The sequence below is a fragment of the Pelophylax lessonae genome (assembly GCF_965119305.1).
Source record: "Pelophylax lessonae genome assembly, chromosome: 10".
NCBI lineage: Eukaryota > Metazoa > Chordata > Amphibia > Anura > Ranidae > Pelophylax > Pelophylax lessonae.
The window spans coordinates 27,819,581-27,891,669 of record NC_138777.1 but is presented as its reverse complement, the minus strand read 5'-3'; positions in this window follow the sequence as shown (position 1 = coordinate 27,891,669).

Below are 72,089 nucleotides of genomic sequence, written 5' to 3'. Positions count from 1 at the left end.
TGCCCATTGTTTGTATTGTTTTTCATTAACTTTTTTGTCTCACTATAGATCTATGTTTATCCCAAGCATCTTTGAAGCCATTTACTGTTGACCGTCTTACTACCTCTGCTGGTAGTTTATTCCAAGCATCAACTACCCTTTCAGTAAGTTAATACTTTCTATGATTAGTTGTGAACTTTCCTCTAGTTAGTATAAGGTCAAGTCCCCATGTTCTCGATTTTGGTTTCATATCGAAAAAACTGCCTTCCTGAACCTTATTCACCCCCTTGATGTATTTAAAGGTTTCAATCATGCCCCCCCCCCCTTTCTCTTCTTTCCTCCAGACTGTATATATTAAGTTCCTGAAGTCGTTCTTCGTATGTTTTATCCCCGAAACCTTTCACCATTTTTGTTACCCGTGTCTGAACTTGTTTTATCTTATCAATATCTTTCTGTAAGTGAGGTCTCCAGAACTGGACACAGCATTCTAAATGAGGTATCATTAAAGATCTATATAGGGGAATCTGAACCTCCTTCCTGCTACTGGTGACCCCGGGCCTCTAGTAATAATCAAAGATTTATATAGAGGAATCAGGACTTCCTTACTCTTACCGGTGACCCCTCTAGTGATAACTAAAGATTTATATAGAAGAATCAGGACTTCCTTCCTCCTGCTCGTGACCCCTCTCGTGATATAAAGATCTATATAGGGGAATCCGAACCTCCTTCCTCCTACTGGTGACTCCTCTAGTGATATAAAGATCTATATAGGGGAATCCAAACCTCCTTCCTCCTACTGGTGACTCCTTTAGTGATAACTAAAGATCTATATAGAGGAATCGGGATCTCCTTCCTCCTGCTGGTGATCCCTCTAGTGATAACTAAAGATCTATATAGAAGAATCAGGACCTTCTTCCTCCTGCTCGTGACCCCTCTAGTGATATAAAGATCTATATAGGGGAATCCGAACCTCCTTCCTCCTACTGGTGACTCCTCTAGTGATAACTAAAGATCTACATAGAGGAATCGGGATCTCCTTCCTCCTGCTGGTGATCCCTCTAGTCAGTGTTGGGACAAGCCCATCCAGAGCCCAGGTTGAACATGCCAAATTACGCCCCCCCCCCCCCCAAAATGTATGCGCATTATGTGACGGTAAAAATCCACTCCCACCCACAAAAAGAAATCAAGCACTTATCTGCATGCTCTCTCACTAAGCATAAATTCCCTGCTGAAATCTCCCCTCCCAGGACAAATCTTTGCCCCCCATCCCAAAACAACTCAAACCTCCTCTCTCCCCATTTGCCCCCAACACAGCCCCCCTCCCTCTTCAAAAAAATAAAAATCCCCTTCCTTGCACAAGTTCTCTACCACTCATGTCTCTTCAAAATGAATTTAGAATCAAACAAATGGTGATCAATACATAAAGTCTACCCAAAACAGTTAAGCCAAGTGGTAGATGTTCCTATTAAAAACTTTGTGCTGGTGTTGCTTGTTCCACCACCTAATGCAAGATTGGGCACTCACCAGAAGCACTCAGGGACAGAGACATTGGGCACTCAGATAAAGAGACATCGGGCACCCAAATCACCTTTCAAAAGCGGCACTGGGTTGTGCATGAAGCTACCATTGCACTTTATTATTGAATACACCCATAATTCATTTGCACTATATATTTTATGCAGCACTAATATTTGTAACAAATGTCTGAAATTTGCACTTTATTTTTAGAAGATTTTTGATTCATTGTACAATATTCCAATTTTTTTACATTCATTTATTTAGCACTTCTAATTGCACTGACTGCATAGCACTGATCATATAGCACTTATTATTAATACTGACCATTGAGCACAATTTAATTTTATTATTTTTGCATGGTATTTTATTAATGTAGCAGGTTTTCCAGGCATTGGGCCTGATGTGGGTCTGCCATTGTTACCGGTGACACCTTCAGCCCATTTAAGCTGAATACCCAAGTGTGAGATGGGAGACAATGACCATTCCGGCATCTTTGGTTTGTTTTGTTTATTTGATGATGGGGATGGGAGAAGGGAATGAGCGGGATACTCCTCTGGCTCAACTTGGTACAACTGGGACACTTTGCAGAAAAATGCCTGTTAGCACTGTCTTGACGCCAACTGGATGCCGACCAATGCTTACTGATGCTTAGAAAATACTGGTTTGCTGAACTATGCTTGAACTTGACTTTTGACACTCTGGTTAGCTCAAAAGTACTGTAAACAGCTCTCCCCAGCTCTTCACTGACTGAGGTAGCTCTTTGAAACTGCTTGTGCTTGCTGCAACTCTCAACACTGTACACTGCATGCTGTACACTTTAACTCTTCAGGGCCCAACCGCTGGCGCCCCTTTACACTATAGGGGCCTCTCACTAGGCACCCCCTCTACACTTCAGGGTCCTCTCACTAGGCACCCCCTCTACACTTCAGGGTCCTTTCACTAGGCACCCCCTCAACACTTCAGGGTCCTCTCACTAGGCACCCCCTCTACACTTCAGGGTCATCTCACTAGGCACCCCCTCTACACTTCAGGGTCCTCTCACTAGGCACCCCCTCTACACTTCAGGGTTCTCTCACTAGGCACCCCCTCTACACTTCAGGGTCCTCTCACTAGGCACCCCCTCTACACTTCAGGGTCAACACTGGCACCCCCTTTTCAGCTAGCTGGCTCCTGGATCCCTTGGACCTTCACCGGAGTGGTCCCCTCTGCTAGGCAGAACCCCAGGGGCAGTTTACAGTACTCACAAACTGGCAATGCTTTCCTGAAACTGGACCCCTCTCAGCTCCGCTGGTCCTCGGCACACCGGATCCTCTCTGCAGCTCAGCTCAACTCACTCCATCCCCTCAGGCAAGCCGCCCGGGACACCCAATGCTGCTGACAGGAGGAGAGACAGCCGTACTCTCCCTCCTACGACTCTGCTTCTTGCCAAAGACGCTGCGTCATGCGCTCCCCTCAAACTTATACCCACTCCCAGAATCCTGTGCGGCAGAATCTGCCTTTCTGGGGTAGATACAGGCCTGAGTGTGCCATTGGCTGGGTTTCCTCCACTGCCCAATGAGAAACCTCTCATGGAGCACAGTGGGGAGACTCCCCAGTCTCAACAGCTACACCTGGGAGACATGACAGCCCAGCTGAAAATCATGGCCCTGCTGTTAGGCAGCCAAGGCCCACTATACTTTGCCTAGCACTCACCTTGTAGGGTGCTACATCCACCCCACACCAAACTGAGTCAGGTCCCCTTGACTTTGAGGCAGCTGCCCCCTATCAAAACTCTGGCCGAAAATTCAGGAGTACCTTGTAGGGTGCTACATTAATAATATTTGATTGTGTGCTGATGAGTAGCAGCGCCTCACCAATTACCCCAATTGAACAGGTGTACCTAATAAAGTGGACGGTGAGTGTATATTTGCCCCATGTTCCTATTTAATAAAAAAAAATGTTCTTTTATTATTCTTCATAAAAGACAAATAGAACAGAAAATAAACTTTTGATGCAAATTTTGCTGAGGAGATAAAATAACACAGCTATTAAAGTTTGACAAGATGACAGCTGAAAATAGCTGAGAACATTTAAGTGAAGACATCGGGAACATTTGACAGAATTGATAGGTGGAGTAAGCAGAGTGGAGAAAAATTTCAAGGACACCAGACTGTTGTGGGAGCAGAAAGGGACTGAGAGCAATAAGACGATACAATCAGAGAAGTACTGGGACTGATTTACTAATGGAGTAGAAAGAGATCGCTGTGCAAAGTTAGTGAATGAGGGTAAAGTGAAATCTCCACCGATGCAGCCAAATAGGGACAACACCTACTTTATATTTGTTACATGTTCCCATTCGCATAGCGTAGCTGGAAAAAAAAATATTTTAAAAAGATTTTAAATTGCTGCTTACCTTTTTCTTGATTAACCACTTTACCCCCTGGCGAATTCTGACATTTCTCACATAGAGTACATGTAAAAATCATCGTTTGAAGAAAAAAATAAATAAAATCATCACTCTTTGCTAGAAAAATATTTAAGAGCCCCCACATTATAGATTGTTTTTTATTTATTTCTTTTTAGCAGAGTTCATAGAGAATGACATGGTTAGTGTTGCAATTTTTCATGTCACACGCAGCAGTATTTCAAGCGCACATTTTTTTGAAAAAACACACTTTCATGAATTTTAGTGAACATAAACACAATACCCAATTTTTTGAAAAATATAAAAGATGATGTCAAGCCAAGTTAATATCTACCTAACATGTCATGCTTTAAAATTGCTTATGCCCATGGAATGGCGCCAAACTATGGTACTTTTAAATATCCATATGCAAATTTTTAAAATCCTTGACAGGTTATCAGTTTAGAGTTAACCACTTGCCGACCGCCCACAGTATATTTACTGCGACAGTCAGCCCCGTACAGGCAAAGTGACGTAGTACTACGTCGCTCGCCTGAGAGCCTCTAGGGGGCGAGCATGCACCACCGGAGGCGCGCTCCGGCCCCGCTCGTTCCCTGTCATGTCCGCACGTGTGACCGGCGGACCCGATCGGTCACTCACGATCTCCCAGTGCAGAGGGAGAAAGGCAGACGGCTGATGTAAACAAAGCCGCCTGTCATTCTCCCTGATATAACTGCAGAGATCATACGATCCTGCTATGTAGGATCGTATGTTTCTGTGGTTACATCACTAGCCACGCCCCTTTACAGTTAGAAGCACGCCCCTAGGGACACACTTAACCCCTTGATTACTAATAAAGTTAACCCCTTCCCTGCCAGTGTAATTTTTACAGTAACAGTGCATATGTATAGCACTGATTACTGCAGTAATGTCACTGGTAACCCCAAAAGTGTCAAAAATGTCAGTCAAGGGTCAGATCTGTCCGCCGCAATGTCGTAGTCCCGCAAAAAAAATCGCAGATCGCCGCCATTACTCGTTAAAAAAAAACAATAAAAATGACAAAAATCTTTCCCTTAGTTAGTAAACGCAATAACTTTTGCGCAAACCAATCAAAATATGCTTATTGCGATTTTTTTTACCAAACATATGTAGCAGAAAACAAATTGGCCTAAAATGTTAAAAAAATTTAGATTTTTCAATTTTTTTGGGGGGGGAATTTCATATAAAAAAATGTGAAAAAAATTTTAATTTTTTTCAAAATTGTCGCTCTTTTTTTGTTTATAGCGCAAAAAGTAAAAAATCGCACAGGTGATCAAATACCACCAAAAGAAAGCTCTGTTTGTGGGAAAAAAAGGACGTCAATTTCATTTGGGTACAGCGTTGCACGACCGCGCAATTGTCCGTTAAAGTCACGCAGTGCCGAATCGCAAAATAGGGCCTGGTCAGGAAGGGGGTAAAATCTTTCGGGGCTGAAGTGGTTAAGCTGGATACACATTATACAATTGTCTTTATTTTTTTTTTTCCTTTAGACTTACCAAAACCATATAATATGAGGTCAGACCTAAACACTTTCAATTTGTATGCAGTCAGGCAGGGTCTTGTACTACTAAGGCCCCTTTCTTACGGGCAATCCGATCCGCCTGTCATTTAGGGCGGATGGGATCGGATGCTCCATGCATCCCTATGGGGCAGCAAGTGTCAGCGGAGACATCTCTGCTGACACCCGCTTCTATCCGATTCCGATCCTGTCCGTGAAATCTGGACGGATGGAAACCCTATTTTCCATCCGTCTTGAAGATCGGATCTGATGGGATCGGATGAGAATGGACATTCCCCCATAGAGGACAGCGGGGATCTGACAGCTCTGTCTCTGCACACAAAGCGGAGACGGAGCTGTCACCTGCCTGCTCAGTGGGGAAGTGCGCCCTGTGAAATGAGCCATAGGAAATCTAACTACAAAAGTTGTATAGTGTGTATCCAGCTTTACACAGGAGGTCTGGTGTGAGAATTATTGCTCTTAAGCTGGATACACACTATACAACTTTTGTTGGTAGATTTCCTTTAGATTTACCTTCAACTATGTAGTGCAAGGGCCTGCCAGATTGCATACAAATTGAAAGTGTTTAGATTTGACCTCATATTATATGGTTTTGGTAATCTATAGGAAAAAATCTGAAGACAATTGTATTGTACGTATGGCTGATTAGGGTCCTTTCACACGGTCTGCGCTGAGCAGGCGGATGACAGCTCAGTCTCCGCTCTGTGTGCGGAGAGGGAAGTGTCAGAGCCACGCTGATTTCTATGGGGGAATCGGATGCCTGTCCGCTCTCATCCGATCCCATCTGAATGCCGCCTCTCCTCCTCCGGCCAGACTCCCGCTGTGTCTAAACACAGTGGGAGCGAGCGTCCGGCGGCACACACACGCAGGCCGCTGAGACCACTAGGAGTCCAGCAACGTAGGTCTACGTTGCTAGACCCAGGGGAGCCGACCTGCCGCAGACTATTACTATGAGTGGTCGGCAAGTGGTTAAAGAGATTAATTGGCTGAAAATAACCACTTTAACTCAAGGATGTCATATGATGTCCTACGGGGGGCAAGTGGTTAAACTCTTACCTAGCTTTCCCCTTCTATGTAATGTTAATGAGGTACCTGGGGAGTTATGTTTACCATAATGAAAGTGATACTAAAGGCTATAAGTGCATTTTGAAAAGAACCCCACAATACAGGGAAGGGGGAAAAAAATCATAGGGGAGTGACATTCCTTTTTAAGTTTCACTTTATGCAGCCAATCACATGCAAGCTAAAAAAATCCTTTTTTTTTATTTATAAAACTGAACTCCATGCACAAAAACTTTTGTGTTATTATATATGTACATCTCATATAGTTAGAACATCATCAAAAAGTGAATTTATTTCAATAATTCAATTAAAAAAGTGAATTTATTTCAATAATTCAATTCAAAAAGTTAATTGAAACTGACTGTGGAAAATGTTGCATTTCATTTGGAAATCAAGGTCCCAGAGTCTGGAGGAGGAGTGGAGAGGGACAGAATCCAAGTTGCATGAGGTCCAACGTGAAGTTTCCACAGTCAGTGATGATTTGGGGAGCCATGTCATCTGCTGGTGTTGGCCCACTGTGTTTCATCAAGTCCAAAGCCAGCAAAGCCCTCTACCAGGAAATTCTAGAGCACTTCATGCTTCCCTCTGCTGACCAACTTTATGGATGTAGCACCCTACAGGTAGGTGCTAGGTAAATGCATAGTGGGCTTTGTCTGCCTAACAGCAGGGCCATGTTTTCTTTTTGGTCAGGGTGTCATGGCTTCCAGGTGTGTCTACTGAGGGGGGAGTCTCCCCACTGGCTCTGTGAGAGGTTTCTCATAGGGCAGTGGAGGAAACAAAATCAGGGACACATTCAGGCTTGTAACTACCCCAGAAGGCAGATTCTGCAGCAGAGGATTCTGGGAGTGGGTATAAGTTTGAAGGGAGTGCATGACTCATTGTCTTTGGCGGGAAGCATAGTCCCAGGAGGGAGAGTACGGCTGTCTCTGCTCCTGTCAGAGGAAGGTGGATGTCTCTGGGTGCTGCCTTAGAATCCAGAGAGTGCTGAGCTGAGGGGATCCGGTGTGCGGAGAGAGAGAGGGGTCCAGTCCCAGGAAAATCTACACAGGTCGTGAGTACTGAGGATTGCCCCTGGGGGTCTGCCTAGAGTCAGAGGGGACCACTCCGGAAGAGGTTCTGCCAGAGGCATAACTAGATCCTTCAGGGCCCCGGTGCAAGAAACCATGAAGGGCCCCCCCGGACCCCTGGCTGGGGCCCTTCACTTCAAGCCCGGGGCTCTTCCCACTGATCCTGGGGCCCTTTACTCCCCTTTATTACGGTCTCACAGCAGGTCCCTTTCACAAGTTTTGCAGTGGGCCCCCTTCCTGCCATCTTGGGGCCTCCCCACAGTGGTGGAATGCCAGGGCCCGGTTGCAAGTGTGACCTTTGCGATCCTGGAAGTTCACCCACTGGTGTCAGTCGTTTTTATTTTTTGGTATTTTAATTGTATTATTTTTTATCATTTTATTTTATTTTTTTACAATATCACTGACTATGACTCTGTCCATTCATTACATCTTTACCGACCCCTTCCTGGTTCTCTATTGTGACACATCCCCTGCAGCAGCCGGCAGGAGAGGGGAGGGATCACAGTGGGGGGGGGGGGACCAGGGGAGCACACAGGGGCCCAGAGACCGCAGAACACAAGTGAACTGGATAGGAGGAGTGGCGGGAGCAGCATACAGAGGAACCAATCTCCTCCATTTTCCTCCTGCAGCTACAGGAGGAAAAAGGAGGACAGTGATTTCTCTACATGCTGCCCCCGCCACCCCTCCTATCCAATGCCGGGCCCCCTGGAGCATTGGGCCCGGTTGCAATTGCAACCCTTGCAACCCCTGTAGTTACACCCCTGGGTTCTGGGATCCAAGAGTCAGGTAGTGGTAAAGGGGGTGCCCGATCGGAGGACCCTGAAGTGTTAGAGGGGGTACCTAGGTTGAGGACCCTGAAAGTATTAAAGGGGGCGCCTGCAGTTTGAAGAGTCAGTGTACAGTGTACAGGTTCAGAGTTGCAGCAGCACAGGAATTTACAAAGAGCTACCTCAAGCCAGCGCAGGGCTGGAGGGAGCCTTTTCTGTGACTTTTGAGCAAAGCAGTGTCAGGAGTCAAGTATTCTACAGTCCTGGATCTTCTGAATTAAAGTCGAGGTTCCAGCACAGTTTTCAGTGATACAGTATATTCAAGAGTCAGGAAGCTTTGGCTAGCGTTGGCTGGCGTCAAGACAGCGCTAACAGGCATTGTTCTAAAAGAGTCCCAAAATTGTACCTAGTTGAGCCAGAGGAGTATCCCACTCATTCCCTTTTCCCATCCCCTAAATACAATAAAACAAACCAAAGATGCCGGACTGGTCCTTGTCTCAGTTCTCACACCTGGGTTCACAGTTCAAATGGGCTGAGAGTGTTACCGGTAACAATGGCAGACCCACCTTAGGCTCAAGGCCTAGAAAACCTGCTACATAGAGATGCTGATTTCATTTTCCAGCAGGACTTGGCACCTGCCCACACTGCCAAATGTACCAATACCTGGTCACATGATCATGGTATCACTGTGCTTGATTGGCCAGCAAACTCGCCTGACCTAAACCCCATAGAGAATCTGTGGGGTATCGTCAAGAGGAAGATGAGAGACACCAGACCCAACAATGCAGACGAGTCAAAATCCGCTATCAAAGCAACCTGGGCTTCCATAACACCTCAGCAGTGCCACAGGCTGATCGCCTCCATGCCACGCCGCATTGATGAAGTAATTCATGCAAAAGGAGCCCCGACCAAGTATTGAGTGCATTCTATACTGTACATGGACAGACTTTTCACTAAGCCAACATTTCTGTATTAAAAATCCTTTTTTTTTTTTTTGATCTTATGCAATATCCTAATTTTCTGAGATGCTGAATTTTGGGGTGTCCCTAGCTGTAAGCCATAATCCTCAAAATATAAAGAAAGAAATGCTTGAAATATATCACTCTGTGTATAACGCATCTATATAAAATATATGAGTATTACTTTTTGAATTGAATTACTAAAATAAATGAACTTTTTGATGATATTCTAATTTTATAAAATGCGCCTGTACACTCACCGGCTACTTTATTACGTACATCAGTTCAATTGTTTGGTAACACAAATTGCTAATCAGCCAATCACACGGCAGCAACTCAATGCATTTAGACATCTAGACGAATCAGAATGGGGAAGAAAAGGTATTTAAGTGACTTTGAATGTGGCATGGTTGTTGGTGGCAGACAGGCTGGTCTGAGTATTTCACAAACTGCTGACCTACTGGGATTTACACACAACCATCTCTCGGGTTTACAGAGAATGGTCTGAAAAAGAGAAAATATCCAGTGAGCGGCAGTTGTGTGGACGAAAATACCTTGTTGATATCAGAGGTCAGAGGAGAATAGGCAGACTGGTTCAAGATGATAGAAAGGCAACAGTAACTCAAATAACCACTCGTTACATCCAAGGTAGGCAGAATACCATCTCTGAACACACAACACCTCAAACCTTGAAGCAGATGGGCTACAGCAGCAGAAGACCACACCGGGTGCCACTCCTGTCAGCTAAGAACAGGAAACTGAGGCTACAAATTGCACAGGATCACCAAAACTGGTGGTCAATTGTAGATTGGAAAAACATTGCCTGGTCTCGATTTCAGCTGCGACATTCAGATGGTAGGGTCAGAATTTGACACAAACAACATGAAAGCATGGATCCATCCTGTCTTGTATCAAGGGTTCAGGCTGGTGGTGTAATGGTGTGGGAGACAATTTCTGGGCACACTTTGGGCCCCTTAGTACTAATTGAGCATTGTTTAAATGCCACCGCCTACCTGATTATTGTTGCTGACCATGTCCATCCCTTTATGACTACATTGTACCCATCTTCTGATGGCTCCTTCCAGCAGGATAATGCACCATGTCACAAAGCTTAAATAATCTCACCACTGGTTTCTTCACCATGACAACGAGGTCACTGCACTCCAATGGCCTCCACACTCACCACATCTCATCCAATAGAGCACCTTTGGGATTTGGTGGAACCGGAGATTTGCATCATGGATGTGCAGCTGACAAATCTGCAGCAACTGCGTGATGTTATCATGTCACTATGGACAAAAATCTCTGAGGAATGTTTCCAACACCTTGTAGAATCTATACCATGAAGGATGAATGCAGTTCTGAAGGCAAAAGGGGGTCCAACCCGGTACCAGCAAGGTGTACCTAATAAAGTGATGGGTGAGTGTATTCATTATTAGTCACAAAGAATATATGTATATCCAGGTTGTGAGAATCAAATGCTGTACATAGCCTGTGTAGAGGGCGGAGCTGTGGGAGGGGCACAGCAGGCTCCATCCACTTCAGGCTGCCTGCAGAACACTAGAGGAGGGGGCGGAGACAAGACCAGTCACCCTGCACAAGGAGAGAGAGCAGCAGTGAGCGGTCTTTATTACAGAGGGAAAATCTCACACTGGATTACTGCACAGAGCTGGAATACACAGAGCACACCAAGATTTAACCACTTTCCGACCACCCGCCACCTATTTACTGCGGCAGGGTGGCTCTCCTGCACAAACCGACGTAGTCCTACGTCAGTCGTGCTCCGGCAGCTAGGGGGCGAGCGCACGCCACCGGAGGCAGTGGGGAAGCCTCGGCACGGGTCAGGCAGCAATCGGAGCCACTTGACACCCGCGATCGCTCCCGGCTGAGAAAGAAGGACGGTCAGCTGTTGTAAACACAGCTGACCATTCTTCTCCCTGGAATGATCACAGAGCTCCTGTGATCCTTCTATATAGGAACACATGTCTCTATAGTCATTTTACAAGTCACACCCCCCCACAGTTAGAATCACTCCCCTAGGCTCACATTTAACCCCTTGATCACCCACAGTGTTAACCCCATTCCCTGCCAGTGTCATCATTACAGTAACAGAGCATATTTTTAGCACTGATTACTGTAGTAATGTCACTGTTCCGCCCCCAAATGTGTAAAAAATGTCAGGTAGGGGTCCGATCTGTCCGCCGTAATGTCGCAATCCCGCTAAAAATCGCAGATCGCCACCATTACTAGTAAAAAAAAAACAATAAAAATTACATAAATCTTTCCCGTAGTTAGTAGAAGCGATAACTTTTGTGCAAACCAATCAAAGTACGCTTATTGCACTTTTTTTTTTACCAAAAATATGTAACAGAAAACAAATTGGCCTAAAATGTTAAAAAAAAATTTGAGAATGTTATATAGCAGAATGTGAAAAATAGATATATTTTTTTCAGAATTGTCGCTCTTTTTTGGTTTATAGCGCAAAAAATAAAAATCGCACGGGTGATCAAATACCAGCAAAAGAAAACAATATTTGTGGGAAAAAAGGACATCAATTTTTTTTAGGTACAGCGTCGCATGACTGCACAATTGTCCACTAAAGTAACACATTCCCGAATCGCAAAATATGGCCTGGTCATTGAGGGGTCAAATCCTTCCGGTCCAGAAGTGGTTAAGAAGGAATACACATGACTATGGTATTTAGACAATATTTTCTTGTAACTGAGTTCAAATTTAAATTTCCCTTGAACGTGATTGTTCTTGTGGAGTTGAGCTTTAAATGAAGACAAGCAGTGCCCCCCATACATCCTTCTTTACAACATACTGCTTGGATGACAGGTGCCCTTTAAACCATTTCGTTTAGGCAGTGCAGCGGCAAAGTTCCAGGCCTATTACAGTAATCGAGGGACAGGAAACATTTCACTGCCGGTGTAGTTTAAGGAAAGTCTTAGGAAATTTTATTACTTGAAAGGCTCTGGGACTGCAGCGAGGGAAAGTTGTTTAAACCACTCTAACAGTTTTCTTGCAAATACAATGAACAGGAAAAAAAAACTTTGTTGATTTCCCATTTGGCTCACACTTGGGTTTTCTAATACATTTCTATATGTATTTCTTTTTTGTCGCGGAATCTAAACAAAAGAGCGTACACATCCCAGGCGAGTCTGCGAGAAAACAGCTCGGTGCGGATCTCTATCTCTGAGATACAAAGAACAAACAGGAGACGGAGAAGAGAACAGCCAAGTCGCCTTTTTCTAATCGCTCAGTTTATTTTCAAGGTTTCAATTAAATGTACCTGTCATGGGATTAGTGGCAGACACAGTCAACAAAAGGGCTCCCGTGTGAGAACATTTTTGAACCTCCCCTTTAGTTAGCGGGAATGTTAGGGAAATCTCATCTTCCCTAGAGATGAGCTGTGTCAAGGTCTATTGTCAGAGGTCCCAGCACCCACCTGACCCAATTTTTGTGTATATGGATTCTCAGAGGGCCCTTGTGCCGTTAGGGCCTGTGCTACCACTAGACAAACTAGGCAGCCGCCTAGGGCGCACTGCCACCTAGGGCGCAGCCATGGCCAGTGCCACATTCCTCTCCTGTCACCTCCTAATCCCCAGTGGATGTCACCTCTAGAGAGGGGGGCAGTGTGTACAGGAAGGGTTGTGTAGGGTTAAAGGGGGGCAGTGTGTATAGGAAGGGGGGTGTAGGGTTAAAGGGGGTAAAGCATTAAAGGAGGGCAACGTGTGCAGAGAGAGGGTGTAGCATTAAAGGGGGGGGCACTGTGTGCAGGAAGGGGGGGGGCAGTGTGTTCAGGAAGGGAGGTGTAGGGTTAAAGGAGAGCAGTGGGTAGAGGAAGAGGGGTGTAGGATTAAAGAGGGCAGAGTATACAGGAGTGTATGCAGGAAGAGGGTGTAGCATTAAAGGGGGGAAACTGTGTGCAGGAAGGGGGGGCAGTTTGTTCAGGAAGGGAGTGTAGGGTTAAAGGGGGGCATTATGTGCAGGAAGGGGGGCAATGTGTACAGTTTTTTAGGGGGGGGTGCAAGTAGCTGGCTTTGCCTAGGGCGCAAAATAGTCTAGCACTGGCCTTTTGTGCCGATTTGGAGTGCTGGGTCTTCCAAGATTCCTGGAACCTCATGTACTCATGGAATCCCTGCCAGGTTTTCTTGGATTCCTAGGTCCTCCAGTACTCGCAGGATGCCTTCTGGGTCTTTCAGGATTCCTGGGAACTCTAGTACTCACAGGATCCTTGATTCTTCCCGGATTCCTGGGACCTCCACTACTCGCAGGATCCCTTCTGGGTCTTCCAGGATTTCTGAGACCCCCAGTACTCCCAGGATCCTTAATGAGTCTTCCAGGATTCCTGGGACCTCCAGTACTCACAGGATCCCTGCTGGGTCTTCCATGATTTGTGGAACCTCCAATACTCACAGGATCCCTACTGGGTCTTCCAGGATTTCCAGAACTCCAGTATTTATAGGATTCCAAGAATTTCCTCTACCTTCAGATCTTTTAAAGTTCCCTGAAACAATGCTGGGCATGTCCTCTGGGGTATTTAAGCTCTTCCCAACATCTGTTGGTGGTCCTTTAGGTAGACTTTACTGCTGGGAGTCATAGCGGCTTCCAGATCACACGACCGCTGTGATCGGCTCTCACAGGAGTCATGTGGTCGGGAGCCTGTCCTTCTTTATCAGAGTGCTCTAAGCACGCAGTGAGCTTGTTTTCTTAGCACACAACCTCAGACCACCTTGGACACATATGTGCTGTGGCTGGGTATTAAGGCTCACTTTTAATGCTGCAGCCAGTATGTTTTTCACAGTCAGGAAGACTTCACTCTCCCAATCAATCAAGTGTGCATGCTTGAGCTAAGGGCAGATGGATTCCAGGAAGTAAATGCTACATTAATCATTTGCCCTTACTCAAGATGGACATGGCCAGAAATGCTAGGGGGGTGTTTTTCAAAGAGATTTCTCGCTGGCGTTTTGTCCTATTGTCATCTACCCCAAAGCTAAAGAATTATAATACTTTGTCGTGTGACCTCTTGCTTGCTGCCTGCCTCGACCCCTACCTTGACCTGACTACTCTCTTGCCTGCCACCTGTTTGGATCCCTGCCTTGACTTCACTTCTCTCTTGCCTACTGCCAGCGTTGACCCCTGCCTGGACCTGACAGCTCTCTTGCCTGCCACCTGCCTTGATCCCTGTCTGGACCTGATTACTCCCTCATCTGCTGCCCACCAAAACTCTGCCTGACCTGACCACTCTCTTGTTTGCAGCCCTGTGAACAGTCTCTGCATTATAGGCTCTCCATTCCAACCATCCCCCTTGTTGGGGTAATCCTGAGGGCCAAAGTCAGTTTTTAGCAAGGAACAAAAAAACTAGAGCTCTGGTCAAGACCAAGTGCCACTTGGACTCCGTGCCTTAGCTGAGTTCATGTCACCTGCCCGGGGCACCATAACATTGCATCCATCCTTGCATTAAATACATTAAAATTGGTAAACCCTGGAGCAAAATAAGTTGGAAATAAGCCACTATGTAGAAGTGGAAATGTTTTAAGAAGCTATGAAACATCAGGTGACCTCTGAACTTTGACTCTTAGTCTGATGAGTCAGGTTCAGACCAAGTGAGTAAGCTTTAAGCTGAACTTAGAGAATCTCTAAACTTTTACCTTGCAGTGCTTGCCTCACCAAGGGTTAATGCTTGTCTTATTGAGGGGTGAAAATATTGCTTTATGAGTTTTGTCTGTGAAAGCTTTTCTCAACCTTTCTACACTAGAGGAATCTTTGAAATACTTTCGGATCTTGGGGTATCCCTGATAAAACGGGGGTCCTTACATTACTGGTCGGTGGGAAGAATGCTCCTTACATTGGTAGTTAGTGGGAAGAATCCTTACATTGGTGGTCAGTGGGAAGAATGCACCTTCTATTGGTGGTCAGTGGGAACAATGCCCTTACATTGGTGGTCAGAGGTGAAGAATACTACTTACATTGGTTGTCAATGGCAAAAATGCATCTTACGTTGGTGGACAGTGGGAAGAATGCTCCTTACATTGGTGGTGAGTGGAAAGAATGCTCCTTACATTGGTGGTCAGTGGGAACAATGCCCTTACATTGGTGGTCAGAGGTGAAGAATACTACTTACATTGGTTGTCAATGGCAAAAATGCACCTTACGTTGGTGGTCAGTGGGAAGAATGCTCCTTACATTGGTGGTGAGTGGAAAGAATGCTCCTTACATTGGTGGTGAGTGGAAAGAATGCTTGGTATAGTGAAGGTCAATGGGAAGAATGCACCTTACGTTGGTGGTCAGTGGAAAGAATATTCCTTACATTGGTGGTCAGTGGAAAGATTGCTTCTTTTACTGGAGGACAACAGGAAGAATGTTCCTTACATTGGTGGTCAGTGGAAAGAATGTTCCTTACATTGGTGGTCAGTGGAAAGAATGTTCCTTACATTGGTGGTCAGTGGGAAGAATGCTCCATACATTGATGGTCAGTAGGGAGAATGCTGCTTACATTGATGGTCAGTAGGAAGAATTCTCCTTACTTTGGTTGTCAGAATGCTAACCTTACAAAATGCTAAAAGATAACTGGTGTTATGCCCACAGCAATGCAAGTGTCAATGTCCCCAGAATGCTGCAGGCAACATCGAATGGGACTTCAATCAAACACAGCTTAGGGTATCCCCAGCCACCTATGAAGGAAACCTAAGGTTTCATGGAACCCTGGTTGAAAATGGCTAGTCTAGGTAGTAAAGGATAAGGTGAAATGATTACCTTATTCATATAGAGAGGCTTCCTCCCCATACTACCAGTACCTCAAACTCATTCTTTTTCACTGTTCCACCAGTCGTTATCACATGGAGAGCATAAGAGTGTACAGGTCTACCCCATAATAGATAAACTTAACTAAATTAAAAAAAAAAAAAACTAATCAAACAGTTGAATGGCTTATTTTTAGGTCATGAAACTTTATTGAGATTTAATAAAATAAATAACAATAATTAACCAAATGGACTCATGGAGACAATTGATCTCTACCATAGGAAACAGGATTAACATCACATAACAATTAATTAAAACAGCAGTTAAGGCTTAAAGTCATTGTAAACCCTATTCATGAAATTTGAACTAAGCACATACTGTATATCTGAAGTATTTACTTGTCTCTCTCCAAAGCTCTATGTGTCGTTTCTCTCTGGTGCTTCGTTCCTCTGTTATCAGCATGAGTCACTGTTCTCTGGCACACGAGATAACATGAGCTAAAAAGTTGTGTCAGGGAGGGTGCTTAGAGGGAGAATAGGAATGAGCTTGTCTATTCAGTATACAGCTCTGCATGTTCCTTTGTTCCTCTGCCTATGTGTCCCTTTCCTCCAATCAGCTCTCACACAGTGCAAGTGCAGTCCTTCCACCATTCCCTATGTACTGCTGGTAGATGAAGAAAGATTTTTAACACAATCTGTACTTTTGAAAGGGTGTAGAGAAGGAAAGACAGCAGATATACAAGTAAAACTTATGTAGAAGGATTTGTTTAATTTCTGTATATCATCTGAGACTGTTCACTTCACGGGGTATATGGAGGGTTTACAACCACTTTAACCATTTAATGCCGGTTCACGGTATTACGACTTGTCAGACGACTTGGTCAGCCTGGCAAGTCATGCACGGTCGCGGTCATTGAGTAGTACAGGACCGGTTCTAATAGGAGCGACACAAGTCGCTCCGACTTAGAAAAAGTGCCCTGTACTACTTCGGGCGACCTGGAGGCGACTTGCATTGACTTCCATTATGTGAAGTCCGTGCAAGTCGCGCCGAAGTCGCGCTGCACGCGACTTCACAGGTCGCCCCCGAATTTGGAGCGACCTAATGTGGACGGAGGCTTAAGCCCAAGCTCCAGTATAAACAGCTGGGCATGACAAATGCATGTATGATTATAATAATCAGAGAATTATCATTTAGGCTTGAATAGACTCTCATTTTTTGAAGCATATTTCAGTGTGTTAAAATTACCAATTGTAGTCTCCATCAGAAGCCCATTTGCCAATACAGGAGCCCAATTGGGAAAGAGGGACAAAGTGTTGTCACCCTATGACAGGAAGTTCCTGAACAACAACCTCTATGGCAGGATCACCAGGTATTATTTAGTGAAAGCTGCAGATTTATTTTTTGCAAATATCGAAAATGACATTATAAGGTAATACCTAAATAAGCTTTTATTTCTATAGGATATGACATGAAGATGGGATGGGAGGTATTTGGTTTATGACTGTAATTGATCCTTATTTGTCTTTCAAGGATATCTAAACCCAAAAACAAGACTATAATGTATTGCAACTTACCAATCTTTAGATGTTGTGTCTACCGAAATTTTTGAAGGCTAAAAACACTTTCAGCAAGCACAGAAAATACCTGCTAAACATGCCAGAAATGCCATATCCTTGTTACTTTCTCTAAATTGAACAGAAAGCACAAAAATCATACATTCTTTTCAATCTATCTTCTATAAACTATATGTACCCCTTCCCCCATGTAATAGAGATGAAGAGATCAAAATGTATTTGTAGTCCAAGTCAAAAGAGCAAATTGGGTTACAATCATGCCCCCCCCCCCCCCATAGATACAGGGGAGGAGTGAGCATAGCCACCCAGAAACATAATCTGTGTTAACCAGGTGAAAATATAGAGCAAGAAACTTCAAAAGTGAAAACAATTTATTCATAAACGACCTAGAGTATAGGATATCCAGCACAATCTCAGTATTTGCCGACAGTACAAAGCTAAACAGGCCAATATCTTCTATGCAGGACGTGGAAACCTTACAAGAAGACCTGAACAAAATAATGGGGTGGGCAACTACACGGCAGATGAGGTTTAATGTTAAAAAATGTAAGGTCAGGGCCATCTTACCGAATGGGCACGCTGGGCAGTTGCCTGGGGGCCCCAGCTTCCCAGCGAACCAGCCCCAGTCAAGCATTAGTCCTGATTCCTGTATGCATTCCGCCGTTGAACTTAGCAGGTGGCAAGCGCCTGTCGGCCCTGGAGGGGGAGCCCACAACTGCAGGAATGCCTGTCCGCCTCTACGGGAACAGGCACACACAAGACAGTCGAGTCTGACTCCCGTCTGTGTTCACCGGACACAGCCACCCAACTTGGAAGCTGTCATTAGCCTGGCACTGCTGTACCAATAAATATAGCTTCATCAATGATTTGCATTTTTATACTCGTGGGTGATTGTGTAGGCGGGGCCCCAGTGCACTGCATTGCCCAGGGGCCTATAATGCTCTTAAGATGCCACTGTGTAAGGTAATGTACTTGGGTGTCAAAAATACGAAAGCAAGTTACTCGCTGGGGGGGAACCTCTGGGGAGATCTAAGATGGAAAAGGACCTGGGGGTCCTAGTGGACAACCGGCTTGGCAGTGTCATGCAATGCCAAGCTGCTGCAAGCAAAGCCAACAAAATACTGGCATGTATAAAAAAAAGGGGATTCACTCCAGAGATAAACAGATTATTCTCCCGCTCTACAAGACTCTGGTCCGGCCACATCTGGAGTATTCTGTCCAGTTCTGGGCACCGGTCCTCAGGAAGGATGTGCTGGAACTGGAGAAAGTCCAGAGAAGGGCAACAAAGATAATTAGCGGAATGGAGGACATCGGCTATGAGGAAAGACTACAAGCACTGAACTTATTCTCTCTGGAGAAGAGACGCTTGAGGGGGGATATGATATCAATGTACAAATACTGTACTGGCGTCCCTAGCATAAGGAACAAACTATTCAGAGAAAGGGAATACAATAAGACTCGTGGCCACTCACTAAAACTAGAGGGAAAAACGGTTTAACCTTAAACTACGTAAGGGGTTCTTTACTGTCAGAGTGGTAAGGATGTGGAATTCTCTTCCACAAGCAGTGGTATCAGCAGGGAGCATCGATAGTTTCAAATAACTATTAGATGGGCACCTTAAAGACCACAACATACAGGGGTATACAATGTACGGTTAACAGCAAACACACACACACATCATAGGTTGAACTGGATGGACTGATGTCTTTTTTCAACTTCACTAACTATGTAACAAATGCATCCAGCCTATCTAGGGACTGTTAAGCTGCAATATTAAAGCGGAGTTCCGGGCACAAAATCGACCTAATCGATTTTGTGCCCATCCGCTGGATCTTCTTCACCTGAAAAGGAATTGGATAGTTAGGTATATTTTTTTTTTTTTACTCACCTTGTAATTGTAGATAGAATATACTCACCTATTCTCCACTTCCTCCCTCTGCTCTGCGGCTCCACCGTCACTTCCTGGATTGCAATGATTCCTGGGAGCTAAACGTTATGCCCTGCTAAACAGCTTCTGGGCATGCCCAGAAGCTGTGGAGGAATGTGGCGCCGCACCGGAAGTGACGAGAGGGGCCGGTGAAGGCGCATTCTGGGAGAAGAGGACGCGGAAGAGGACGCAGAAGAGGATCGCGCCGGCTTCAGCTGCCCACAAGAGAGATGGCAACGCTGGAGAAGAAATTTTATAAGTGAGTATTTCTTCTTGCAGGTAAGTGCGACCCGGGACAGATCAGAGGCTAGCCATTGTGGAATGTGCTAGCCCTGACTGTCCCGGGGGTATGTTTATTGAAAAAACGTTTTCGTGCCTGGAACTCCGCTTTAAGTTTTGTTTTGGGCTTTAGTTACACTTTAATTGTTTGAGTAGTTGTGAATGAGAAGTCCTGGTTGTGAGAGGAAAAGAGGAAACCGATGAACTATAAGCAACACAAATTACTGCATTAAACTTTTAGAAAGCTCTTCTTTTTTTATAACTGAAATTGAAGTTTCATTTTTTTTTAAAAAAAACTACCAAGCCTGCCTTTGCATGAGGCTGACGAGAATTCCAAAGCCCCAGCTGTGTCCTGTAAATTCTAACCAGTAAACTTTCATTTGTTCAAATCCCAGAGAAGTCAACAAAGATGAACAACAGCTGACTGTATATCAAGATCCTGGCCTCTAGATACAAATAATCTTCCGGTGTTTTAAATCAAATTCTGCATGACGTTTATTGGCAAAGAGAGAGAAAACATTTCAAAGCTGCAAAATCCCGCAATGTCTGACATTGGGAGTGCTGAGAATTGTGTGCAAGATATTCCATATTCATCAATTCCCTGCAAGCATCATATTTACCAAAACCACAGCTGGAGCTGATTTAGGAGATTTTTTGAAAAACAGGAAATACTAGGGCTTCAAAGAAGAACGATAGATAGATAGATAGATAGATAGATAGATAGATAGATAGATAGATAGATAGATAGATAGATAGATAGATAGATAGATAGATAGATAGATAGATAGATAGATAGATAGATAGATAGATTATATTACCAAAAGTATTGGGACGCCTGTCTTTACATGCAAATTAACCACTTAGCGGTGTTCCAGCCTCACCCCCTCCCCCTCCAAAAATTAAAAGTCAGCAGCTACACATACTGTACACATACTGTAGCTGCTGACTTTTAATATTTGGACACTTACCTGTCTTGGAGTCCAGCGATGTTGGCACCGCAGCCGATGTTTCCATTGGCTGTCGGGTGCTGCCGCCGCCATTGCCGGTGGGGGAACCCGGCAGCCTTGCGGCTTCACGGGCGGGTCCCTAATGCACATGCGCGAAGCACGCTACGCATTTGGATTGGCTCGGCAAGCAGAGGAAGGATGAGGGGGCCAAACTTCCGAGGAACGGCGCAGCGGTGTCCTCTCCTGGAAGTGGGGAAGAGTACCTGTCAAAAACAGGTACCCATTCCCCCCTCCCCCCTGAAAGGTACCAAATGTGGCACCGGAGGGGGGGAGGAAGCATATGAGTGGAAGTTCCACTTTTGGGTGGAACTTCACTTTAAAGACCAGCCGCCGCAGATATACTGTGGCAGGCTGGCTCTCCTGCGCAAACCGACGTAGGGGTACGTCGGCTCGCGGAAGCGGGTCTCGGATTTTCCATTACACGCCCACTTTCTAGCCCTGCAGCTAAGCAGCAGGTCCGGTGGAACCCGCCGATTGATGCAGGGACTGACAGAAGGTGGTGTGGCATTGTAAACACGACACACCGCTCATCTGTCACTGATTGAAACAGGGCTCCTGTGTTCCGAAATAACAGGAACACAGGAGCCCTGTTTCCATCCACCAAGTCTGGCCCCCTCACAGTTAGAATCCCCCCCTAGGTACACATTTAATCTTTTTAGCACTGATTACTGTAGTAATGTCACTGGTCCCCCCCAAAATTGTTAAAAATGTCAGTTAGATCGGTCTGCCGCAATGTCGCAGTCCCGCTAAAAATCGCTGATCGCCTCCATTACTAGTAAAAAAATAAATAAATAAATAAAAATGACATAAATCTTTCCCCTAGTTTGTAGACGTGATAAATTTTGCGCAAACCAATCAAAAAACACTTATTGGAATTTTTTTTTTACGAAAAATATGTGGCAAAATACAAATTGGCCAAAAATGATGTAAAAATTTGATTTTTACATTTTTTTTTTTATGGGAATGTTATATAGTAGAAAGTGAAAAATATTGCTTTTCTTTTTTCAAAATTTTTGCTCTTTTTTTTGTCTATAGCGCATAATCAAAAAACTGCAGACGTGATCAAATACCATCAAAAGCTTGGTTCTTCGACCAACCTCCTAAAATACCGTTATGGACTACGTGGCAAAGGTTTACATTTTTTACAAAACAAAATAAATAAAATTAACAAGCAAACCATAAAAATTTTGACAATGCAACCACAAGGTGGTCTTTGGGTGTCCTTAAAGCGGAACTAAACCCTCCTATCATTTTCAGCCAAGGAAGCTGCCATCTTAGCTTCTGTTTGATAATGCTGCACATGTGATCAATAATACTGCTTTTCTTTTTTCAAATTGTCGCTCTTTTTTTTGTCTATAGCGCATAATCAAAAAACTGCAGACGTGATCAAATACCACCAAAAGAAAGCCCTGTTTGTGGGGAAAAAAAGGACGTCAATTTTATTTGGGTACAGCATCGCACGGCCGCGCAGTTGTCTGTTAAAATAACGCAGTGCCGAACCGCAAAAAATGGCCCGGTCATTAAAGGGGGCAAATCCTACTGGTCCAGAAGTGGTTAAAGAAGAAGTAGCTGCTTTTTTTTCTGACCTGCAAAAGTAAAGCCATCATGAGCTAGTATGCATCGCATACTACCTGCACCTGCAAACGATCCGCTTATTGTCACCACTGGAGGCGACATCCTTCTTCACCCTTCTTTCTTCTGGGTCTACGGACTCCGGCTGTGTGACTGGCTGGAGCTTGTGATGTCACTCCCGCCCATGCGGCAAGCAGCCACTAGTCACAACACAGGGCTGTGAAGAAACGGCATGGGTGGCCATTCCTTCAGAGTGCATGTGCCGATGTCATCATCGGTGCAGTATACAATAAATATCTCCTGAACGGTGCACGTTTAGGGGATATTTACCGTACCTAGAGGTAAGCCTTATCATAGGCTTACCTATAGGTACAAACAATCGATGGAAGTTTACTTCCACTTTAACTTTAACATCCCAGTCTTAGTCTGTAAGGTTCAATATTGAGTTGGCCCACCCTTTGCAGCTATAACAGCTTCAACTCTTCTGGGAAGGCTGTCCACAAGGTTTAGGAGTGTGTCTATGGGAATGTTTGACCATTCTTCCAGAAGCACATTTGATGTTGCACGAACAAAACAGAAAACCAATACTCCTGCTCTTGAGAAGTTGATGTGTGGCTGGTTGAAATTGTGTGTCTCCACTGGTTCAGCCTCCACATTGGCTGTGCTGTCACTCACAACAGGTTAGGGAAACCCAAGTAGAACTCTATAATGAAGAACTGATATTGGACAAGAAGACCTGCTTGGTCTCGGCTCTGATTCATCCCAAAGCTGTTTTATCAGATTGAGGTCAGGACTCTGTGCAGGCCAGTCAAGTTCTTCCACCCCAAATTCGCTCATCCATGTCTTTATGGACCTATCTGTCTATCTGTCTATCTGTCTGTCTGTCTATCTGTCTGTCTGTCTGTCTATCTGTCTGTCTGTCTGTCTGTGTCGTTTTTCGATTTAAAAAAAAAATATTGATTTAATCAAAATTGTCCTAAACGGTCTGGATGGAAAAATTAGCTTGTAGAAATAAAGATCATTCAATATGATTGCTAAATATATATAACATCATTAGTTTGTTGTTGTGTTTTTAATCTTCTGATCGTATTTCCAGAGGGACAGTAAATCTGTCGATAATTTGATCACATACTGTATAGAATCATTCTATGTATGGCCACCATAAGGTTGCTAATCCCTGCTCTAGCTAAATGGTTCCTGATAAGGATAGCAACCATTGCACATGCATGACTAAAGCCTCGTACACACACGTCGGAAATCGGCAGGGAATTTTCGTCCGACGACCGATCTGCTGATTTTCGGCTTGTTAGTATGATGCTTCCGACAACCGACTCCGACTTTTCGGCCGAAAAAAATCTGGTGTGCAGGCTATAAAATTTTTGTCCACCGTCAAAACACGTCCGGTTTTCGTGCAGTCAGTACAGATTTCGACAGGGAAAAATCTTATGAGCAAGACTGGGCATGTTCAGAGAAGAAAGAACACAAAGAAAGCAACCCAACAAATGACATCACTTCTGAAGTAGAATTCTGTCGGTCGACAAAAGTCCAGTGCAGTCTAGGCACATTCCAACCAACAAAAACACAACTCTGGACAAAAGACGGACGACCGGTCGGCGGATATTCGTTACGTGTGTACGAGGCTTAAAGGATTCCTCAAGCTTGGTTCTTCGACCAACCTCCTAAAATACCGTCATGGACTACGTGGCAAGGGTTTACATTTTTTACAAAATAAATAAAATTAACAAGCAAACCCTAAAAATTTTGACAATGCAACCACAAGGCGATCTTTGGGTGTCCTTAAAGCGGAACTAAACCCTTCTATCATTTTCAGCCAAGGAAGCTGCCATCTTAGCTTCTGTTTGATAATGCTGCACATGTGATCAGTTATGACATCAGCCATTTGATGGTTTGACAGTTTTGCTGAGAGCACAACCAATGTGACAGTTATGTTCCGGGCACATGTGTGAACATAACTGTTTTTTAAAACTGTTAAATTACTGGGTTTAGTTCTGCTCTAAAGGCACAAATTTTAACTAGAATCGGTCCTCAGATGCACCCCAACTGGTTTGATTACATTATAAACTCCCACGTTCTTACTTTTTTCTCCTGGGAACCTAGCTTCTGGCAGAACCATCAATAACCAACCAAGTGGAAGCACCATACCCCCGATGGGCTCTCCCAATTTTATAACAATTTACTGACCCCCTGATTTATCTAGCTGCCCTTGACCTCCTAACAATCTTTGACCTAAAATGAATCATAATCACAGGTGAGCGAGTGGGGGGAAACATTCTCTTTGCCTGAACCTTCAAGAATGAATACGCAACAGACTTCACATGAACAACCCTCGTGGATCCACCTAGCATATTTGACCTTGAGGCTGGGTACACACTGTTGGGATTTGGATGAGAGTTTCCCCGCATCCAATTCATATGTGCCCTGCTCTCAATGGAGACGGTTCACACAGCTCTTTGTCGACCGCGGAGCGGTCTGAAGAAAAGTCTTGTGCATCTTTTGTAAACCAGAAATAGTGATGCGCCAGTCAAGTGCACAAATGGTGAACAACAAACTCAAAAGTCTGTGTCTATAAACATTCCAGTGTCCATGCCAGTGTAAAAGGTATTCAGGAAGAGAAAGCTTCCAGCGCGCGGAAGGGGGCGGAGCCTGCACGCTGGAAGCTTTCTCTTCCTAAATACCTTTTACACTGACTGCTATGCGCTTTGGAAGCGCCACCTTTGTGAGTACTATTCTGTATATTCAATAAAGAAGTTTGCTGTAAGAATACAGAGAGCACTAGATTCTTTTCCTCTGTTCCCCTTTCTTTATGTCCATCGATGGTAATCCCTCTGGAGTAGGGATGATCGAACGGTTCGGGTCGACCATCGGTTCGACCCGAACATTGGATGTTCGATATTCGGCCGAATACCGAACTTTTTGCGGCAAAAGTTCGGTATTCGGCCACCAGAACCGCCCAAAATGCACTGGGACAGGAACTGGGCTTTAAAAGCCCGTGATTGGCCCAGAAACGTCTGCAAAAGCCAATGAGGGGGCAGGAGTCTCCTAGGAACGTGATTGGAGTGACTACGGGGACCAGAGGCCAATCAGGAGTGAATACGCCCCACACTATATAAGATGGCCCCGCCTAACCCCTAGCACAGTTATCCAGAGCCTGTTGAAGAGAGTTGAAGCAGTTCTGTCTGACTCCTGCTTGCTACACTACATTTCCTACATATCGAGTGGTTCTAAAGCTCCATATAGCAGAATTGTATTTAGCTTACAGCCAGTGTAGTTAGATACAGCGATTGTGCTGGTTCTTAGAGTTAAAAAAAAAAAAAAAAAAACTTAAGGGACAGTGTCAGTCTTCTGCTGTATGGAGCTTTCTATTTAGTGGAAAGGGATATCTAGTGTAGTTAGGGAACTTTGTACTACATTAGTTAGATTTGAAAATTTAGTTTCTGTAGGGAAAGTGTGAGGGTTCTGTTTAGTGAGCACGTGGCACAGTGCTGCTGTATCACAGCAGGTATACGTGCTTGCTAGGCAGCAAAATACAGTGACAACTTAACGCCTGTTGTTCAAAGCGTTAGGTGCACTGTACAAAAGCCTTTGCAACTGTGCGTGACACGCAACTGCTGTGCTGTATCCAGCGACAACTGTGGGTCGCATAGCAGTGTGCGTTTTTCACCGCACACAGTTGCCAACGCATCAGTGACAACCTAACGCCTGTTGTTCAAAGCGTTAGGTCCACTGTGCAAAAGGCTTTGCTACTGTGCGTGAACCGCAACTGCTGTGCTGTATCCAGCGACAACTGTGGGTCGCATAGCAGTGTGCGTTTTTCACCGCACACAGTTGCCAACGCATCAGTGACAACTTAACGCCTGTTGTTCAAAGCGTTAGGTGCACTGTACAAAAGCCTTTGCAACTGTGCGTGACACGCAACTGCTGTGCTGTATCCAGCGACAACTGTGGGTCGCATAGCAGTGTGCGTTTTTCACCGCACACAGTTGCCAACGCATCAGTGACAACCTAACGCCTGTTGTTCAAAGCGTTAGGTCCACTGTGCAAAAGGCTTTGCTACTGTGCGTGAACCGCAACTGCTGTGCTGTATCCAGCGACAACTGTGGGTCGCATAGCAGTGTGCGTTTTTCACCGCACACAGTTGCCAACGCATCAGTGACAAATTAACGCCTGTTGTTCAAAGCGTTAGGTGCACTGTACAAAAGCCTTTGCAACTGTGCGTGACACGCAACTGCTGTGCTGTATCCAGCGACAACTGTGGGTCGCATAGCAGTGTGCGTTTTTCACCGCACACAGTTGCCAACGCATCAGTGACAACCTAACGCCTGTTGTTCAAAGCGTTAGGTCCACTGTGCAAAAGGCTTTGCTACTGTGCGTGAACCGCAACTGCTGTGCTGTATCCAGCGACAACTGTGGGTCGCATAGCAGTGTGCGTTTTTCACCGCACACAGTTGCCAACGCATCATTGAGAAATATGCCTGGTAGACCAAGAAAAGGCATACGTGGCCCTGCTGCGGAAAGGGGCACAGCTTCTAGGGTGTCTAGAGGCAGGGGTGGACGTGGTGGTCAGTCCTCAGCCAGGCCACCATTTGGATTGTTCTCCGGCAGTGGCCAAGCTATACGTCCACAGTATGTACAGGAGGTGGTGGACTATATGACCAAACCCTCATCATCGGCATCATCTGCAACTACAGTGACCCAGGCAGAGAAAAGTGGTCAGTCTTCTGCAGTTGTCAGAACAAATACAGATGAGTCCATGTCCACCTCATGTCCTCCCTTAGACCCAATTTCAGACATGGCAGAGGAGTCAGCTGAGCTGTTTGACCACAGTGTCGGCCATCTACTCCAGCCTGATGCTCAGTCCTTTATGGAGTCTGATGTTGGGTCTGAGTTTGAGGAGGAGGCAGAGCAAACAAGAGGGGAGAGCAGACGGCCCGCTCCATCTAAGGCCGCACCTGTTGTCTCCCAGGCCAGGCCTGATGCTCAGTCTTTGATAGAATCAGATGTTGGGTCTGAGGTTGAGGAGGAGGCAGAGCAAACAAGAGGGGAGAGCAGACGGCCCGCTCCATCTAAGGCCGCACCTGTTGTCTCCCAGGCCAGGCCTGATGCTCAGTCTTTGATGGAGTCAGATGTTGGGTCTGAGGTTGAGGAGGAGGCAGAGCAAGCAAGAGGGGAGAGCAGACGGCCTACTCCATCTAAGGCCGCACCTGTTGTCTCCCGGGCCACTATACACACCTCATCTTGCTGGGCCTTTTTTGAGACATCCCATGCAGATAAAACAGTTGCGATCTGCAAGATTTGTAAGAAGGGTATAAAACGTGGCAAAAATGTCAACCACCTGGGTACAAGCTGCCTAAACAGGCATTTGACAACCCACCACTCGGCCCGTTGGCAGGAGCATTTAAAGAACACACAAAAGGGCCAAAGATTGGTCAGTCGGCCTCCTAGTTCTCCTCGCGCTCCTCCTCATGCTCCATCTGCTCCACCTGCTCCACCTGCACATCAGTCTGTTCCTGGCCCTGCTATAGTCACTCGTCACCTGTTGGCAGCCTCCACTGGCAGGGATGATGATATAGCAGGCAGTGTCGCATCTACCTCCAGCACACCACCAGCTGTATCATCTAGACGCCAAATTTCGATTCCACACATGCTGGAACGAAAAAAAATGTATACTCCCCGCCACCCACATGCCCAGCGTCTAAACAGTAGTTTGGCTAAACTACTGGCTCTGCAACTATTACCATTTAACCTGGTAGAGTCTGCTCCCTTCCGTGACTTCGCAAAATGTGCAGTTCCACAGTGGCAGGTGCCAAGTCGGCATTACTTTTCCCGTAAGGCCCTGCCATCCCTATACCAACATGTGGAAGGCAATGTAGTGTCATCCCTGGCCAAGTCAGTCAGCCGTAAGATACACTTGACGGCTGACACTTGGTCAAGCAAACATGGGCAGGGACGGTACATTTCTGTCACTGCTCACTGGGTGACACTGCTTGCCAGTGGAAGGGATTGTAGCCAGGGCTCGGTGCTGCAGCCAGTGTTGCCCCCACGTCTGCAAACAGCTGGTGGTGTCGCTGATCCGGGTAGATCGATCACTTCTACCCCCTCCTGCTCCTCCTCCTCTACCTCCTCCATGACCTCCTCTGCAGAATGGTCCTTTGAATATGATGAGATACCACGTAAACGTTCAAAGGGCTATTCTATGGCTCAGGCCAAAAGGTGTCACGCAGTGCTGCAGCTTGTGTGTCTAGGGGACAGGCAGCACACTGCCCCTCAGATTCTTGGGGCTCTGCAGGCACAGGCCCAGAGGTGGTTGACACCACGCCAGCTGCAGCCAGGGATGGTGGTTACTGATAATGGGTCAAACCTCCTGGCCGCCCTTCGTCAGGGAAAGTTAACCCATGTGCCATGCCTGGCGCATGTCCTGAATCTCGTGGTACAGCGGTTTTTGAACTCGTACCCGGGAATGCAGGATGTGCTAAGGATGGCAAGAAGGGTGTGCAGTCACTTCAGGCGGTCGTACAGTGCCACTGCACGTTTGGCCGAAGTGCAGCGCGAGTTTCACCTGCCGGTACACCGCCTCATCTGTGACATGCCCACCCGCTGGAACTCCACCTTGGCTATGCTGCAGCGCCTGTACACGCAGCAGAGGGCCCTCAATGAATACCTATGCGAGTACGGCACCAGCACTGGCTCTGCGCGCCTGGGCTTCTTTTCACCACGGCAGTGGCTTTTGATTAAGGATGCATGCGCTGTCCTCTCGCCATTTGAGGAGGCCACAAGGATGGTCAGCCGGGACAGCGCATGCATCAGTGACACCCTACCGGTACTGTTTTTGTTGGAGCACACTCTGCGTGGCATTATGGACAGGGCACTGGAGGCAGAGCAGCAGGAGGAAGAGGAGGACTTCCTTGCCTCTCAAGGCCCCCTTTATCCTGAGAATCCTGACCCCATTATGCCTAGCTCCCAGAGGCCCGAGCAGGATCCAGGGGTGGAAGAGGAGGAGGAGGACGATTCTGCGGGAACTTTTGCAGGGTTTGAGGAGGAGGAGGAGGAAGACATGCGGCAATCTGCAAGGCCTAGTTTGACTCCCTCGGGACACTTTGGAGTAGTACGTGGCTGGGAGGAGGAGGAGCCCGTTGAAGATAATGTCGTTATGAGTGACCCCGAGGAGTCAGCTTCTCAGGCCTTCGCTAATTTGCGACGCATGGGAAACATCATGCTCCAGAGCCTGCGAAAGGACCCCAGAATCAAGGCCATTAAAGAGACTAACCACTATTGGTTGGCCACCCTACTTGACCCCCGGTACAAGTGTAAAGTCTCGGAGCTTTTCCCATCCACCCATAGAGTCCACAGGATCAAATCCCTTGAGGACAGTCTCAAGAGGAATCTGGTGAACATGTTCCCCGACTCCCGTAGGGTGCAGGGGCGGGGACAACCTACCATGGATTCTACTGGTGGTCACGAGAGGAGCGTTGGAGAAGGCGTGCGGTTGACGGATGCCTTTCGGTCTTTTTTTAGTCCTCACCGCCCAGGCCTCTCAGCTGCCACATCGCATCGACACCGTCTGCATCACATGGTGGACGATTACGTGAGGGCACAAAGTGACACAGAGGGCTTTTCATGTGACGAATCCGATCCACTGGCATACTGGGTCTTAAGATTAGACCACTGGCCAGAACTGGCCCAGTATGCCATGGAGTTGTTGGCCTGCCCTGCTTCCAGTGTCCTATCGGAACGGGCATTCAGCGCAGCAGGAGGATTCGTCACAGACCATCGAACTAGACTCTCCACCGACTCAGTCGACCGTTTGACATTCATTAAGATGAATCAGTCGTGGATATCAAGCTTTGATGCACCTGATGCAGACCTTGTAGACTAGGCTATCGTTGTGATGTGGCAGTTGAGCCTCAGTTTAAGCCTGGACCATGGTGCCACCCTCAAACCCTCCTCTCATTCTCTTTACGTTCACAGAACCTCATTTTGGTTATGACAAAAACGACAATGTTTGCGCACCTGTTCCACAGGTGCACACCTTTACAATTTTTGGGCCTCCTTCAACACCAGCTCTTTGGGGTTAAGGTGGGGAGGCTATGCTAAAACAAAAACGACAATGTTTGCACACCTGTTTCACAGGTGCACACCTTTACAATTTTTGGGCCTCCTTCAACACCAGCTCTTTGGGGTTAAGGTGGGGAGGCTATGCTAAAACAAAAACGACAATGTTTGCGCACCTGTTCCACAGGTGCACACCTTTACAATTTTTGGGCCTCCTTCAACACCAGCTCTTTGGGGTTAAGGTGGGGAGGCTATGCTAAAACAAAAACTACAATGTTTGCGCACCTGTTCCACAGGTGCACACCTTTACAATTTTTGGGCCTCCTTCAACGCCAGCTCTTTGGGGTTAAGGTGGGGAGGCTATGCTAAAACAAAAACGACAATGTTTGCGCACCTGTTCCCCAGGTGCACACCTTTACAATTTTTGGGCCTCCTTCAACACCAGCTCTTTGGGGTTAAGGTGGGGAGGCTATGCTAAACAAAAACTACCATGTTTGCGAACCTGTTCCACAGGTGCACACCTTTACAATTTTTGGGCCTCCTTCAAAGCCAGCTCTTTGGGGTTATGGTGGGGAGGCTCCGCCAACACCAAAACTACCATGTTTGCGCACCTGTTCCACAGGTGCACACCTTCATAATTTTTACGCCTTCTTCAACACCAGCTCTTTGGGCTTACAGTGGTATGGCTCCGCCAACACCCAAACAACAATTTTTGCGCACCTGTCACACAGATGCATATCATTGTAATTTTTTTCCTTACAAAGGCAATTATTGCTTTCATTACCAGCACTTTCATAGGGATATGGTGTCAAGGCATCGTCCGCACCACCAAATGCCCAATTTTTAAGCATCCTTTACTTCTATTCAAAGTCAAGAGACAACAGTATTCATCCAAAACATCTCTAATCTTGTTCACTCTGCACTACATTGTGGCCCCTACCCCTAAACCTCAATGTATCCGTGCATATATGTCTGTTTCTTGTGAGATTTCAAGTTAAAGTGCACCAAACACCATTTTACATGAAATAAAGTGCAATTACATACATCTTTGGACTTCTTGAAACATTTGGTAATAAAAGCCCCATTGTGGAAATACACCCGTTAATTATATGCACATTTAAAGAGACAGCACCTTTTTCCACAAAAACCTCTAATCTTGTTCCCAGTGCACTGCATTATGTCCCCATCATACACATTGGCTGAGCCGTTGATTAGGAGCAAAAGAAAGGTGCGGTTAAGCAAAAAAGTCATTTTTGAAGGTTTGGTATGCTGTAATTCTGGTTCTGGACATGCTACAGAGCTGAAACTTCACAGGTACAACTTTTAGACCACCCAGACACTAAATCCAAAGAAATCTCTTTTTTTTTTTTTTTTTTAATTTTTTCAATAATTGGCTATCTATCAAAAACGACAATTTTTAAGAACTTTTTTTTGTGTGATTAATAGTCCCTGGGGCATGACCCAGAACCCTAGGCACTTTTTAGGGGCATTTATTGGGTTTTAGGGCTTAAAAATGGTGTTTTTTGATTACAGAAGTTCGGGTCCCATTGATTTCAATGGGGTTCTGAAATCCGAACCGAACTTTCGTGAAGTTCGGGTGTTCTGGTCGAACCGAACTTTTCAAAAGTTCGATCATCCCTACTCTGGAGGTGACAGGCTATTTATAGCCTATGTGATCTGAAGATCTGGTGGTGGGATTGCATGATTCACAGAAGCACCCAATTAAGTTTTGCACAGATATTCTTTTGGACACATGGGAGTGGATTTATTACCTATTTGATTGATTTATATGGACACTGGAATGTTTATAGACACAGACTTTTGAGTTTGTTGTTCACTATTTGTGCACTTGACTGGAGCATCAATATTTCTGGTTTATTTAGTTCGCATTGTGTGGTGTAGGCACATTAAGTGTATGCTGCCGGTCTTTGTATAATTATTTGATTATTGCACAATGTATTATTGATTGTTTGATCATTGCACATTCACTATATATATATTTTTTTTGCGCTGATAGTTTTTTTTTGTTATATTTTGTGCATCTTTTGGTCTGTTTCAGGTTCAAATTCAGTGAAAATTTTGGACCTGATTCGGACCTGAAACGGTGCAAGGGGGCGCACCGGACCCCCTGTTGCGAGCTGCTCTGAATTCAGTGTAAACCCAGCCTTAATCACCATCTGGTGGGATCTGCAATCCTTCCACATTAAACTTACATTTTTTTTTTTTTTTTTGATAACTGACTTTTTTTATAAGAGACTTTTCAAAACCAAGAAGGAGAAGGTCACAGTAAATATCAAGTGGAAAAAAAATATTGCAGTCATACAATGCATCTTAAAAAGAAGCAGTGAATGTTCCAAAGTATTTTTCAGAAAATTGACTGGAGAACCAGTACACAGTTAGTAATATAATATAAGCAGCAATACAATGTAATAACATATCGTGACTCACCAAAAAGTATACTTTTAGACATAATTGACTGAGCGAGAAATAGTTGACTGCTACAACCAACGCAATATGTTAGAGATGTATTTGGTATGCTTTGCTAGCGTAGTGAGCGGCAAACTGTTTATTTACCAATAGAAATCGCATTGGATTCAGAAAAAGTAGGAGATTAAGCCTCATTCACATATTGTGGTGTGGGAATGAGTGTTCCCACTTTCGATTTTTAACTTCTTCCGGTTTGCGCTATAGCCGAAAGACTGCTACAGCGCGGTCCCGTATTGCCAGGAGGGCGTCCATGTACGTCCTCCCAGCCCCTTACCACGTGATCAGCTGTCAGCCAATAACAGCTGATCACGTGATGTAAACAGCAGCCGGGGATCAGCTTTTTTTTATCTCCTCACACTGTTAATGTGAGGAGAAAAAAAAGCCGATCGCAGCTGCTGTCAGTGGGACATCAGTCCCAAAGAGGAGAGGAGCATCTGTGCCCACCAGTGCCACCTACCAGTGCCCACCAGTGCCACCTATCATTGCCCACCAGTGCCACCTACCATTTTCCACCAGTGCCACATATCATTGCCACCTATCAGTCCCAAGCAGTGCCCCATCATCAGTGCTACCCATCAGTGTCACCTACCAGTGCCTATCATTGCCCATCAGTGCCACCCATCAGTGCCACTTATTAGTTCCCATCAGTGCCCATGAGTGCCACCTATTAGTGCCCTTTAGTGCCACCTACCAGTGCCCTTCAGTTCCGCCCATCAGTGCCCATCTGTGTCACCCATCAGTGCCACCTATTAGTGCCCACCACTGCCGCCTTATCAGTGCCCATCAGTGCAGCCTTATCAGTGCCCATCAGTGTCGCCTATCAGTGCCCATCAGTGCAGCCTATGAGTGCCTATCAAGGCCCATCAGTGCCACCTCATCAGCGCACATCAATGAAGGAGAAAAATTACCTATTTGCAAACATTTTTAACAAACTATAAAAACTGTTTTTTTTTTTCTTTTCAAAATGTTCGGTCTTTTTTTGTTTGTTCAGCAAAAAATAAAAACCCCAGTAGTGATTAAATATGACTAAAAGAAAGCTCTATTTGTTTGAAAAAAAATGATAAAAATGTAATTCGGGTACAGTGTAGCATGACCCCGCAATTGTCATTCAAAGTGTGACAGCGCTGAAGCTGAGAATTGGCCTGGGCAGGAAGGGGGTTTAAGTGTCCAGTAGGCAAGTGGTTAAAGCCAGATTTGCACGAGTATCAGTGTGTCACGCATAGGTCAGCCCTTTCACTTTATTGCGCCGCCCTATGCAGCAATTCTGCCCGCGTTTCCAAATCACTTAAAGGGGGCCTTAGACACAAGAGAAAAAAAGAGGAGAAAAAGAAAAAAGAAGAGAGGAATGGAAGCGCCCAATGCCCCCTAACCACCATCTGGAATTGGAGGTTCCTCCGCCCAATCCCAGAAAGATACACTTGTGGTAGTTTCTAAGAATAGTCAGGGATGTCATTCCATGATGTGCCACAATTCCCAAACCTTATTGTGCAGAGTTTTTTTTTTATGGTAGCTGGAAAAAATTCCATCCTTTGGATGTCCTGGATCCTAGTATGAAGCCCCGTCAAATATCGCTCCATCAATAAGGCTCTTGGTGTTTCCAAATAAGGGCAACTAGACATCGTACAGCCGTAAGGATGTGCAACAGCAGTTGTTTGGATTTTTTTTAAAAATACCGGGGGGAGGTAGATCCAAAAGATATGTTTTAGGAGTAAATGGGATCAAGGAGTCAAAGAGCTGATGGATAAGAGTATGAACAGCTTGCCAGAAAGTCTTGGTAAGAGGAAAATCCCAATAGATAGGTTGGAGTGTTCCAAGATTCTTTTTGCGGCTCCAGCCCCTGTTGTCAGCAGAAAGATATATGGAGCATAACTTATATGGTGTGTAGTACCAGAGGAAAAGTACCTTGTACTGGAATCTTTTTTTCTGGCCTGTTCTTCCCCTTGTTCATGCAGACCCTCCATCCATGTGCTCTTCCCCCAGGTCATACTTTCCAGACCTTTCCTACTTCTTGGATGAGGGCATCTATTGACTTGTACAGATCACCCTGAGAACTGCCCTTTCCTGCTGATATGATTGTCCTAGACCTTGTTCACACAAGTGGGCAGTAAAAATAGGCAGTTGATTTGCATTTTGACCTCCTCCCGCTTGCCAACTTTCAAGCAGGCCGCTCAGATAGCGGCCACTCAGGTTTGTTCACATTGCCACAGAAAAAATGCTTCTTCAATTTAAATTGTGGCAGTTTTAAATCACCATGTCACATTTGGCATGCATTAAGCTTGCCAATCATGTTCAATAAATTGAATAGAAGAATGATGCCAAAATTGCATGCCAAATGTGGTATTTCAATGTTTCCCCCCATTGGGGGATTAGCCATTGGGATCACCAAAAAAAAAAAAAAGAATAGATGTTCAGGATGCATGGAATTATCATGTACTGAACCTCTGGACCTGCAAACCACCTCTCAGCCACCTCTGGACCTGCATTTTAACACTCAGCCACCTTTGGACCCGCATACCAACACTCAGCCACCTCTGGACCTGCAAACCTCCATTCAGCCACCTTTGGACCTACACCACTCAGCCACCTCTGGACCTGCAAACCTTCACTCAGCCACCTCTGGACCTGCAAACCTTCACTCAGCCACCTCTTGACCTACAAACCACCACTCAGGCACCTCTAGACTTGCAAACCAAAATTCAGTCACTTCTGGACCTGCAAACCAACACTCAGCCACCTCTGGACCTACAAACCAACACTCAGCCACCTCTGGACCTACAAACCATCACTCTGCCACCTCTGGACCTACAAACCATCACTCAGCCACCTCTGGACCTACAAACCATCCCTCTGCCACCTCTGGACCTACACACCATCACTCAGCCACCTCTGGACCTGCATTTTAACACTCAGCCACATTTGGACCAGCATACCAACATTCAGCCACCTCTGGACCTGCAAACCTCCACTCAGCCACCTTTGGACCTACACCACTCAGCCACCTCTGGACCTGCAAACCATCACTCAGCCACCTCTGGACCTACAAACCATCACTCAGGCACCTCTAGACTTGCAAACCAAAACCCAGCCACTTCTGGACCTGCAAACCAACACTCAGCCACCTCTGGACCTACAAACCAACACTCTGCCACCTCTGGACCTACAAACCATCACTCTGCCACCTCTGGACCTACAAACCATCACTCATCCACCTCTGGACCTATAAACCATCACTTTGCCACCTCTGGACCTACAAACCATCACTCAGGCACCGCTAGACTTGCAAACCAAAACCCAGCCACTTCTGGACCTGCAAACCAACACTCAGCCACCTCTGGACCTACAAACCATCACTCTGCCACCTCTGGACCTACAAACCATCACTCAGCCACCTCTGGACCTATAAACCATCACTTTGCCACCTCTGGACCTACAAACCATCACTCAGCCACCTCTGGACCTACAAACCATCACTCAGGCACCTCTAGACTTGCAAACCAAAACTCAGTCACTTCTGGACCTGAAAACCAACACTCAGCCACCTCTGGACCTACAAACCATCACTCTGCCACCTCTGGACCTACAAACCATCACTCTGCCACCTCTGGACCTACACACCATCACTCAGCCACCTCTGGACCTGCATTTTAACACTCAGCCACATTTGGACCAGCATACCAACATTCAGCCACTAGGGATGATCGAACTTTTGAAAAGTTCGGTTTGACCAGAACACCCGAACTTCACGAAAGTTCGGTTCGGATTTCAGAACCCCATTGAAATCAATGGGACCCGAACTTCTGTAATCAAAAAACACCATTTTTAAGCCCTAAAACCCAATAAATGCCCCTAAAAAGTGCCTAGGGTTCTGGGTCATGCCCCAGGGACTATTAATCACACAAAAAAAAGTTCTTAAAAATTGTCGTTTTTGATAGATAGCCAATTATTGAAAAAATAAAAAAAAAAAAAAAAAAAGAGATTTCTTTGGATTTAGTGTCTGGGGGGTCTAAAAGTTGTACCTGTGAAGTTTCAGCTCTGTAGCATGTCCAGAACCAGAATTACAGCATACCAAACCTTCAAAAATGACTTTTTTGCTTAACCGCACCTTTCTTTTGCTCCTAATCAACGGCTCAGCCAATGTGTATGATGGGGACATAATGCAGTGCACTGGGAACAAGATTAGAGGTTTTTTTGGAAAAAGGTGCTGTCTCTTTAAATGTGCATATAATTAACGGGTGTATTTCCACAATGGGGCTTTTATTACCAAATGTTTCAAGAAGTCCAAAGATGTATGTAATTGCACTTTATTTCATGTAAAATGGTGTTTGGTGCACTTTAACTTGAAATCTCACAAGAAACAGACATATATGCACGGATACATTGAGGGTTAGGGGTAGGGGCCACAATGTAGTGCAGAGTGAACAAGATTAGAGATGTTTTGGATGAATACTGTTGTCTCTTGACTTTGAATAGAAGTAAAGGATGCTTAAAAATTGGGCATTTGGTGGTGCGGACGATGCCTTGACACCATATCCCTATGAAAGTGCTGGTAATGAAAGCAATAATTGCCTTTGTAAGGAAAAAAATTACAATGATATGCATCTGTGTGACAGGTGCGCAAAAATTGTTGTTTGGGTGTTGGCGGAGCCATACCACTGTAAGCCCAAAGAGCTGGTGTTGAAGAAGGCGTAAAAATTATGAAGGTGTGCACCTGTGGAACAGGTGCGCAAACATGGTAGTTTTGGTGTTGGCGGAGCCTCCCCACCATAACCCCAAAGAGCTGGCTTTGAAGGAGGCCCAAAAATTGTAAAGGTGTGCACCTGTGGAACAGGTTCGCAAACATGGTAGTTTTTGTTTAGCATAGCCTCCCCACCTTAACCCCAAAGAGCTGGTGTTGAAGGAGGCCCAAAAATTGTAAAGGTGTGCACCTGTGGAACAGGTTCGCAAACATGGTAGTTTTTGTTTAGCATAGCCTCCCCACCTTAACCCCAAAGAGCTGGTGTTGAAGGAGGCCCAAAAATTGTAAAGGTGTGCACCTGTGGAACAGGTTCGCAAACATGGTAGTTTTTGTTTAGCATAGCCTCCCCACCTTAACCCCAAAGAGCTGGTGTTGAAGGAGGCCCAAAAATTGTAAAGGTGTGCACCTGTGGAACAGGTTCGCAAACATGGTAGTTTTTGTTTAGCATAGCCTCCCCACCTTAACCCCAAAGAGCTGGTGTTGAAGGAGGCCCAAAAATTGTAAAGGTGTGCACCTGTGGAACAGGTTCGCAAACATGGTAGTTTTTGTTTAGCATAGCCTCCCCACCTTAACCCCAAAGAGCTGGTGTTGAAGGAGGCCCAAAAATTGTAAAAGTGTGCACCTGTGGAACAGGTGCGCAAACATTGTCGTTTTTGTTTTAGCATAGCCTCCCCACCTTAACCCCAAAGAGCTGGTGTTGAAGGAGGCCCAAAAATTGTAAAGGTGTGCACCTGTGGAACAGGTGCGCAAACATTGTCGTTTTTGTTTTAGCATAGCCTCCCCACCTTAACCCCAAAGAGCTGGTGTTGAAGGAGGCCCAAAAATTGTAAAGGTGTGCACCTGTGGAACAGGTGCGCAAACATTGTCGTTTTTGTTTAGCATAGCCTCCTCACCTTAACCCCAAAGAGCTGGTGTTGAAGGAGGCCCAAAAATTGTAAAGGTGTGCACCTGTGGAACAGGTGCGCAAACATTGTCGTTTTTGTTTTAGCATAGCCTCCCCACCTTAACCCCAAAGAGCTGGCGTTGAAGGAGGCCCAAAAATTGTAAAGGTGTGCACCTGTGGAACAGGTGCGCAAACATTGTCGTTTTTGTTTTAGCATAGCCTCCCCACCTTAACCCCAAAGAGCTGGTGTTGAAGGAGGCCCAAAAATTGTAAAGGTGTGCACCTGTGGAACAGGTGCGCAAACATTGTCGTTTTTGTTTTAGCATAGCCTCCCCACCTTAACCCCAAAGAGCTGGTGTTGAAGGAGGCCCAAAAATTGTAAAGGTGTGCACCTGTGGAACAGGTGCGCAAACATTGTCGTTTTTGTTTTAGCATAGCCTCCCCACCTTAACCCCAAAGAGCTGGTGTTGAAGGAGGCCCAAAAATCGTAAAGGTGTGCACCTGTGGAACAGGTGCGCAAACATTGTCGTTTTTGTTTTAGCATAGCCTCCCCACCTTAACCCCAAAGAGCTGGTGTTGAAGGAGGCCCAAAAATTGTAAAGGTGTGCACCTGTGGAACAGGTGCGCAAACATTGTCGTTTTTGTCATAACCAAAATGAGGTTCTGTGAACGTAAAGAGAATGAGAGGAGGGTTTGAGGGTGGCACCATGGTCCAGGCTTAAACTGAGGCTCAACTGCCACATCACAACGATAGCCTAGTCTACAAGGTCTGCATCAGGTGCATCAAAGCTTGATATCCACGACTGATTCATCTTAATGAATGTCAAACGGTCGACTGAGTCGGTGGAGAGTCTAGTTCGATGGTCTGTGACGAATCCTCCTGCTGCGCTGAATGCCCGTTCCGATAGGACACTGGAAGCAGGGCAGGCCAACAACTCCATGGCATACTGGGCCAGTTCTGGCCAGTGGTCTAATCTTAAGACCCAGTATGCCAGTGGATCGGATTCGTCACATGAAAAGCCCTCTGTGTCACTTTGTGCCCTCACGTAATCGTCCACCATGTGATGCAGACGCTGTCGATGCGATGTGGCAGCTGAGAGGCCTGGGCGGTGAGGACTAAAAAAAGACCGAAAGGCATCCGTCAACCGCACGCCTTCTCCAACGCTCCTCTCGTGACCACCAGTAGAATCCATGGTAGGTTGTCCCCGCCCCTGCACCCTACGGGAGTCGGGGAACATGTTCACCAGATTCCTCTTGAGACTGTCCTCAAGGGATTTGATCCTGTGGACTCTATGGGTGGATGGGAAAAGCTCCGAGACTTTACACTTGTACCGGGGGTCAAGTAGGGTGGCCAACCAATAGTGGTTAGTCTCTTTAATGGCCTTGATTCTGGGGTCCTTTCGCAGGCTCTGGAGCATGATGTTTCCCATGCGTCGCAAATTAGCGAAGGCCTGAGAAGCTGACTCCTCGGGGTCACTCATAACGACATTATCTTCAACGGGCTCCTCCTCCTCCCAGCCACGTACTACTCCAAAGTGTCCCGAGGGAGTCAAACTAGGCCTTGCAGATTGCCGCATGTCTTCCTCCTCCTCCTCCTCAAACCCTGCAAAAGTTCCCGCAGAATCGTCCTCCTCCTCCTCTTCCACCCCTGGATCCTGCTCGGGCCTCTGGGAGCTAGGCATAATGGGGTCAGGATTCTCAGGATAAAGGGGGCCTTGAGAGGCAAGGAAGTCCTCCTCTTCCTCCTGCTGCTCTGCCTCCAGTGCCCTGTCCATAATGCCACGCAGAGTGTGCTCCAACAAAAACAGTACCGGTAGGGTGTCACTGATGCATGCGCTGTCCCGGCTGACCATCCTTGTGGCCTCCTCAAATGGCGAGAGGACAGCGCATGCATCCTTAATCAAAAGCCACTGCCGTGGTGAAAAGAAGCCCAGGCGCGCAGAGCCAGTGCTGGTGCCGTACTCGCATAGGTATTCATTGAGGGCCCTCTGCTGCGTGTACAGGCGCTGCAGCATAGCCAAGGTGGAGTTCCAGCGGGTGGGCATGTCACAGATGAGGCGGTGTACCGGCAGGTGAAACTCGCGCTGCACTTCGGCCAAACGTGCAGTGGCACTGTACGACCGCCTGAAGTGACTGCACACCCTTCTTGCCATCCTTAGCACATCCTGCATTCCCGGGTACGAGTTCAAAAACCGCTGTACCACGAGATTCAGGACATGCGCCAGGCATGGCACATGGGTTAACTTTCCCTGACGAAGGGCGGCCAGGAGGTTTGACCCATTATCAGTAACCACCATCCCTGGCTGCAGCTGGCGTGGTGTCAACCACCTCTGGGCCTGTGCCTGCAGAGCCCCAAGAATCTGAGGGGCAGTGTGCTGCCTGTCCCCTAGACACACAAGCTGCAGCACTGCGTGACACCTTTTGGCCTGAGACATAGAATAGCCCTTTGAACGTTTACGTGGTATCTCATCATATTCAAAGGACCATTCTGCAGAGGAGGGCATGGAGGAGGTAGAGGAGGAGGAGCAGGAGGGGGTAGAAGTGATCGATCTACCCGGATCAGCGACACCACCAGCTGTTTGCAGACGTGGGGGCAACACTGGCTGCAGCACCGAGCCCTGGCTACAATCCCTTCCACTGGCAAGCAGTGTCACCCAGTGAGCAGTGACAGAAATGTACCGTCCCTGCCCATGTTTGCTTGACCAAGTGTCAGCCGTCAAGTGTATCTTACGGCTGACTGACTTGGCCAGGGATGACACTACATTGCCTTCCACATGTTGGTATAGGGATGGCAGGGCCTTACGGGAAAAGTAATGCCGACTTGGCACCTGCCACTGTGGAACTGCACATTTTGCGAAGTCACGGAAGGGAGCAGACTCTACCAGGTTAAATGGTAATAGTTGCAGAGCCAGTAGTTTAGCCAAACTACTGTTTAGACGCTGGGCATGTGGGTGGCGGGGAGTATACATTTTTTTTCGTTCCAGCATGTGTGGAATCGAAATTTGGCGTCTAGATGATACAGCTGGTGGTGTGCTGGAGGTAGATGCGACACTGCCTGCTATATCATCATCCCTGCCAGTGGAGGCTGCCAACAGGTGACGAGTGACTATAGCAGGGCCAGGAACAGACTGATGTGCAGGTGGAGCAGGTGGAGCAGATGGAGCATGAGGAGGAGCGCGAGGAGAACTAGGAGGCCGACTGACCAATCTTTGGCCCTTTTGTGGGTTCTTTAAATGCTCCTGCCAACGGGCCGAGTGGTGGGTTGTCAAATGCCTGTTTAGGCAGCTTGTACCCAGGTGGTTGACATTTTTGCCACGTTTTATACCCTTCTTACAAATCTTGCAGATCGCAACTGTTTTATCTGCATGGGATGTCTCAAAAAAGGCCCAGCAAGATGAGGTGTGTATAGTGGCCCGGGAGACAACAGGTGCGGCCTTAGATGGAGTAGGCCGTCTGCTCTCCCCTCTTGCTTGCTCTGCCTCCTCCTCAACCTCAGACCCAACATCTGACTCCATCAAAGACTGAGCATCAGGCCTGGCCTGGGAGACAACAGGTGCGGCCTTAGATGGAGCGGGCCGTCTGCTCTCCCCTCTTGTTTGCTCTGCCTCCTCCTCAACCTCAGACCCAACATCTGATTCTATCAAAGACTGAGCATCAGGCCTGGCCTGGGAGACAACAGGTGCGGCCTTAGATGGAGCGGGCCGTCTGCTCTCCCCTCTTGTTTGCTCTGCCTCCTCCTCAAACTCAGACCCAACATCAGACTCCATAAAGGACTGAGCATCAGGCTGGAGTAGATGGCCGACACTGTGGTCAAACAGCTCAGCTGACTCCTCTGCCATGTCTGAAATTGGGTCTAAGGGAGGACATGAGGTGGACATGGACTCATCTGTATTTGTTCTGACAACTGCAGAAGACTGACCACTTTTCTCTGCCTGGGTCACTGTAGTTGCAGATGATGCCGATGATGAGGGTTTGTTCATATAGTCCACCACCTCCTGTACATACTGTGGACGTATAGCTTGGCCACTGCCGGAGAACAATCCAAATGGTGGCCTGGCTGAGGACTGACCACCACGTTCACCCCTGCCTCTAGACACCCTAGAAGCTGTGCCCCTTTCCGCAGCAGGGCCACGTATGCCTTTTCTTGGTCTACCAGGCATATTTGTCACTGATGCGTTGGCAACTGTGTGCGGTGAAAAACGCACACTGCTATGCGACCCACAGTTGTCGCTGGATACAGCACAGCAGTTGCGGTTCACGCACAGTAGCAAAGCCTTTTGCACAGTGGACCTAACGCTTTGAACAACAGGCGTTAGGTTGTCACTGATGCGTTGGCAACTGTGTGCGGTGAAAAACGCACACTGCTATGCGACCCACAGTTGTCGCTGGATACAGCACAGCAGTTGCGTGTCACGCACAGTTGCAAAGGCTTTTGTACAGTGCACCTAACGCTTTGAACAACAGGCGTTAAGTTGTCACTGATGCGTTGGCAACTGTGTGCGGTGAAAAACGCACACTGCTATGCGACCCACAGTTGTCGCTGGATACAGCACAGCAGTTGCGGTTCACGCACAGTAGCAAAGCCTTTTGCACAGTGGACCTAACGCTTTGAACAACAGGCGTTAGGTTGTCACTGATGCGTTGGCAACTGTGTGCGGTGAAAAACGCACACTGCTATGCGACCCACAGTTGTCGCTGGATACAGCACAGCAGTTGCGTGTCACGCACAGTTGCAAAGGCTTTTGTACAGTGCACCTAACGCTTTGAACAACAGGCGTTAAGTTGTCACTGTATTTTGCTGCCTAGCAAGCACGTATACCTGCTGTGATACAGCAGCACTGTGCCACGTGCTCACTAAACAGAACCCTCACACTTTCCCTACAGAAACTAAATTTTCAAATCTAACTAATGTAGTACAAAGTTCCCTAACTACACTAGATATCCCTTTCCACTAAATAGAAAGCTCCATACAGCAGAAGACTGACACTGTCCCTTAAGTTTTTTTTTTTTTTTTTTTTTTTTTTTTTTTTAACTCTAAGAACCAGCACAATCGCTGTATCTAACTACACTGGCTGTAAGCTAAATACAATTCTGCTATATGGAGCTTTAGAACCACTCGATATGTAGGAAATGTAGTGTAGCAAGCAGGAGTCAGACAGAACTGCTTCAACTCTCTTCAACAGGCTCTGGATAACTGTGCTAGGGGTTAGGCGGGGCCATCTTATATAGTGTGGGGCGTATTCACTCCTGATTGGCCTCTGGTCCCCGTAGTCACTCCAATCACGTTCCTAGGAGACTCCTGCCCCCTCATTGGCTTTTGCAGACGTTTCTGGGCCAATCACGGGCTTTTAAAGCCCAGTTCCTGTCCCAGTGCATTTTGGGCGGTTCTGGTGGCCGAATACCGAACTTTTGCCGCAAAAAGTTCGGTATTCGGCCGAATATCGAACATCCAATGTTCGGGTCGAACCGATGGTCGACCCGAACCGTTCGATCATCCCTATCAGCCACCTCTGGACCTGCAAACCTCCATTCAGCCACCTTTGGACCTACACCACTCAGCCACTTCTGGACCTGCAAACCATCACTCAGCCACCTCTGGACCTACAAACCATCACTCAGGCACCTCTAGACTTGCAAACCAAAACCCAGCCACCTCTGGACCTGCAAACCTTCACTCAGCCACCTCTGGACCTACAAACCTTCACTCAGCCACCTCTGGACCTACAAACCATCACTCAGGCACCTCTAGACTTGAAAACCAAAACTCAGCCACTTCTGGACCTGCAAACCAACACTCAGCCACCTCTGGACCTACACTACTCAGCCACCTCTGGACCTACACTACTCAGCCACCTCTGGACCTACACTACTCAGCCACCTCTGGACCTACAAACCATCACTCAGCCGCCTCTAGACCTGCAAACAACTACTCAGCCACCTCTGGAAAGTGATCCACCATGGAACGCTCTTTAAAGGAGTGGTAAGATTCACTGGCCATATGAAAAATGCCTGAGCCTAAGTTCACTCTCAAGGTTGGGTGCAGTAAAAAAAAGGTGGTGGAGCCACTATTTTAGGACCCTTTTGGGCTGCAAAGGCAACCGGACAGGGTTGTATACTTGCCTAGGTTGTGATTCTTTGTTATAATTGTACCCCCTGTCCCTTTCAAGTGAACAGGAATGTGCTGCTCACAAGTAGTGCAGGCTTTTAGGGGTAAAACAGGTGGCGAGGAGGCGACATAACATCCATCCACCGCCTACCAAATGCCCTCTGAAAATAGATCCACTGTGAATTGTTCCTCAGAGGGCAACACTAATGTAAACTATCCAGGGTGGATGGAAATCAATGTTTTTTTTTTTTTTTTTTATTTAAATCTGATTTTTTAAATTTTTATCAAATTTATTTTAATAAAATGCTTTAGGAGTAAAAATCTATCTAAAGATAGTTTTCTATATAGGATACATTAATAATTTCGTTTATTCAGCATGAAATAAAGGTTAGTTAGGTAGCATGAGGCTGTATGTTTTGCAATATTTACATTTTTGGTAAACTCATTCAATGAATCCTTCATGAAGTTCTGCGAGCTGAGATAACATGGACTGCATTGATGCATTCACACAATTTCACACTAACTACCAACAAGAATGAGTTCTTACATTTAAAGAGCACCTGTCATTGCAGATCCACCATGGCAGCGGCTGTTAGTGGGCATCTACTTGTTGTGTCACTGCCGCATCACCAGCCATCCCATTAAATGAATGGGACTATCTGTGAGTTAACAGCGAGTCAGAGAAGAAGCCGCTGCGGGACAGAGATGACAGTTGCTCTTTAAATATTATGATGTAAATCGAGTTGATTTAAATCAAGCCTTTTTTACTAGAGATTTAAATAATTTTTTACCACTTGCCGACCGCCCCATGCAGATTTACTGCGGCAGGGCGGCTCAGCTGCACATAATCAAGTAGATCTACGTGATCATGTGCACGCAGCCCTTCCGCCGGAGCCACACTCCCACTGTGATTAGACACAGACAGACCACGGGAGAACCGGGCACAATCGCCACCGGCCTCCAGCGATCTTCACAGAAACTGACAGGAGAGCCGCCTGCTTATGTAAACAAAGCAGGTGGCTCTTCTGTCAGACAGGCACAGTGAGATTGTGTGTCTCAGCTAAGCTGAAATACCAACCTCTGTGTGCCTTTCACAGAGCCCCCCCCCAGTTAGTAAGCACATATAGGGGACACATGTAACCCTTTGATCACCCCCAGTATTAACCCCTTGCCTGCCAATGTCATTTATACAGTAACAGTGCATATTATTTAGCACTGATTACTGTATTAATGTCACTGGTCCCCAAAAAGTGTCACTGGTGTCAGATTTTGTCCGCCGCGATGTCCCAGTCCCGCTAAAAGCCGCTGATCACTGCCATTACTAATAAAAACAAAAAAATAAAATAAAAAGTCCAAAAATCTATCCCGTAGTTTGTAAACGCGAAAAATTTTGCCCTTTTTGGAATTTATTTTACCAAAAATATGTAGCAGAATACAAATTGGCCTAAACTGAGAAAAAAGTAAAAAAAAAAATATTGTTTTTTTATTTAAATTGTAGCTCTTTTTTTGTTTATAGCGCAAAATCTAAAAACCGCAGAGGTGATCAAATACCCATTAAATGAATGGGACTGTCAGTGAGTGAACAGCGAGTCAGAGGAGCAGCCGCTGCAGGATAGAGATGACAGTTACTCTTTAACCACTTAAGCCCAGGAAGATTTTACCCCCTTCCTGACCAGGGCCTATTTTGCAAAACGGCACTGCATGACTTTAACGGACAATTGCGCGGTCGTGCGACGCTGTACCTAAACTAATTTGATGTCCTTTTTTTCCCACAAACAGAGCTTTCTTTTGGTGGTATTTGATCACCTGTGCAATTTTTTGATCATGCGCTATAAACAAAAAAAGAGCGACAATTTTGCAAAAATAACAATATTTTTCAAATTTTTTATATGAAATTCCCCCAAAAAAATGTAAAAATCTAATTTTTTTAACATTTTTAGCCAATTTGTTTTCTGCTACATATGCTTGGTAAAAAAAATCACAATAAGCATATTTTGATTGGTTTGCGCAAAAGTTATTGCGTTTACTAACTAAGGGAAAGATTTTTGTCTTTTTCGTTATTTTTTTTTTTAACGAGTAATGGCGGCGATCTGCGATTTTTTTTGCGGGACTGCGACATTGCGGCGGACAGATCGGACCCTTGACTGCCATGTTTGACACTTTTGGGGGTACCAGTGACATTACTACAGTAATCAGTGCTATACATATGCATTGTTACTGTAAAAATGACACTGGCAGGGAAGGGGTTAACTTTATTGGGGAAGGAGGGGTTAAGTATGTCCCTAGGGGCGTGCTTCTAACTGTGATTGGACATGGCTACTGGTGTAAGAACAGAGATCAACGGTCCTACATAATAGAACCGTATGATCTCCATTTTTACACCGGGGAGAATGACAGGCGGCTTTGTTTACATTAGCCGCCCGCCTTTCTCCCTTCACGGCGGACGATCACGAGTGACACACTCACAGACTCGTTAGGGAACGAGCCGGGGCGGGAGCACGCCTTCGGGGGTGCACGCTCGCCCGCTATTGGCTCACAAGCTAGTGACGTACCGATACGTCACTTTGCCTGGCCGGGGCTGACCGCCGCAGTATATGTACTTGCGGCAGTCGGCAAGCGGTTAAATATATGATCTAAATCGAGTTGATTTAAATCAAGCCTTTTTACTAGTGATTTAAATCATGATTTAAATTGTGATTTAAATTGACTTGAATCAAATCCACCCTGAAACTAGCCCTCACAGTTTTGTGATTATAGCAGGTGGACCTATCTAATCAGAAGGAGAAAGTGAATGGAATGCATGGGTCAGTTTTCAAAGGACAGAAGCAGGTAAGACTAACTGCAAAAAATTGCACCGCACATAAATTGGCAATTATTTTTGAATGTTTTTCTTTAACATGACCCTTTTACATTATATGTCCGCGTTTTTTTTTTTTTTTTCCTTAGTTGCCAGCCTAACTTTTCTCCGATATAAACAGCCCAGAGAGAATACGCCAGCAAAAAAAATCAAACCTTCTTGGAATCCATTAATATAATGGGAGAAAAACGAAGTAAATTGGATTTGTAAGTATGTGGCTGGGCACCAGCTGAGATGGGAGAGCATCAAGTGGATTACAATTGTTCCTGCGCATTGTGCTTGTGCAGTACACGCGCATTAAGCTAATTACAAAGGCAGTGCGGCTTTTTGCACAACCTCAGTGGCCTCGATCTCCTTGTATCTGAAGTCTTCCAAGAAGTACAAAGAAAGCAAGGTTATTTTATATCAGCAAACAACTGATCGGGACAAGAGAATGAAGAGGAGACGTCCTGTAGTAATACAAGGTGTAAGAAGCGGTGGTCTAGGTACAGAGGAGCAGGGGGGACAGTCCTGGTCAATTATGTACAGTACATTGCAAGAGCTTTATCATGAAGTTTAAAGTGGTATTAAACCAAAAATGTTATATTTTCCATCTTACCAGTCTTACCAGTCATTAGATTTGGCGGCTGCATTCGTTTTCCTTTTTTTAGGCTTTTCCTCTCTGTTTTCACCTGATGATCCAGGCAGTAACACATCTCCTGTATTAGAGTGCCCTCATTATGAAGGACCAATAAGGACACCTTTACACAGCAGAAATGTCAGTCTGGGGGGGAGGGGAGTATTGGATGTATTGGCAGATTTAGATAGACTAAAGGTCCTTTCGCACGGGCTTTCCACCCGGCGGACTCTGTTTTACTCAGCGGGGATCGATCCACCAATCCTGAGCAGGCGGATGACAGGTCCATCTCTGCTTACTTTGCAGAGACATGCCCCATCTGAATACTGTTCTCCTCTATAGGAGAGCGAATGAAAATGGACGCCTGTCCATTTTTATCCAATCCTATCTGATCCGATCTTCCAGACAGATGAAAAATAGGGTTTCCATACCTATTGGCTATGTGGCCATGTTAGGTCAATGTCATTGATCTAGCTGGTCGTGCAGCTATATTGGGTCAATGTCTTTAAACTAATTGGCAATGTGGCCATGTTAGGTTAATCTCTTTGACCTAATTGACCATGTGGCCATAGCCGAGGGCGGGGCGAAACATGTTGGAGTTGTGGTCTGGGTGAATCGAGCTAAGGCTGCTTTTACCTGCTAAGCACTCGGAGCTGGTGAGGTGTGCGGCGGCTAGACTATCTCTTTCTATTTTTGCAATACGCTTGGGGTCTGGACGGATCTTTCCTCAGCCTGCACCATCACTAGCCAGCGGCATCCAACTCGTTGGACCTTGACTGCCTGAGTGGGGACCCTTAAGCTTTATCATGAACCATGTGGCTATGTTAGGTCAATTGGTCGTGCAGCTATATTGGGTCAATGTCTTTGACCTAATTGGCCATGTGGTCATGTTAGGTCTATCTCTTTGACTTAATTGACCATGTGGCCATGTTAGGTCAATGTCATTGACCTATTTGGTCATACAGCCATTTCAGGTCAATATCTTTGACCTAATTGGCCATGTGGTCATGTTAGGTCCATCTCTTCGACCTTATTGACCATGTGGCCATATTAGGTCAATGTCACTGACCTAATTGGCCTTGCGGCCATATTAGGTCAATGTCATTGACCTAATTGGCCATGCAGCCATATTAGGTCATTGATTCCCAGCCCCAAACTAAAGGGCGGGGAAGCTTGGACATAATTTACCTAATAGGGCTACATGGTCAATTATGTTAATGGAATTGGTCAATGTAGCCATTTAACAATGTATGATCAAGGTCATTACCCTAATTGGCCATGTGGCCATCTTAGGTCCTCGTCATTGACCTGATTGGTCATGCAGCCATTTCAGGTCAATATCTTTGACCTAATTGGCCATGTGGTCATGTTAGGTCCATCTCTTCGACCTTATTGATCATGTGGCCATATTAGGTCAATGTCACTGACCTAATTGGCCATGCAGCCATATTAGGTCAATGATTCCCAGCCCCAACTAAAGGGCGGGGAAGCTTGGACATAATTTACCTAATAGGGCTACATGGTAAATTATGTTAATGACATTGGTCAATGTGGCCATTTAGCCATGTATGATCAAGGTCATTACCCTAATTGGCCATGTGGCCATGTTAGGTCCTCGTCATTGACCTGATTGGTCATGCAGCCATAATAAGTCAATATTGTGGGTATCTTGTGGCCATATTAGCTCAGTGTCATTGAACTTATTGGCCATGTGGCCATATTAGGTCAATGGGGCCCCTCTGCATGTGAAGCCTCAGGATGGGGATTGCTCCATCCCTAACTGATTGGGCCAGCTGAGATATGATCATCTGACAGCTGAGTTCATCCTCGCTGTTCTCCCAGGTTGACATCTCTTCTGTCTCATTATCTACAGATACGAACCTTCACAAAAGTTTGATAAACTCCTTATAAGTGACCTAGAGAGAATTTTTTTTGTTTCTGAACATGGGTCAATTACCCCAGCTCTGTGCATGCATGAGAGATAAGGTTATTCTGCTTCAATCCAAACAACAAGGCAAACATTCCAACATATGGCTGGAAATGTCATATTAACCCTCGTATCCTACTCCATGTTAACCAGAGCCCTGCAGAGCCTGCAAGCGCATACCGGCCCGATAATTGGGCTCTCAGCTCACTGTCAGCTATTAGTGAAATAAGCTGCATTGAAGGCTATGACTTGCTGTTTGATGAACTGTGTGATAAATCAAAGAGCAGCAAGAGAAAAAAAAAAAAAAAAACAACTGAAAGGAACAATTTCCAAAATATTAATGATGCATTGAAAATAAACTCATTTTCGTTAATTTAGCAATCTCGTTTTTTAGAAATCTAAACACATTAGATCTCCCAGCATGCAAATGTATTGCATTAATAACACATTGATATACACCGAGTAAAATTAATCTTTCGGGAATCAGACATACCGTATTTCCATCTCGGCCGTAAGTCAGCGCCGCGTGGCGCTATTACAAAGTGAAATGAACGCTCGACTTTTGCCAGGCAGCCTTGGGGTTTGGCGGAAACAAATTAACTTGATTGTTTGTTGTCAGACTAGGCCAAAAACGGTATAATATTTACTCTGAAAATTAATTTTTCAGCTCCCGGGTGAGGTTTTTTTTCTCTCTCAGTATTTTCCTTTGAAGTCTTAGAGGACAATTACAGGAGAGTTTATGAATTCATCAATTGGTGGAAATCCAAAGTGTAAAGATAAATAAATTGCATAATCCAGCAGTTCATTGTCAAATTAAAGGTCCCGGAGGGAGATTCACAGTGTTGATTTCACAAAGGTTTTAGAGAAATTAGAAATGTATTAATGTAATTGATTTCAAGGGAATATTATTAGCAAATACTTGTTTCATGTATTGATCACAGGAAAACCTGTACAGATATACTAATTATTTATTTATTATATATAAGTATATACAGCGGGTGAAATAAGTATTGAACATTTCTAGATAAATATATTTCAAAGGTGCTATTGACATGAAATTTTCACCAACAAGCCATGCAATCCATACATACAAAGAAACCAAAATAAATAAGTTCAGAAATTAAGTTATTTGTAAAAAAAAATGGAATGACACATGGAAAAAGTATTGAGGACATTATGAAAGGGAGGCATGGAAAGCCAAGACACCAGCTGAAATCTATGGGTAAAAGCAAAGAACTCTCTGAAGACCTTTTATTGTTACAAAACATACTGATGGAATTGGTTACAGAGGGAGTTGACACACCCTTTGTAGCTATACCAGCTTCAACTCTTCTGGGAAGGCTGTCCACAAGGTTTAGGAGTGTGTCTATGGGAATGTTTGACCATTCTTCCAGAAGCACATTTGTGAGGTCAGGCACTGATGTTGGACGATAACACCTGGCTCGCAGTCTCTGCTCTAAATCATCCCAAAGATGTTCTATCAGGTGGAGGTCAGGACTCTGTGTAGGCAAGTCAAGTTCCTCCACCTCAAACTCACTCATCCATGTCTTTATGGACTTTGCTTTTGTGCACTGGTATGCATTAATGTTGGAACAGGAAGGGGCCATCCCTAAACTGTTTCCACATAATTGGGAGCATGAAATTGTCCAAAATTTCTTGGTATGCTAATACCTTAAGGGGTCCCCTTCACTGAAATTAAGGGGCCAAGCCCAACCCCTGAAAAAACAACCCCACACCATAATCCCCCCTCCACCAAATGATTTGGACCAGTGCACAAAGCAAGGTCCAAAAAGTCATGGATGGAACCCTACGGACTAAGACTGGAATGCTATTAATATTTCATGTGCGTGTAAAGGCAGGCGTCCCAATTCTTTTGATAATATAGTGTATGTAAAATACTTAAAAAATGTTTTAACTTTTTTATATTTTTTTTTTTTTAATGTTGTCATTGTATCTGACAACTACAGGATTAGGAATATGAAAACTGCCAACACTGCTGCATTGGAATATGCAATTCCCTCTTCAGACTGAAAGCTTACAGTATTTTGTCAATGAAGCCTCCAGCCTACATTGGATCACTATCTCATAGCTGACATAGTGATTGTTTATAGCATATGAAGTCAAGTCTAACCAAGCCTGAATCCATAAAAAAGTCTGTCATCCTTATTTGGTCGATGCCATGAAGGTTTGAGCAAGTCAAGACAATTGCAGAGGTGAGTAAAAGGTATTATTACACTTATCAGTTCATCAATTGTGTAAGGCTCACAAGGAAGGTCAGTGTGTTCAGGTTTTCATAGCCTGACTAGTTTTCCCGGTAACCACCAGCTGCATCAGAGGTTGGAAGAGTTAAACTAAGGTTGCAGAAAAAACAACCCCATCTCTATAGTATTTGTGTGGTGGTGGTCCTTAAGGGTCCACAGGGTGGAGCCGTGAGGAAGGTGAGGTCCCAAAGAACAACTTATAGTGTAATATGTATGTAGTATAAAAATATTAATTCCAAGAGTGTTGGATTAGTTAGGAATAATAAATATTGGCAAGGTTGCGGTAGCCCAACTGGGTAGAACATGCAAACCTCCATGGATGCAAGTGGAGTATACCCCTGTCCTCATACAAGATAGAATTGGCTGCTCTCTATGCCCCGGTCCTAGGTCCTCAGAAGGCACATCAGGGGGGTGATGTACTTGTCACAGTGAAAGTAGAAAACCCATTGATGTACTGTATATTGTGACGTATCTAGAGACATATCTTTATAGCATATGAAGTCAAGTCCAACCAAACCTGAATCTATTACAGAGATGAGTATAAGGTATTAATACACTTATCAGTCCTGATACACTTATAAATCCTGTAAAGCACACAAGGAGGGTCAGTGTGGTCAGGTTTTCACAGCTTGACCGGTTTTGCCGGTATCCACCAGCTGCCTCAGAGTTTGGAAGAGTTAAAGTAAGGTTACCACCTTTTTTGCAGAAGGAGCAGCCTCTTCTCTATAGTATTTGTGTGGTGGTGGTCCTTAGGGTCCACAGGGTGGAGCCGAGAGAGGAAGGTGAGGTCCCAAGAACAACTTATAGTGTAGTATGCATATAAAAATAGTTGACTATGGCGAGTTGATTATGGTGACTTGAATTTGGCAAGGTTGCGGTAGCCCAACTGGGTAGAACATGCAAACCTCCATGGATGCTAATGGAGAATACCCCAGTCCTCACACAAGATAGAATTTGCTGCTCTCGATGCCTCAGGGGTCCCGGTCCTAGGTCCTCAGAAGGCACATCAGGGGGGTGATGTACTCGTCAGAGAGAAAGTAGAAAACCCATTGGTGTATATTGTGACATATCTAGAGACATATCGTTATAGCATATGAAGTCCCAAAGAACAACTTATAGTGTAGTATGCATATAAAAATGGAAATAATTAATATGGTGACTTGAATTTGGCAAGGTTGCGATAGCCCAACTGGGTAGAACATGCAATCCTCCATGGATGCAAGTGGAGTATACCCCTGTCTTCACACAAGATAGAATTGGCTGCTCTCCATTCCTCAGGGGTCCCGATCCAAGGTCCTCAGAAGGCACATCAGGGGGGTGATGTACTTGTCAGAGAGAAAGTTGAAAACCCATTGGTGTATATTGTAACATAACTAAAGATACATCTTTATAGCATATGAAGTCAAGTCCAACCAAGCCTGAATCCATAAAAAGTCTTAAATGACCAATACCGTGAAGGTTTGAGCAAGTGAAGAATATTGCAGAGATGAGTATAAAGTATTAATATATTTATCAGTCCATCAGTCCTGTAAAGCACTCAAGGAGGGTCAGTGTGGTCAGGTTTTCACTGCCTGACCGGTTTTGCCGGTAACCACCAGTTGTGTCAGAGGTTGGAAGAGTTAAACTAAGGTTACCACCTTTTTTGCAGAAAAAACAGCCTCGTCTCTATAGTATTTGTGTGGTGGTGGTCCTTAAGGGTCCACAGAGTGGAGCCGAGAGAGGAAAGTGAGGTCCCAAAGAACAATTTATAGTGTAGTGTGTATATAAAAATAGGCATAATGAATATGGTGAATTGAATTTGACATGGTTGCAGTAGCCCAACTGGGTAGAACATGCAAATCTCCATGGAAGCAAGTGGAGAATACCCCTGTCCTCACACAAGATAGAATATGCTGCTCTCGATGCCTCAGGGGCCCCGGTCCTAGATCCTCAGAAGGGGGGTGATGTACTTGTCAGAGAGAAAGTTGAAAACCCATTGGTGTATATTGTGACGTATCTAGATAAACCTCTCAATGGGCACTTCTGGTGTTTGAAACACCGTTTTTTTAACTTCCTCTTTACTTTACCTATAATAACTTGAGAATATAATATTTTTTTAGCACATAAGAACATAAGTACATTCCACATTAATAATTATGCTACCAAAATTAGTGTGTGCTTTAAGTTGCCTCCAGCTCCTGCTTCTTCTTGCCAGAGGTTGCCATTTTGCTGAAGTCCAGAACCCCTAAGCAGCAGTAAACCTTTAGGCTGCTAGCAGATCAGCCTCTAGTGGCTCCGATTTTTTGCACAATGCCCAAAAATGCCGAAAATGGAGAGCAATTGAGCATGTGCAGAGCTAGGTGAGACAATAATAATGTAGCACTGGATTTTAAAATGATCTATACCTGCAAAAGGGGCAAGCATGAAGCGATCTAGCTGGATTTAATTTTTTGACTAAAGTTCCACTTTAGCTACAAACAGAGGGGATCCCCTAAGGGTTTGGGACTTTAACGGCACTCAAGAAGGTACAAAAATGTATAAAAATATAAATGTATTTATAAATAAATTCATTTATATTTTTACACATTTTTGTACCTTCTTGAGTGCCGTATAAGTCCCAAACCCTTAGGGGATCCCCTCTGTTTGTAGCATTTGCTTTTCGGGATGTGGCACCTACCCTTATAGGAGATTTTGTCTGTGGATTATCCTTTTTTTAACCACTTAAGCCCCGGAAGATTTTACCCCCTTCCTGACCAGGGTTTTTTTTGCGATTTTTTACTGTGTGACTTTAACGGACAATTGCGCGGTCGTGCGACGCTGTACCTAAACTAATTTCACGTCCTTTTTTTCCCACAAACAGAGCTTTCTTTTGGTGGTATTTGATCACCTGTGCGATTTTTTGATCATGCGCTATAAACAAAAAAAGAGCGTAAATTTTGCAAAAATAACAATATTTTTTACTTTTTTTTTATATGAAATTCCCCCCAAAAAAAATGTAAAAATCAAATTTTTTTAACATTTTTGGCCAATTTGTTTTATGCTACATATGTTGGGTAAAAAAAAAAAATCGCAAAAAGCATATTTTGATTGGTTTGCTCAAAAGTTATCGTGTTTACTAACAAAGGGAAAGATTTTTGTCATCTTTGGTGTTTTTTTTTTAACGAGTAATGGTGGCGATCTGCAATTTTTTTTGCGGTACCGCGACATTGCGGCGGACAGATCGGACCCTTGACTGACATTTTTGACACTTTTGGGGGTACCAGTGACATTACTACAGTAATCAGTGCTATACATATGCACTGTTACTGTAAAAATGGCACTGGCAGGGAAGGGGTTAACTGTATTGGACAGGGAGGGGTTAAGTGTGTCCTAGGGGCGTGATTCTAACTGTGATTGGACATGTCTCCTATTGTAAAAACAGAGATCAACGGTTCTACATAGTAGAACCGTCTGATCTCCATTTTTACACAGGGGAGAATGACAGGCGGCTTGTTTACATAAGCCACCCGCCTTTCTCCCGCTCTACCGACGATCATAGTGTGACCGGCGGACATCGGGTCCACCGGTCACACGCCGGGACTCCTCTGTGAACGAGCCGAGGCGGGCGCGCGCCTCAGCGGGCGCGCGCTCGCCCGCTGTTGGCTCAAAACCCGGTGACAGGCTAGTGACGTACATCTACGTCACTCTGCCTGGCCGGGGCTGACTGCCGCAGTAAATATACTTTGCGCAGTCGGCAACCGGTTAAAGTTCCACTTTAGGAGCTTATGATCTCTTTGCTGTTAACAGCACTGGCCACAATTCTCTTTTTTACTAGTCAGGCTGGTAACATACCGGTCACGTGGCAATCCTACTTAAAACCCACATCTCGTGCAAAATTCCTCTTAGTCATGTATTGTCACCATCCCGGCTCCCACCCATTACATTCACATTCCTCTCACATCCCAGGCCTTGACATTATTTTGATGTACTGACACCCACAGTTAATACATAATTTAGCATATTAATGAAGTTATCTCTCGTTTTGCCTAATGTCGCATGCAGTTTTAAGTTTATTTTAACAGATGTTTAAAAGTTTGCCTTTTAAGAGGAAACTGTTTCATTTACATCAATATTTAATGGCTCTCAGAGCTCCCAGAAGATCTAAAAAATAGCAACATTGAAATGATATTATTTAAGAAATGTGCGTTGTAAATGTCAGGAAAGCTCTGTAGTCTGATTTCTTGTAGGTGAGAGTTGTTTGGCTGTTCAGGTGGTTATTTACAAGCTTTCCCGATAACATGCATGCCCTGTAATTTCCCTTATTGCCCCAGTCCTCCACGTAGCTGCCAGTTTTAAAGAATAAGAATATTGTACATTTTTTTTTTTTTTTTTACATTTTATAAATTAAAGTGGAACACATGTAAGTGATGGAATAAAAAAAATTAGCAATAGGAAAACATAAAAGATTTTACTGTGATATACTGGTGTCAAGTTTTTTTTTTTTTTAGCCCCTGTATCCTGGGCTAGTTGCAAAACCCCAGAGGCAGTGAAAGGAAATTTTTATCCTAGAACAAGGATTACCATGATCAGCTCCGGGTGCAAACAGGATAATGATCCCAATGGTTTTTATAGTTTGAAGGATGTCAGAATTAGTGACATACTACTTTAACCACATGCCTACTGGGCACTTTTCTCCCTTCCTGCCCAAGCCAATTTTCAGCTTTCAGCACTGTTGCACTTTGAAAGACAATTGTACGGTCATGCAGCCACTGCTGTATTTAGGCCTAGGCCTAGGGCGGCACTTTGCAGGGGGGGGGGAGAACCCCCCCGCATGAAAAAAAAAACCTAGATCCGTTGCACTGGCTGCCTGCTAATACTTGAAAAAAAAGATGGCAGCAGCCGGCCCGACATGCGCACTGCGCATATGCTGCTGCCGCTCGGGAAAGCCCGTACATGTTCGGCTATTCCCGTACAGGCGGAGCCTGCGCGGTGACATAATGGTAAGCTGCATTGGTGGGATCTGGTAAGCTGGATTGGTGGGCTCTGGTAAGCTGCATTTGGTGGGCACTAGTAAGCTGCATTTGGTGGGCACTGGTAGGCTGCATTTGGTGGGCACTGGTAGGTTGCATTTGGTGGGCACTAGTAGGCTGCATTTGGTGGGCACTGGTAAGCTGCATTTGGTGGGCACTGGTAAGCTGCATTTGGTGGGCACTGGCACTTGGTGGGCACTGGTAGGTTTGCACTTGGTGGGCATTGGTAGGCTGCATTTGGTGGGCACTGGTAGGCTGCATTTGGTGGGCACTGGTAGGCTGCATTTGGTGGGCACTGGCACTTGGTGGGCACTGGTAGGTTTGTACTTGGTGGGCATTGGTAGGCTGCATTTGGTGGGCTCTGGTAAGCTGCATTGGTGGGCTCTGGTAAGCTTAATTTCGTAGGCACTAGTAGGCTGCATTTGGTGGGCACTAGTAGGCTGCATTTGGTGGGCACTAGTAGGCTGCATTTGGTGGGCACTGGTAATCTGAATTTGGTGGGCACTGGTAATCTGCATTTGGTGGGCACTGGTAAGCTGCATTTGGTGGGCTCTTGTAAGCTGCATTTGGGGGGCACTGGTAGGCTGCATTTGGTTGGCTCTGGTAAGCTGCATTTGGTGGGCACTGGTAGGCTGCATTTGGTGGGCACTGGTAGGCTGCATTTGGTGGGCACCGGTAACCTGCATTTGGTGGGCACTGGTAAGCTGCATTTGGTGGGCACTGGTAGGCTGCATTTGGTGGGCACTGATAAGGCTGCATTTGGTGGGCACTGGTAGGCTGCATTTGGTGGGCACTGGTAAGCTGCATTTGGTGGGCACTGATAAGGCTGCAATTGGTGGGCACTGGTAGGCTGCATTTGGTGGGCACTGGTAATCTGCATTTGGTGGGCACTGGTAGGCTGCATTTGGTGGGCACTGGTAGGCTGCATTTGGTGGGCTCTGGTAGACTGCATTTGGTGGGCACTGATGAGGCTGCATTTGATGGGCACTGATGAGGCTGCATTTGGTGGGCACTGATGAGGCTGCATCAATGCATTGATCTCTTGTATCATATCCGCAGTCTCTGACCATCTCTTGTCTGGGGGCTCTGTCTAACAGACTCTCTAACAGATGCCCTCTCTGTGTCCATTAGAGAGACCCCCCTCCAGTTCCCATTAGAGTACTCTGCTTCTCTTACTGTAATTTGTTTATTGTTAGGAGATCATGGGAGGGTCCCAGGGTAAGGAAGACTTCTTAGGGGAGCATCTCTGTGTTTGAGCCATTGCCATAGAAACATTTGTAAAGGGGAGAAGTTAGTAAGATGACCACGCCCATGTGGGGGCGCTAGAAAAATTTCTGCACCCAGGCGCCTGTGACCCTAGGATCGGCCCTGACATCAGCTATGAGGAAAGATTACAAGCACTGAACTTATTCTCTCTGGAGAAGAGACGATTGAGGGGGGATATGATATCAATGTACAAATATTGTACTGGCAACCCTAGCATATGGAAAAACCTATTCAGAGAAAAGAAATACAATAAGACACGTGGCCACTCACTAGAACTAGAGGAAAGGCGGTTTAACCTTAAAATACGCAGGGGGTTCTTCACTGTAAGAGCAGTAAGGATGTGGAATTCTCTTCCACAAGCAGTGGTATCAGCAAGGAGCATTGGTAGTTTCAAAAAACTATTAGATGGGCACCCTAAAGACCACAACATACAGGGGTTTACAATGTACGGTTAGCAGCAAAAACACACACACATCATAGGTGGAACTGGATGGACTGATGTCTTTTTTCAACCTCACTAACTATGTAACTATGTAACTATGTAACTATGACACCAACAATGGGGCACAATTCCTCTCAATGACAATAAAATGGGGCCCAATGACACCAATAATGGGGCACAATTTCTCTCAATGATACCTATGATGGGGCACAATTCCTTCCCAAGACACCACGATGGGGCACAATTCCTAACAATGACACCAACTACAGGGACCAATGATACCAATGATGGGACACAATTCCTACCAATGATACCAAAGATGGGGCATTGTTTACTCCAACTGATAGTGTGACATTTTCTATTCCTGATGGCCACAGTGTGGCTCCCCTAAAGTCTGAAGGACTTTAGTTTAGAAAGTTTAGAGACCCCTGGTCTTGCATTTCAGACATTGGCAACTCCAAAATTTCCATGCTACGAAGCCTCAATTTCAATTCTTGCCCTGCATACACCTGAAAACCAATAAAGTTCTTTTTTCCGCATGTCAACAAGCTTCGTGCTCTTTCCTCGCTGGAAATAAAACGTTTCATTTCATCTGTACATTCCTTTTTATCCTGGATGTAAGCCGTGTCAAAGAACTGTCTCAGGAATTGTACTTCTAACCATTTTAAATGCACAATAGACTACGACGGGCCTCTGTTCCATAAAGCCGTAATAAATAATACATCCTCCTTTAAATCTTTTAATTTGATTACAGCACAGTGCAAACCTATCATGCAAATGATATTCAATGTAAGCTGTTCGACTCTCCTCGTCGGAATGGAAACCTAAAGTTCTGTGTTTAAAAAGCTTTCCGCTCCCATCGATCAGCATATTCCGTTCATGCCTCACAGAGTCATAGAATTTTCTGCAGTCGGGACACCTAATTTATCACTCGGCTTCAGAGGGAAGAAAAAAAAAAAGCGCGGTCAGGGCATCAGAAAAATGGGATGAGTAGATTCAGCCTTTTCCTTGTACCAGATAAAAGAAACACAAAAAACAGACTGTCTGTCTGAGATGACAAATATGGAAGCAATGGACCGTGTGACATGGCCGCAGCGTGTCGTTTTAGGCATGGGGTGAAGAATAAAGGTATTGCGAATCTCAAAAGATTGGTACATTTTTTACAGGTTTTTAACAAGTTGTATCTGTAACATTCTTGGATTGCATTCTTATTTTGTTCTAGTTTTTATAGTCTAGTTTTTCTTCTTGTAGACCAGTGGTCCTCAACTTTCTTGATTTAGGGGGCCTCAAGTGGGAACCCCTGACATCACCAAAGAGCTGCACATAAAATCCAGTAAACATTCAGTGTCAGAGAAAGCAGACACACAATGGGACATAGTCAAAGACTATAAACATGATACAAGAGACAAGTGGACATAATACAGGAGATCATCAGACTGCCGACATGGTACAGGAGATGGTTAGAGGCTGTGGACATTATAAAAGAGATGAGGAGATGGTCAGAGACTGTGTACATAATACAAGTGATGGTCAGAGAATGAGAACATGATACAGGAGATGATCAACTACTGCAAACATGATACAGTAGATGGTCAGAGACTGCAGACCTGAAACAAGAACTGGTCAGAGACTGCTGACATGTCACAGGAAATGGTCAGAGACTGCAAACATAATACAGAGAAATGGTCAGAGACTGCAGGCATAAAACAAGAACTGGTCAGAGACTGCAGGCATGATACAGAAGATGGCCAGAGACTGCTGACATGATACAGGAAATGGTCAAAGACTGCAGACATGATACAAAAGATGGTCAAAGACTCCTGATATGATACAGTAAATGGTCAGAGACTGCAGAAATAATACAGGAAATGGTGAGAGACTGCAGATATAATACAGGAGATGGTCAGAGACTGCAGACATGATACAGAAGATGGTCAAAGACTGCAGACATGATACAAGAGATGGTCAGAGACTGCAGACATGAAACAAGAACTGGTCAGAGACTGCAGACATGAAACAAGAACTGGTCAGAGACTGCATACATGATACAGAAGATGGTCAGAGACTGCAGACATGATACAAGAGATGGTCAGATACTGCAGACATGATACAGGAAATGGTCATAGACTGCAAACATAATATAGGGAAATGGTCAGAGACTGCAGACATGATACAGGAAATGGTCAGAGACTGCAGACATAAAACCAGAACTGGTCAGAGACTGCAGGCATGATACAGGAAATTGTCAAAGACTGCAGAAATGATACAGGAAATGGTGAGAGACTGCAGACATGATACAGAAGATGGTCAGAGACTGCTGACATGAAACAAGAACTGGTCAGAGACTGCAGACATGATACAGAAGATGGTCAGAGACTGCTGACATGATACAGGAATGGTCAGAGACTGCAGAAATTATACAGGAAATGGTCAGACACTGCATACATGATACAGGAAATGGTCAGTGACTGCAGACATGATACAAGAACTGGTCAGAGACTGCAGACATGATACAGAGGATGGTCAGAGACTGCTAACATGATATAGAAAATGGTCATAGACTGCAGACATGATACAGGAATCGGTCAGAGACTGCAGACATGATACAAGAACTGGTCAGAGACTGAGTACATGATACAAAAGATGGTCAGAGACTGCAGACATGATACAGAAGATGGTCAGAGACTGCAGACATGATACAGGAAATAGTCAGTGACTGCAGACATTATACAAGAACTGGTCTGAAACTGCATATATGATACAGAAGATGGTCAGAGACTGCAGACATGATACAGGAGATGGTCAGAGACTGCAGACATGAAACAAGAACTGGTCAGAGACTGCAGACATGATACAAGAGATGGTCAGAGACTGCTGACATGATACAGGAAATGGTCAGAGACTGTATACATGATACAGGAAATGGTCAGTGACTGCAGACATTATACAAGAACTGGTCAGAGATTGCAGACATGATACAGAAGAGGCCAGAGACTGCTAACATGATACAGAAAATGGTCATAGACTGAAGACATGATACAAAAGATGGTCAGAGACTGCAGACATGATACAGGAAATGGTCAGAGACTGCAGACATGATACAGGACATGGTCAGAGACTGCAGACATGATACAAGAGATGATCAGAGACTGCAGACATTCCAGCAGATACTGCTATCACTGCAAGAGACAGTCATAGACTGGAGGCATATTACATAAGACTGATAAATATGATTGCTAAAACAAGGCAATAGGGAAACATAGATAAGGGTTTGCAGAGTTGCACAAAGACTGTCAAAGGGCATGTGGCCCCCAGGCCATAGTTTGGGCATGAAGGTTGAAGACCATATGCATTCCCCCCTACAGTAACCTGGGGTTCTGAGAACACTAGTTTCCAAGTTTGTTAACATGCAGGTTAAGTATTCTCAGCCCAGCTACACTCGGTTCCTTGGCTTGGATGATAGTATATGCCTGCCTATGGAAACTCACATCATCAGCTTTTCTTAGGAGAGAAGTCAGGTGAGGTTTCAACGTTGTTGCTCCTTTTCCAACCAGGACCATTTTGGGAAGGACTGGAGTCACAGTTGTGAATTGGTTCTGAGGGTCTACTGGACATGTTTGAAAACCTTGTGTGATCTCTATTCTGATGGTGGCACTATTTTGGATTTCAACCCTCTGGTGTAGTGCTTCATTTCTTACCACTCTCCCCAATTTGACAAGAGACTGCAGTCCTTCACACATGCACATGTGAGAGGCTTGATGAATGTGGTTGCAAGAGGTCCTATAAAACCTCCCTAGAAGTAGAAATTTTCTTTAAAAACGTGTCTGAAACAGCATTTCTCAACCTTTTTTTGAGATTTGGCATTCTTTAAAAGTATGAAAAATCTTAAGGCACTTCAGCAGGGCCGCTGATAGGGGGGACCACCAGCCCTGTTGTAGGGGGCCCGAGCACACGGGGGGGGGGGGCACACAGAGAGGGGGATTAGTGATGGACAACAAATACAGAAATCTTCCTCCAGCACCTGAATCTGATCTGTCCCTCTCCCTGCTATCAGCTTTTATATGCTGAGAAAGAGACAGTCGTCCCTCACTAATCCCCCTCCCTTGTGTGGGCCCCCCCTCCCAGCACTTATCTCTGCTCAGGAGTTTATTTGTAAATTGTAACTTTGTTTCTCTCTCTCTGTCTTTCTGATCACTGAGCTCCAACTGCCCAGCCTGTATATTTTTCTGATCTCATCTTCTTTTTTATTTAACATCGTTTTTTTTTTTTAGATTTAGCAGGAATTATGCGAGTTATGTTATATTTGTGTCTGCTGATAGTGATTTTGTTGTAATTTTAGCTAAATATATATTTAATATTTTCTTGGGGGGGCCTGCCAGGTAGTCTGTATGGGGCCCCGCGATTTCTAACAGCAGCCCTGCACTCCAGTCTATGGGGAGGTGCAGTGTGGTCCAGTGGCAGTAAACACTCACAGTCAAGTTGCAGAAAACAGAATTGAATTGAAGCTTAAGTTTAGCAATGCAGAACAACCCTGATAGGAAGACAACCAGGCACACTCATAAGATTACAGCCAGGAGCAGTAGCAGTAGGTCTCAGGTGTGCCGACAGCATCTGGGCAGAATGTGGCCTGGCTGGTCTGTACCCAAGTGGGGAGGCTTCCAGGTAGGATGGCATGACCCTGAACTGTCCCCACTCATCTAGAATCTCTCCTTGATGCTAAATACTGTACCCACATGCAAAATGTTCACCAAGCTCGGGAGCCAGGGTCTTCATTAGATTCCACCTGACCCAAGGTGGCCACCAGAGTCACATGGGGCACCAGCATCCAATCGGATAGCTGCTCCAATGACCCAGGAAACCATAGAGGATTTATGCTCCTCTTGACTTCCACTCCCTCTGCAAGGCGCCTGTGGTTGGAGCACCACCTACAGTGTGGAAGGCAGACTGCACCTGCCTACAAGTTTAAAATGTAGATGACCTAAATGCTACTTATTAATGGGAAATCTGAGCCTGGGACAATACACAACTGCCTTGATGAAATTAATTTAAAGTGGAGCTCCACCCAAAAGGGGCAGCTCCACTTGTTTGCTTTGGCACCTTCCAGGGGGAAGGGGAAGCAGTTACCTGTTTTTGGCGGGTACCCATCCCCCCTTCCTAGAGACCTTGCCACGGCGAGGTCCCCCGGAGGTTTGGCGCCCCTCCTCCTTTCACTGCCGCCGGACCATTCAGAAAATGCAGAGTGTTTCGCACGTGCACAGTAGGGAACCGGCTATAAAGCCACAAGGCTTCACTGCTGGTTTCCCATAGTCAGGATGGCAGGGACAGCACCCGAGAGCCCTTTTGAAAAATCATCTGGGGTGACGACATTGGGGGATCCCTGGACAGGTAAGTGTCCTAATATTAAAAGTAAGCACCATTTGTAGCTGCTGACTTTTTAATTTTATGGTGGGGGGGGGGCTGTAGCTCCTCTTTAACATCAGAAGCTCCACTTTACATCAGAGTCACCCATCACATCAAAGACCTCCCATCACATCAGAGTCATCCCATAAAATCAGAGGCCCATCCGCCACCAAGGTCATTTATGATGCTGATCCAGAGTAAACTGGGTCCCATGCTCACAGCACCCCAGGGTATGTTAGACGGCACCCTGCAGCAGAACCCAGATGGCACCCAATGTGCCACGGCACCATGGCTGAGAAAAAATGGTGTAAGGCTTTATGCACATGGCTGAAAAGCATGCAGAGCCATTCCCAAGACCTTCTGCCACCATTGAGATGCTGCCAGCCATTGAGATGCATTAGAAGAGATGACTGTACACAGTCATAGGTGCGCGCACAGGGTGTGCCAGGTGTGCCTGGGCACACCCTAATCACCCTGTGTGGCGCAGATTCCCCCTGTTTAAACCCTTGATATTTCAGCAAAGCCCCCTAATGGCTCCTACAATTGTTATAAAAAATAATAAAATTGTAAAATATAAAAAAAAATAAAAACTATTGACACCATCCACTGTCCTGACACCAATCTCTGCCCTATTGCCACCCACCACTGCTCTACTGACACCATCAGTATATACACATATGTATGTGTTTGAGCTTTGAGGTGCACACCCTAATGCAATAGGCTGTGCACACCTATGTATGGTTATGTCCTAGGGGTTGTGTAAAGCACCTGTATGCATTCGGAGCATACGCCATTGCACATGCAGGTGCTTTATGCACAGCCACCTCTTCTAAGGCGTCCCAACGTGTGGCTACATGTGGCAGCAGCGGGTCCCAGGAATGTCATTACGCAGGCTCTGCATGCTCTATGGCCGTGTACATGAAGTCTAATTCTTCCCCATGTAGGTGGGCTTGTCTGCGGTGTACTTTTATTACTTTATATTTGCCTCCCTGTGTTTACAGTATAACATCGCTTCACAGTATTTCTTAATTTTCAGCGCTGCCATAAAACATAACATCTAATCCACCTTTTTCCTCTAGCAATTATTCTGAATCCTGTCATTTGATTATCTTAATGTTCTTCTTGGTAGCATATTCACACCTGTGAAATTGACAAGGCAGTAATTTCTCCTTTTCTAGTTTAAAAACCTATTTTCCGATGCCAAGTGGGTATTTGTGAAAGAAAACAGAGCAATAAATGAGTTTATGAAATGTAGCATTATCACACGGCACAGGAGACCGGGGAATTGGCTGGGAAATTGCTACCTCTCTACTTGCCCAAAGAATAATCATACTTGTTCTATTAAGGTGGCTGAAGGGGCAACTGTTCTTGTTGTTCATGGCAATCATTCAACCTTAGACTCAGGTGTTGCTTGGGATCCTGTTGCTTGTGGCAACTCATCAGAGACAGGACAGCTAGTGCTTTCTCCTACACCATTACTCCCTAGCTGACCGGACTATCAAAGCAACGCTCTACTGATTCTCCTTTGCTAGTGAAGAAGATTCTGCAACATTTTGGCCAGCTTGGGGAGGTTGTTATTGTAGGTGACTCTGTCACTTTTGACCATTCTGTGTCGCCTGAATGCTTGGAATCTGCTGAACACCACCAGCCGCTCTTGGGACGCTACGTCAAACTCGCAAAAGTCCTTACTCATATGTAAGTTACTACATTATTGCTGTAATAAAAATCACTTTTACCACACTCAAGAGGCGCTTTCTCATCTTTTTACATTCTGTGTCTCCTTAACCACTTCTGAACCGAAAAGGTTTTACCCCCTTAATAACCAGGCCATTTTTTGCAATTCAGCACTGCATTAATTTAACAGACAATTGCGCGGTCGTGCGACGCTGTACCCAAATTAAATTGATGTCCTTTTTCCCCCACAAATAGAGCTTTCTTTTGGTGGTATTTGATCACCTATGCGATTTTTATTTTTTGTGCTATAAACAAAAAATAGCAACAATTCTGAAAAAAGAAACAATATTTTTCACATTCTGCTATATAATATTCCCAATAAAAAAAAAATGGCATCATTTTAGGCCAATTTGTATTCTGCTACATATTTTTGGTAAAAAAAAAAAAATCCCAATAAGCGTATTTTGATTGGTTTGCGCAAAAGCTAGGGGAAAGATTTATGTAATTCTTATTTATTTTTTACTAGTAATCTGCGAATTTTAGCTAGATTGCGACATTGCGGCGGACAGATGGGACTCCTCTGACACTTTTGGGGGGACCAGTGACATTACTACAGTAATCAGTGCTAAAAATATGTGCTGTTACTATAATAATGACACTGGCAGGGAAGGGTTTAACTCAGGGGCAATCAAAGGGTTAAGTGTATGCCTAGGGCAGTGATGGCAAACCTTGGCAACCCCGGATGTTTTGTAACTACATTTCCCATGATGCTCATGCACTCTGAAGTGCAGTTGAGCATCATGGGAAATGTAGTTCCAAAACATCTGGAGTGCCAATGTTCCCCATCACTGGCCTAGGGGGTGTTTTCTAACTGTATGGGGGAGGAACTTGTGGAATCAACACAGAGGCCTGTGATCCTAAATTGGAGGAACACAGGTGCTCTGTGCTGATTCCTGAGAGAACAACGGTCTGCTGGGTTCACAACAGCAGACCGTCAATCTTTCTCCATGGGGAGCGATTCCAGGTGCCCGGTGGCAAGCTTCCCCGCTGACTAATGGGGGTGCGCGGGAGCCCCCAGGATCGCTCCCGTGGATCGCCGTGCAGGTACAGCAGTTCACACAGCCGAGCCAGCCTGCCGCAGTATATCTGCGGCGGGCGGTCAGCAAGTGGTTAAAGAGCAACTATACTGCATCTGATCATTACAAACTAAAAACTCTATTTAACTAATTTTTTATATTTAAATCAAACTCACCCATGTATGTGATTGGACATTCTTTGCTAAAGTGCAGCTTCACCTCATTTACTAAGCTCTGGAGAGTGCAAATGCACTTGCAAAGTGCACAGTCAATTTGCCTTAGTAAGTCAACCCTGCTTGGTGCACTACCATGCACCACCGAAATGCAATGGTTTGATGAGGCCCTTTGCATTTAATCCCTACTAAAAGTTGCACGCCAATGTTCCCTATGTGTGTTAATTTCTAGCAACTAGCAATGGGCAATAAATGCTATTTTCATTTTAGAGTACTTGTTTATCCTGCCAGAAATTCAGTGAAGCCCCGTGTTTTATGTACTCTGCAGTGCCATCTCAAACCGTCTAATCAGAAAGTATGTTAGGACTACAGAACACCACCCCCTGTCTTATGGGGATATGTTCTGTAGTCCTAACATACTTCTTGTCCAAGGGTGACAAGACTGCCCCTTCCTACACTATATTTTCAAAAGTATTGGGACGCCTGCCTTTACATGCACATGAACTTTACTGGCATCCCAGTCTTTGTCCATAGGGTTCAATATTGAGTTGGCCCACCCTTTGCAGCTATAACACCTTCAACTCTTCTGGGAAGGCTGTCCACAAGGTTTAGGAGTGTATCTATGGGAATGTTTGACCATACTTCCAGAAACAAAGTTGTGAGGTCAGGCACTAGTGTGGATGAGAAGGCCTAGCTCACAGTCTCTGCTCTAATTCATCCCAAAGATGTTCTATCGGATTGAGGTCAGGACTCTGTGCAGGTCAGTCAAGTTCCTCCACCCCAAACTCGCTCATCCATGTCTTTATGGACATGGTCCATAAAGCTGGACATGGTCCAAATCATTTGGTGGAGGGGGGATTATAGTATGAAGTTGTTTTTCAGGGGTTGGGCTTGGCCCCTTAGTTCCAGTGAAGGGAACTCTTAAGGCGTCAGCATACCAAGACACAGAATCAAACAATCCCATAGACACACTCCTACCCCTCTCTTAAGGCATCGGCATACCAAGACATTATGGACAATTTCATGCTCCCAACTTTGTGGAAACAGTTTGGGGGATGGTCCCTTCCTGTTCCAACATGACTGCACACCAGTCTCTTGTCTCACATAGGTACACGCCAATCTCCCTGGATGTTGTTCACTTTTTCTCCCACAGGAGAGTGCTGTAAGTCCTCAACCTGGCACACAAAGCCCTATCCTTCGGGGTGGGGCTTTTCCCCATTCTATCTGGGCAATGCCTGAGCCGGACTCTGTGTGACCGCGTGGGATTGGAGGTTGACCCAGTTTACAGTACTTTCTCTATCCAAGGCTCGGCCACTAGTAATCTGGATGCCCTCCCCTGTTGGACGGGTCCCAGGCCGTAATAAGTGTCGACTGCGGCCCTGTCATGGCCTTTTTAGAACTCCTGGTATTCTGAAACCGAAAATTACATCATGACGTAGCGCATGAAGTTACGCGCATGCGCAGTAGTAACAGTAAATTTGCTGTCCCCTCAAAATAACTCAACACACAGCCATTCATTTCTAAACCGCTGGCAACAAAAGTGTGTACAACCCTAAGTGAAAATGCCCAAATTGGGCCCAAATAACCATTTTCCCTCCCCGGTGTCATGTGACTCATTAGTGTTACAAGGTCTCAGGTGTGAATGGGCAGCAGGTATGTTAAATTTGGTGTTATCGCTCTCACTCTCTCATTCTGGTCACTGGAAGTTCAACATGGCACCTCAAGGCAAAGCACTCTCTGAGGATCTGAAAAAAAGAATTGTTGCTCTACATAAAGATGGCATAGGCTATAAGAAGATTGGCAAGACCCTGGAACTGAGCTGCAGCTCAGTGGCCACGACCATACAGTGGTTTAACAGGACAGGTTCCTCTCAGAACAGGCCTCACCATGGTCGACCAAAGAAGTTGAGTGCACATGCTCAGTGTCATATCCAGAGGTTGTCTTTGGGAAATAGACGTATGAGTGCTGCCAGCATTGCTGCAGAGGTTAAAGGGGTGGGGGGGTCAGCCTGTCAGTGCTCAGACCATGTGCCGCACACTGTATCAAATTGGTCTGCATGGCTGTCATCCCAGAAGGAAGTCTCTTCTAAAGATGATGCACAAGAAAGCCTGCAAACCATTTTCTGAAGACAAGCAGTCTAAGGACATGGATTACTGGAACCATGTCCTGTGGTCTGATGAGACCAAGATAAACTTATTTGGTTCAGATGGTGTCAAGCGCGTGTGGCAGAAAACCAGATGAGGAGTACAAAGACAAGTGTGTCTTGCCTACAGTAAAGCATGGTGGTGGAGCCGGCACTGGGGAGCTACAGTTCATTGAGGGAACCATGAATGCCAACATGTACTGTGACATACTGAAGCAGGGCATGATCCCCTCCCTTTGGAGACTGGGCCACAGGGCAGTATTCCAACATGATAACGACCCTAAACATATCACCAAGATGACCACTGACTTGCTAAATAGGCTGAGGGTAAAGGTGATTGACTGGCCAAGCATGTCTCCAGACCTAAACCCTATTGAGCATCTGTGGGGCATATATCTATATATATATATATATTTTTTTTTTTTTAGAGTGTTTTGGGAAAGAGCAATACCAACTATCTTCTACTACTATATTTGCTTTCAGCTCCATTTTTTTGGAGGGATTTCTTTCTGCCCTGCTTTGAACAATAAATTTCTGCCCTTGGGGAGATACATATGTATGAACTAGAGAGACATATGGTCTTGTTGGGTGACTTTCTAAGTGCCCCATTGGGAGAAGGGCTTCTCAGCATGGTATGGAGATTGGCAGATGTTTGACATATGTAAGGAAACCTTCAATGTATGCAAGTATGGATTTGAAATGATATATTATGATATATGAATGTGGAAAGCAAATTACTGGCAGCTTTCATTACATTGAAGGGTGGTGATAAACATCCCTGATGAAGATAATCCACAGATTTTCGAAACGGCATTGGATTTCCCTCTACACATAAAACTGTTATTGAACCATTGGGAATATACAGTCATTTAAGGTATTGGGTATCACCACCGAGTATACCATTTATACAATACTTTGTCCTTAATGTTTTTTATGGAAAGCATTGAGCCTCATGGTGGTTTATGTTTTAAACTTTTGAAGAATAAAATTTGTATATTTTATATAAGATATGCTTCTTGATTACATTGTTGCCGTGAAAAAGTCCCTTTAGGGCTCTTTCACACGGGCGTTCCGTATGTCCGTTTTTCATCCCATCCGTTTGCGGATGAAAAACGGACATAATGTATCTCTATGTAAATACGGATGTCAGCGGATGACCATCCGCTGACATCCGTTTTTCGTCAGTTCAGTTCAGTTTTTTTGAACTGAAGAGAACCCTATTTTTTCTTCCGTTCAAAAAACGGAACGGACGCAAAAACGGATGTCAGTGGTGTCATCCGCTGACATCCGTATTTACATAGAGATACATTATGTCCGTTTTTCATCCGCAAACGGATGGGATGAAAAACGGACATACGGACCGGATGACACAAGTGTCATCTGTGTCCGTTTAAAAAAAAAAAAAAGGAACTGATCGGGCATAAAAAACTGAACGCCCGTGTGAAAGAGCCCTAAAGAGCTTTTTATGCTATTTAAAAGGATGATGGCAGGTTTGGTTCAATGCTGATGACATTTTTGCTTTGATCTATAGACACACTCCTAAACCTTGTGGACAGCCTTCCCAGAAGAGTTGAAGCTGTTATAGCTGCAAAGGGTGGGCCAACTCAATATTGAACCCTACAGACTTATGGCCCACACACACGATCCAAAAATCAGGCGACAGATCATCTGTTTCTTTTTTTTGCATGCTAGTCGCATATCGAAAATAGAGAAGTTACTAAAGTTCCTAAATTTCTCGTATGACAGGATAATCATTTGGAAGTGAGGCTACCTTCTCACGCTGGAACCTACCTAAGAAGTCTTTCCAACCTACTGTTGGGCCGACACTGCTGATCCTACCGCAGACACTCAAATGTCCATTTGTTTGCTTTTCACACAGCACAAACATTGTCCATTGAACATGTCCCTTTGTTTCTTTCACATCAACACATGTTCATTTATAACAGGATCCTTTACTCTTCAGATTCTTCACATTGAACACAGTTCATTTAACAGGTCCCTTTACTCTTCACACTCTTCACATGGAACACTTTGTCTTCTCACCTTTGAGACGTCTTCACTCGTGGTTACCCTCCTTAGCTTCACATCGCTTTAGGGGGTCTTCTCCCATGCTCACCAGCTTGTCGGGAGGCACACATCCGACTGTCCCCCTCTCCCAGCCCACACGGCGACAGGCGGCAGCAGTCCTTCTCCCATGCCCACACGGCGTCGGGAGGTACACGTATGTCTGTCCTCCTCTCCCAGCCTACACGGCGACAGGAGGCAGCACTCAATAGATTTTCTCTGGACAAATTATAGAGTCCTTGATCTCCTCATTCTGAACAGCTGAATGGTTTTCAACTTCCTGCTGGCTCTCTCTGCAGCCAACACCCTATAGTATCAGTGAACTTTCAAAGCAGGTGGGAATGTGTCTCCTCTCAGTGACTACATTCCCAGATTTACCTGACTTCCTGTCACAATATATATATATATATATATATATATATATATATGTGTGTATACAAATATTGTATATTTATAAAGTACAGTAAAACTGCAGGAAAGGACACTGGGGGGCAAACTGATGTCAATGTATTTTATTTAGTA